The sequence below is a fragment of the Poecilia mexicana genome, unplaced genomic scaffold, assembly GCF_051168715.1.
Source record: "Poecilia mexicana isolate PSO_F unplaced genomic scaffold, ASM5116871v1 scaffold_16, whole genome shotgun sequence".
NCBI classification, from domain to species: Eukaryota; Metazoa; Chordata; class Actinopteri; order Cyprinodontiformes; family Poeciliidae; genus Poecilia; species Poecilia mexicana.
The window spans coordinates 13,886,934-13,959,022 of record NW_028263385.1 but is presented as its reverse complement, the minus strand read 5'-3'; the positions used below and the strand labels follow the sequence as shown (position 1 = coordinate 13,959,022).

Genomic DNA, 72,089 nt, shown 5'->3' with positions numbered 1-72,089 from the left:
TTTCTAAAGAAATACGACCTGGAAAAAGATCTGTCTAATTCAGCATTTCGAACAAAATAAAACTCGACCTACTGTAATTATGTGGTATGTTTCAGTATCTGGAATAGAGGTAAAAAAAAAACCTGGATATGAACTGTTCATCATCCCTATTTGGTGCACAGGCACTAGCTAAGATAATATAGTATTAATAAGATAATATAAAGAGTATTGCACAGCAAACCTACCAGATGAGTCAGCTACAGCGTTTTTCTGGCTCAAATGGAACATGGCTTTGAATCAAAATCGCAGCTCCCCTAGCACCAGCGCTGAACTTTGAATGAAACAGATGACTGAACTTGCCCCTTTTAATGCGCAAAGTCCCGTCACTACGCAGGTGTGTCTCCTGCAGAAACGCCACGTCCCCTCTCAGCCCCTGAATGTGAAACATTACGTTCTTTTTTTTAGCTGCTTCATTTGGCCCCTCGACGTTCCATGATGTGAAACGGATATTGTTCACTATGTTTTTACTTGCCATGCAAGTGATGGGTTATCTATGTATTATGCAAGATGAGAAAGGGTGATGTATGGTATGAATACGCATGGTATGTACGTTTGGAGGCTTATTGTAAAATAGCACAGAATCTGAGAATGAAAATTGAAAAAAAAGTAAGAACATAACTTCGCCCCTTCAAACATGCTTTTACCGATGGCAGCCGCCGTCTGCCCCCATTGTCTGTGCAGGGTAAAGCAGTGAGGGCTTGAGGTTGAGAATGTCGAGCCGATGCATTACTTCTTTGTACTCTGCATGCTGGTCCACCACAAAGGATTTGTGTTCAGAGCACCAGCATAGCTGGCAACAGACCTGCATGTTTCATCTTTACCCTCATTTACTCTGATTCTTCTACATAAAGACTGGTGCAGTCATCTGTCTTCAGAAGTCGCTAGTAAACACTATACATCTCTTTGCAGTTGTTTCGCTGTATAAATGATGCAACCTGCTGGGTTTCCTTAAATAGAAACTAATTTGAATAACTAATTGAGCATACTGTACTGTTTTGTAACTAGGACCAATAGGAATGTATGTATGATTGAACTGAAATTATTCTTTTGCAAAGTGCTTTCAGATGATATTAGTTGTGAATAAACTGAATTGAATTAGTGAACAAACAGCATCATGAAAACCAAATAACACAGCAAATAGGTTCGGGGAGACAGTTATGGAGAAATTTAAAGACTTAAAACAATCTTTCAAGCTTTTAACATCTTACTGAGCACTATTCAGTTTATCATCTGAAAGAGTTAGGCACAACTTGAAACCCCATCAAGACAAGGCTGTTTGTAAGCCAGGCAAGGAAACCATTAGGAAACAAAAGCAGCCAAAAGGTTTGAGGCGACTCTGGAAAAGCTGTAGAGAACCAAATCTCAGGTACGAGAGTCTGTTGACACGAATCTGACCTCTGTAGGAAAGTGACGTGACACAGCAAACATTATAGAGATTTAGACATGAATGCAAAATGCAAAATTAACACCCTTAACATACCAGATCTTCTCTGAAATGTGGTACTGGCAGCATCATGCTTTGGGGCTTCAGCAGGAACAAGGAACAGTAATTTCTAGTGCAAATATCTTGGCACACTTGAAATGAGACAAAACTAATTTACGAGAAACTTTTCAAGAAGATATAGGAGCTTGTTTAGAGTCACTAATTCCTTAATTTTGATGAAAAATGACTAGGTCCACTGGCAGACTATCTCATTTATAACATGGGAAAATAAATGTCTTAGGAGTTAAATATGTCAGTAGAGCTAGTACTTATAAAAATAAAGACAAGATAATATCTACTGAAAAGTTGTTAGTTTTGTCTTATTTCAAGAATACAAAGACATTTGCAATAGAAACTAGGCCAAAGGTACTTAGTAAGATTTTGTGTTTTTGCAGTGAAGTTGGTCAGAGTAGCTAAAATGATGAGTGGACCTAATAATTCAGGATATTCCTGCAAATGGTGTGGAAAAATAAGACACGTTATTGAATAGCTCTGCATTTATTTAACTTGGCACATCGGGCACGAACTAAATGAAGGACCACAGTACCTCATGCGTTCTGCAACTTCAACGTAATCATTCTTACTCTTCCTACAGTTTCTGTTTTATTAGTTGTCGGCGGCTCCACCTAGTGGCATGGAGTGATGTAACACTTTAATAACACAACAATAACTAAGCCTGCTGAGCTACTTAAGACTAGAGTGGAGAGTCACCAGAAGTAATGGTTTCTAAAGCTATAATTGCAGCAAAAGGCGCTTCTGCAAATTGTTGGCTAAAGGGCCTTAATGCAAATGAATACCTCACTTTTCAAAATTGTATTTTTAAATGCATTTTTTTCCTTCTACTTCTTAAGTATCACTCTTTGCGTTGACCAATCATCTAAAAATCTCACAACTACAAATATGTTTTTGGTTATAATTTGACAAAATTCACAGAGTATGAATATTTTTGTAAGGCACAGTTAAAGTCCCTTACGTTCTGTGTAGAATGACACCCTCTTAAAAATAATAGGAGAAGAAGAAGCTTTCTATTGCGCATCTTTAAAATTTGACTGTAAAAGTCTTTCAAAAAAAACGACACAAAAAGTAAGCAGCTGGTACAGATGCAAAACAGGTGCGTGAAACTTGCACAGGATGTTCTCTACAGTGTGAATGATTTTTTTTTTTTTTTGGGAAGGAGGGAGTGCTGCGGGGAGGGGCACAGAGATGAAAAACAGTCTGATGAAGATAGATGTTGCTGGGCTTGTTTGTTGTGCTTGACTCTTGTGTGTGAATCAGATGCTAAAAGTAGCTCTGTAATTACTGACAGCCTTTCTGACGCCGAACACCACAATAGGCTCCTGGTTGTGATTGAGTTGTTTAAGATTTTTTTATTTGAGCTACTTCTTTTTTCACACTGAGGCATTAATTGGTTACTTGAAATATTTGCATGAAAACTGTGTCATTACAGTTCATATTAATGTATCCAAATGAGCCAAGACATGATCCTGACCCTAATCTGGGGCTGATCACACTCATCAGGCTGATTGTTACGTAATCTAGTCAGAGTTAGCCGTCACATGGTTTTTGTTATATGAGTAAGCTCTTGGTACTCGCTTTGGGAAACAGAAACACTCATTCACATATTTTGCGCCGAGCAGTGATGGGAAATAACACGGAAAACAGTTGCTGGCACAGAATGTCCCGTCTCATCTTCATCCAAATATTAAATCAGCTGTTTACAGCTCTGCCAGCGTACAGTGCTTCACAAAAGTATTCACACCGCTCCATTATTTATTTTTTTTCTTCCATTTTGGCACATGACGATCATAAACGTCGGTGTATTTCATTGAGGTTTTATAGCACATCACAAAATAATATAACGTAGCATAATTGTGAACTGAAAGAAAAGGAGCATATTTTTCACCCTGAACATTTTGCCCAGTTTTTGATTGTGAAACCGATCAAGCTCATTTATACAAATACATAGTTTCTGTGAACATTAATTTCCCCCCATTGCCATATTGGCTTTACAACTAGACTTTGACTGGGCCATTCTAACATATGAATATGCTTTGATTTAAACCATTCATCGTACTTCTGGTTGTAAGTTTAGGCTTACTGTCCAGTTATCTTGGTGAACTAACCAGAGCATCTTCCTTCACTTAGTAGTATCTTAAATATACTCTTTATAAAATCCCATCTACCGCTTTATTCAGTCCTATGCTATGTTATTGTGTGTCTGTTCCTATCAAATAAACTTAATAAATAAATGTTTTCTTTGTTCCCTATAATGCTTATGAGTTGGGTCGTTGAATGACCTTCTTGGTCCTTACCCAGCCTGTCAGTTTTTCTAGATGGACATGTCTTGATGTTTTTGTTGTTGTTGTTGTTGTTGTGCCAGACTCCCTCAACTTCCAGATAATGAACTGAGCAGTGATGCTACATACTTTACACCACATTTGTGGTGTTAACGTGACAACAGTTGTAGATGTTCTGGGATTATAAATGCCTCTTCAAGAGATTTTTTTTCTTTTCTTTTCATCAGAGCATACTGCGTGTGAGCAATCACTTTTCATCCTCAAGTGTGATGTTGGCCTTTTGTTTAATTTCAGCAGCTTGATAATGTTGAGTCATCATTCATGTCTTAGTTAACTACTAATGCCGACCAGATGAATCACATTAGACCTGATCATTTATCATTTATTGATTTAGTAAACAGACAAATTAGACGCCGACAAACAGTGAAAGGTTTGCTTTTAATAACCTGAATGGCTTGTTTGTACGGGTTATTAATTTGATGTAACTGTCAGCAGCAGTGCTGCTATTTGTGCTGTTGTTTCCTCTAAAAAAGCGAAATCACAGCTGTCAAAAATATCTCGTATCTCCTGGCATGAGCCATTTCTTTCCCTGCTTTCCATGATTCAAGTTCTGCACGGTATCAGCGTAAAAAGTTGTGGCTGTCACTTGCTGCCCAGTGACTGTCTGATGAGATGCTGCATCTCAGTGTGTCAAGTTATAAAAAAAGTAAAGGAAGAAGTAAGCGGACATTTAATATTCATTGCTTTGAAAAAAAACCCCACATCTTAAGATTAATGAGCTAATTGATTTGGTGATGTGAGGATGATTCAGAGGGGAGCTGACATCCCTCCCTTCACCAACCCCTCACCATCTCATGTGCTTGACAATTATCTGGAAAAAATAAAAAAAATATCCTTCACTGGTCTGAGTCCTCAGCATCCTCTTCCTCCTGTTGGGATCCTGTCAGCTTGGAAGTACACTGTGCCAAAGTTATCTACCAGTGTTTATAGGACAGGCTGACAGAAGTGTCACTAACACCTTTGATGATGAGCGGGGGCCGGGCCAGATGTGCTGCGAATGCAGCTCAGAAACCCCACTCTATTGTTACAACTGAGCTTTTCTTCCTCTAAAACATGTCAATTAAAAAGCGAGTTAATTTTATCTGCGAAAATGAAGGTTTTTTTAAATTTATTATTTTTTTTTTACTCAGCCTCCTCTATACTTAAAATGCCAACTTGTTTGTGAGCGCACCTGGCTGCACAAAGACACAATAGTTATCAGCTGAGGTTTTCCACCAGTTTAATCTGTTTATCCTCAGAATAAGATTGCAAATCATTACTATGCAGAGCTCGCTGGGAGAGTCTTAAGCAGCTTCGTTTTGAGTTGTTACAGAATGTTTCACCTTATAGGTCCTGAAGGGCTGCACCGTCGGCTGCTTTTCATCTCACTCTTTTAATTAGTGACTGATTTAGATCTGGCTAGGTGATCCCAGTGTCTGGCCAATCAATGAGGGAATTAATGGAAGCTGTGATGCAAACAGAGCGCAGAAACAGCAGCAACTGTGCAGCTATGGGGCCAGCATAGCAAGGGGCTGAGTTTTTTTTTTTTTTCACTACTTTAATATGATTCCAATAAATTCTTATTACTTTGAGATGTACTTCCTCTGGCTCATCAGATCTGCTGAGACATTTTCATCTAATTTGTTTCTGTGTTCAATCTCGGAGCTTGTTAAATCAGCCAAGCATTTGATTCATGCCTGCGCTGTATGTTATGAGAATGGAAAGCGTGGCCCTTTCCTATATGACTATGCCTCATCGGTAGTGATTCGATACTGAGGCTGTTTCCCCTCATACCAAAATCCGTAAGAGTTTTTGGATGCCTGTAAAAAGGTTGAGCAGGAATTTATTCTGTCTAAAAAATAAACCTAATAACATAATCCCTCAGGCTGCGCATTGTGAGAAAATTTCAACAAAGCATTGCGAGGGGGGGAGGAAAATAAGATACATTGAGCAGATAATTTGGTGCAATTTTCCGTCGGCATATGAGGCGGCCTGGGAGGAGTGCTGCAGTCTCTACTGTACGCTATGTCAGGTGTCAAAGTGAGAAAATTAAATATTCTTGCTCCTTGGCTGGCTTCATAGCAGCATTTATTCTAGAATTGGCAGCGTGCACGAAAACTGTAAAGCCTCCTTACAAAGCTGTTTTCGTTCACTCACGTCAAATTAGTACAGGCCCGTTTGGCCGACTGAAATAAAACCATGTACTCTGTTGTATCAATCCCTGCTGCATGATTCCCAGACTGCGACCTTTCCACATGAAAGCTTGACCTTACTGATATTTATGTGAGAACATTCACGAAGGTAGTAAACCATTTGTAGTAGACGTCGAATGAATGGATGTGTTTGCGTCTGCGGGTGTGTGACGGGAAGGGAGAGTGAAGATAAAATAGAAGCAGCAGGGAAATATTCCCGTGCATCATTCATACACAAATTGATTTTATTCACGCGGTCCGTGTGTGCGCACGCCACCGATGTCCTGAGGATTAAATGAGTGGTAGAGGCTTGGAGGACAATGCACGCACACAGCTGTACGTGTAAAATAGTTCAAGAGGCCCGAGCTGCAGATCAAAGCAGACGGAAACAACTAGCCGGGTTTCGTTTTTAATGGGTAGTTTTTTCCAAACGCATCAGACGAGTTCATTCTTGAGCATTACTGCAATTACTGGACAGTGCAGCGTTGTAATGGTGCAAAATTAAACACTCTCATCTCCGCTTGGGTAATTATAGTCTGTGCTGGATGCCGAGAGTTAGAAAGATGAGTTATGGATAATGTCAAATATTTAAGTAATAATCATCAGTAAGAGGTAACTCAATGTTTTTATGTCTGGCATGCTAGAAAGACTCCCAGTGACACGGTGGTAAGTTTTTGAGAGAAAAAAATCCCCCAATAATATTCCAGTGTTTCGCTTCAATTAATTTCCATCAATCCAAAGAGAAGAGAGAGAAATGTGCGTAATCATCACTACATAAAGAAGTGAAGCCTAATTAATTGGCATTGTCTCTTATCAGAATACTGTAAACCAGAAAAAAAAAAAAGGAAAAATAGATACCCTGAACATGCAGAGTGGGAGGCATTTCATATGGCCACATGGAAGTAAAAGGGCTTCAAATACCGGAATAAAATACTGGCTTGCTGTGAAGATGCACCAAAGTGAGATGTCACAGTGACTGTTTCATTTTGCTCAAGGTTTGCAAAACATAAAAAAAAAAAGGACAACTGGAGACTACGTCTTAGAAACAGCTTTGTGCTTTTGACTTTTTTTTTTTTTCCAGGAACAATGCAAATACAAACAATAACGCCAAGTGTGTCTTCCAAGCTTGTAAGGAAAGCGCTCGTACAACAATGTTGCTTTGGATTTAATAAAAAAGACACAAGATTAAGTGTTTTTCCGAGTGAGAGTCCTGATTCAGTGAACAAAATTTTTTTTACCGACTCTAGAATAGAACTCCCAATCTTAGACCGCTGGAAACACAAATAAATTAAACGGATGTTGAATAAGGTGGAATTATGTAGTGAATTAACTTTCTGTTGTTGAAGCAACTTTGAGCATCACAGGTTACATGTTAAGACTTTTAAACAGATGGAATACAGAACAACCTTACAATAAATGAAGAAGGTAAAAAAGAGAGGGGTGGACGGGAATATTAAAGGATTTAGAGAGGAATAAGAAGAAAGAGAGAGAAGATGAGGGAGGGTTGTCAAAAATTAGGAGTATAAGTTGGATAAAAGAGGTCAAAAGAGGGATAAGAGGGAAGAGTGGGATAAAAACGGGTTACAAAGACAGATGAGCAGGTTGAGTGGGATGATGGTCATTTCTATGTTAGAGAAGGCATCAGAAGAAATAAAGGTGTGATGAGAGGTCATAAAGAGCCATAAAGGACATAGGTGGGATAAAAAGACATCATGAAGAGGGATGAGATAAAGGAGAGGAATGAAGAGGGTCAGCAAAAAGATCAGGGAAAAGAGTTGGATAAAAATGGATGATGGGCAAGAGAGGGATGAAGAGGGGGATGAAAATTGGTCAGGATGAAGCATAAGACGAAAGAATGGGTCCCAGAGCGGTTGTACCAACAGAGAATATGAATGGGACGATGGGAGGGAGCCATAAAAAGGATGAAAAAAACGAGGTGTGGGAGAGGAATATGGAGAAAGTATGAAACGAAAATAATGAGAAACATTTCCAATTAGTTAAGGTAAATGAGTTGGATAAAAGCAGTTGTTAAAAAATAGGAGGAAGAAATGTTGAGGTTGGTGTTAAGGCCACGAAGCAAAGCCTCTAGCATAAAAACGTTCATTGGTCATACACTGTACAGTACCTAAAAAAAAACCACATCTCTAAACCCTATCTGGTCATTCATACACATCCAATCAAACTACCACACACACACACACACACACACACGCACGCAAGTTTTCAAATATTAGGTCGACATTGTGAAACCAACGATATTGTGGGATGAAAATAATTGTGTGTGTGTGTGTGTGTGTGTGTGTGTGTGTGTGTGTGTGTGTGTGTGTGTGTGTGTGTGTGTGTGTGTGTGACACATTTCCTGTTCAGGTGTACTGTCAAGTGTCATCACTACTACAGCTGGCTGAAGTCCCGTTCTGTCTCAGCACAATTCAGTGCCATCCTTTTACTGCATATTTATGGCCAGAAATGATGTGTGTGTGTGTGTGTGTGTGTGTGTGCGTGTGTGTCTGTGTGTCATTAATGTGAAAAAATGTAATCTCTGATTTCTTCTTTTTTCTTTTTTTTAAATGTATTTATAAAATGAAGTACTCTTAAATTTGAGAGCCACAGTTTGTCTTCCACATACTCAATATATATGATCTAGAGATAAAAGTTTCCCCAGCAAAACCATCAGGCTCTAATCTGATTTTTAGCCTGTGCCATGTGTAATTTGAAAATATTGTGCATTTCCTTTCCCCGCTTGGTTTGATTGCCACTTGCTTTGATAGATGGCTCCATCGTTTGTCATTTAAATGGCTTATGATGGCCGCGGCCATCAAGTCCGGGGGAAGCGGTGCTGGCTGCGGCGGCAAGCTTTACTACTGGTATTTACAGCCATGCAGCAGAAGCACACAGAGCCCCAAACTGCCTGCTGCACGCTGTGCCGCTTGCCGATCACTTTGCACACTATGCACAATGGGAACAAGAGCCGCTCGCCTGCCTGGTGGCTCTTCTACTCAACAGGGATCAAAGAGGGAGAAGGAGCACGATAGGGAGGGAGAAATGAAAGAGGGGAAGCAAGTTGGGGAGGGAAGCAGGGATGGGAGGAAGTCGGGAGTGAAAGAGGCACAGGACTAAGACTTGTGTGGAAGAAGTGAATGAAGAGCAAGGAGGAAAACACGGGAAGGAGGTGTGAGGCTGAGATGCTGCAGAGCGAAGTGATGCAGTGTCTGTATGAATGAATGAATGAATGGATGAACGATGGGGGAAAATGCACAAATCGAACTTAGACGGGTGAGAGAGTGTGCCCGCATGCGCGCACGTGTGTGTGTGTGTGTGTGTGTGTATGCAGGAAAAGTGGATGAACAAGTGTAGCATGACAGAGAGGGAGAAAGATTGGGAAAAGGAGAAAGAGGATCTGTTCCGTCAGAGAGGACACACTCCAGTGGCTGTGATTGAAGTATGGGCCAATTAACACGAGGAGCATTGAGCTCCAGCTGCACTCTTCTATTCGTTCCTCACTCCCATACACTGTCGTCTTACTCCCCATGTCACACACTCGCAGCCATTCACTCGTCTGTGTGTGTCGAGGACCACACTGTGTTGGCACTTCATCTTACCTTTTAGTGTAGTCACACACACACACGCACACACACACACAAAAATTGTATTGTCAAGCCTGCTGTAGTCATAAACATGGGCAAATAAAAAGAGAGAAGTTCAGTGTATGATGTTAGAGGTGCTTTGGCATGGTGCTGTAATTCCTTCTAATGGTTTTAGTGGACTATACATTAAAATGCATCATTTTTCAGCGGTTTTGTGTTGTTGTGTAAAGCTGCCCCGGCTGATTCAGTGCTGCTCGTGCCACAGGCAGCAGGGAACAGGTCCATTACTCTGCATGACAGCATGGAATGAACCAGCAGAGCTCGGACAGAGGCTAAACACAACGCTGAACACTGCACCTCTGCAACTGCACACACTCCAAACCACACAAGCCCCTCTCCCCGTACGCGTTTCCTCAGCAGAGACGATGCAGCGCAAAAAAAAAACAACTGCCTGTCGCTCTGCCTCCACTGGAGCTCGGTGTAAAGGGGACGCAGACAACCGTGGATGCCAGCAACTGATTTCGACCCGTTTTATACATTTATTTATTTATTTATTTTATCCTTTTGGGATTTGCTCCTTCTCAGTCACCTCGTGTCCTCGTTTATGCTCAAGCATGTACAGCAAAGCAGGTAGTGGTGATCTGATTGTGTTTCCTAACATCACACTGCCAGCAAGAATCAATTTCATTTTGTCCTTAGTGGCTGTACCTGCAGGTTTTGGGTCTCTTTGGTGGTTCTTGTAATAACATTGGCTTTAGTGTTTCAGAGCTCGAAGCGAGGACAGTTTATTTTATCCAAGTGCTGGAAGAAAGGAGAGGAAGAACATTCGCATTAACCAACCGAACAACAAAAACAGAGCTTGTTTATTTACGTGTCACTTGCATGACTTATTCCTGACGATGCCTGAACATAATTGGATGTCTGCAAACAAAGCGCAATTGAAAGGCAGAGACGTAGGTTTTTGTTTGAATATCCGAATGACACATTAAGCGTGGGACTGCAGCTCCTCCCCAAACAAACTTGAAATGCCAAACGTTTCCTTCACAGCCATCAGACGGGAAGCTGAATTTGCTTCCCGTCTGATGCAAATTCAGCTTCCACGCGGTTTCACGTGGGAAAAAAAAGTCAACTTTCCGGATGAAAGAGTGTTTGAATATTTCTATTTTCGTGTAGATTTATGTTAAAAAGTATTGCCCCTTTCATATTTGATGTGTTTGTGCTGAAATATTTCAGCTCATAAAAGAAATTCTGCTATCGGACAAAGACAACCTGATTAAATACAGAGAGTTTTTCAAACTGTGATTCTGTTTGCTGTGGCGAGAAAGCTTTCGGAGGTATGTGTAGTTCTAACGCCCTCAGTGAAAAGGCTCTCTTTATAGCACTACTTAACGTGAAGATTGCAGATTGTTTGTTGCTCGTTGAGATCCTTGTCGCAGCAGGCAGAGTAGAACCAGGACAGAGCGCATATGCAATGTCTGCAAAAGCCTCACAATAAATTAGTTAAAGCACTGGCAGCGGCGTGTGGATGTGATGAGGTTGTAGCCTTGGCACGAGGCCAGTTCTGCTTCAAATTGTCTGATGAACAATACATGACGATGTGCGCAGGCCGCATATCATGGGTGAGCTGCCACCGCTGCCACCACAATAATAACCCAACACAGTGTGTCCAAGGAAATGTGTTGCTTGTTCAAAACAGTGGTGGAGCTTTCACACGGTTTGGAGGGTGTGCTGGGTTCCCCCCAAAGACCCCGCAGAGACCATCTACATTCAGGTTTTTAACATTGTAACTCTTATAAGCTTTCCCCATTGTGAGAGGGGCCTAATTAAAACAAGTGATCTGGGAAACATCAGCATGTTGGACAGCATTTCTCACTGAGAAGAAAAACTAACTTGTGGGAGGAGACACTAGATAGTAATTATTTTTCCCCAATACCACAAACAAAACAGATCTGCAGATAGTTTTGCATATGCCAGCAAAGCTGACAAATATTGTATGAGAGTAATCTTTTCCCTAAGCATTGCCTAAGAAAATAAGAGACGTTCTGCAGCTCTTGGAACAAGAAGAGTTTGACACAACATGTTATGGCTCCACTACTGCCAAGCTGTGTAGCAAACAAGATCCTCTTTTGAAAATGTATGGCCAAACATTAATTCCTCTGGTTCTTTCATGACACAGTGTTAAATAAAAAGTGGACTTAGAAAAATAATGTAATGCAAATCAAACAACTTCGGCTTCTTCATCAGGAGCAACTCAGCCTTTTAATAAACGTTTTCACGAGACAGAAAAGTCTGCATCACAGCGCTGTGTTTGTGTGTTCAGGACTGCAAATATCAATCGTAGAAAAAGAATTTGTTGAATAACAAGATATGAAAGAAACCGATAAGCCATAAAACACAAGAACGTTAAACTGACGATTGCTAATCCTCCTTTTAGTCAAGAAAAACGCATAAATATATTAGCCATCAATTGTAAATCTGTTTATTTTAAGCCAAAACAGTTTTATGTGATTTAACTTGCTTAGCATTGCTTAGATAAATACGCCAGTTTGTACCAGTGAGTCAGGCAGGTACAATATTGGCGTTTATATCAGCTTCCAATTACTGTGGAATATTAAGAGTTTTCTGTCATCGATTTAAACAATGAAATTCCTGTGAGAGTACCATGTTTGTTTTATTTCTCAACGCCAGTCTCATGGCTGGTGTTGCTGTAAATGCATTTCTATTGTACCTAAATACATAATCTTACTAACAAGACAGTAAATAGTTTGCATTTAGTATTACTTGATGGATGGAATAAGCAGGATTTAAATGCAGCAAATAAAGTCAATTAGATAATTTTATGGAATGATTATATGGGGATTATATTTAAAGGGGCAGTGCTATTTATTTTCCAGGCAGATAGTGCCATTTTGCAGCACAATTAAATAACTATGTTACCTTATGTTGTTATAAAATTGCTGCATATGTCAATTTTTTTTAACAAATTAATACCTTGAAATTGTGCCTTTGTCTCTTAAAGAAGCTCTGGCTCTTTCCAAAACTGCACCTTCATCACGTGACCGGAACAGTTTTTCTTCATTAAGGCTTTAACATTGTTCTTAGGAGTAATTACACTGATAAGTAGTTTATATGACAAGCTCACCAGATGCACAGTTCCACCTGGTATTTGCTGAGTGCTGCAGCTGCTAGTCTGGAGGAGCGGCATGGGGGTGGGGAGCTCGGCTGGAGACTGCAGCTCCAAAACGGAGCTTTGTGGAAATAGGCGACGCATTGCAGGAGCAGGCACTAAGGCACATCTGAGTGGCTGCCACAGGAGATTCAAACACCCTCAAACATGCATGAAAGAATCACAGCAACACTCTGGGTATGGTTTTGATGAGGAAATAGCATTATTACATAATATAAAGCTCAAAAATGTTTATTTTGCATGATAGCCCCTCTTTAACAAACACAGCAGGTCAGTATAAAATGTGAAGACTTTAACCTACTTCTACAAATGCACCATAGATAATTATGCATTAGCATTCAGTTAAACTGATGTATGTTTTGCTGTTCTTTTAAACAAGAACTAGAAAAGTCTTTATAACTCTGCCTCCCTCTGTCAGACTGCCCCGGGGCAGATAGGGCTACTATCCAGTATCTTGCCATCGTCAGCATGGGAATGTGTGTGTGTGAATGACTGAATGTAATACGAAGCAGGCCATTTACAGTTTATGAAAATCATAACAAAATCGAGCTATATGATTTATGCTCCAAGTTATATGTTAAGAGAAAAATTCGGCAGCATAGCTCCCTGTTACTGGTACCTACACGCAGTTTTAGCTCTGAACAATTAACAATGGTGGCTCTGGTTCTACACTGGGACCCCTGAACACAAATCTGTGGTTCCAACTGGAAGCTTGCATTTTGCATATTTGTATTTGGAAACACATTTGCTCGTTGAAAGCTGAAAATAATGGAAATGAAACTAATCCTATATTAGAGAATCACTAGAAGCATAGAATTGGGAAATAACAATGAAACTATAAATATTAAAGACAAAGAGCAGTTTCTCCCAGAAATCCATCTCTATGACATGATGGACATTATACATTTAAAAAAAAAATACAAGTTCTCAGTACTTGCTTTGGAAGGAGACCATTGTACATTCAACACAACACTGAAAAATTTGCTATGACATTTGTGAATCTAGTGCCTTTCTCGCCGTTAGTTTAACACAAAACAGGTCTTTAAAACCTCCAATTAATCTGATGGAGATATTGGTTGGATTGTTGGAGAAGACTGAACAGCTTAGCGTAAATATAACCTGTATGAGGAGAACACAGCTGATGAGGCTTCCTGTCCATATCAAGCTCTGCGTACAGTCTCTAAATAAAATATTTTCTGTGTAATAACTGTTGTGTATTCATTGTCAGGCCGTACGTCTAAACATGCCATTATTTGGAGACATATTCTGATCAGTCAGAGTTTAGAAATCGACCCACTGCCACTCGGAGCTTCCTTATTTTATGCTTTTTAACCAAAGGGTCTCCAAGTTTTTACTTTTTCTTTTTCCTTTTTTTTTAAATCAGAGGGAGCAAAGCAGCTGATTTAAAACCCGGGATTGTTCTCTCAACACATATCAGAGCCAATGGTGCAGAGCTTGTGGATATTGGTTGATGAAGCTCTGCAAGTCCTCCATTGTGTTCCACACAGACTCTTGTTTAACATGTTGACAAGTGACTTGTTTACATGAGTAAAACGTCATTACCTTCTCTCAGACTAGTATTGGGGTGATTACTGCAGGAACACTGTGTTATGGTCAATAACCTGTAATTTATGTGGTCAATCAATCCTCATTTCAGAAAGAACATGGTCAACCTGCTGATGCCGGCTCTAATAATGATTCTTACAGCATTACACAAGACTATTAATAACTTGCACTTTTTTCCACAAACTTGAATATATTCAAACTTCCATTTGCTCTTATACCCTTACATAAAATCTAGTGCAACCAATTGCCTTCCAGTGTCACCTGATAAGAAAACGGTGTTCACAAGTGTGTAACGCAATGCGACTGTAAATGGAGCTTCTTTTGTGGAGGCCTCAGACGGCATCACAAAGACCAAGAAAAACGCATTCCAAGAAAAAAACCTCTGGAAACGTTTAACGTACCAGTTGGATGTGGCAGCATCATGCTGTGGGAATTCTGCTCTTCAGCGAAGACGGAGAAGCTGGTCAGATTTGATTGGTAAATTGAAAAATACCTCCAAACAATTTGCAGCTGTAATTGCAGGGAATTTTGATTATTTTGACTCAGATAGAAACAAATTTGTCCTGTTTTATCTGTAAAAAGATGAGAAACTGATTTTTTTTTGTTTTCAAATTTAGAATACGTGACTCTGTGTTGGTCTGTCCAATAAACTCTCAATTTCTGGTATTTGAGGATTTTATATAACAAAATGTAAAGAAATGTGTATGAATACTTAATACTTTAAAATACTGCAAGATTAACATTTTATTGCAGTAGCCTTAATCTATTGTGCTATGAAAGAAGAGATACAAATAAAAAGCACATCTAAATGCTACTCTAACAGCTAATATTAAATTTGCATTGTTATATTTTTCTGCTGTTTTATTTTCCGCAAAAAAGTTAATCAGTCCTGCTGAGCAAGACCTTTAAGATTTACATGAAATTTTCTCATTTCTAGTATCTGCAGAACTGCCTCTTTGACATTTAACTCCTAAAACCAAATCTCTATTTTTATTTTACATAATTAGACATTTATCGCGTGGAACACAACCCTTTGAGCGTTAAATTGGCCTAGATGTAACTTCAATTGTGTTCAGTGTTCCTGAACTGTAATCTTGCATGGCTCAGTCTCTTTATCCTCTCATTCCCACCTGCTGCTCAGGAAGTTGCACAGCTTTTGTTCATGCAACAGGCAGGAATTATAGCAGGGAGAAAAAAAGCCTTTTTTTGTTTCATTTTCTTCAGCAGAAAGGAAAAATGCTTAGCTATATAGTTTGTGGATGAAAAAAAACAAACTCTGCCACGCAGATCTGACAGATTCAAGCTGCTTGGAGCCGGAGAAACTTCTTTTTGGAAAGATTTTGTCTGCTGTTATATGATGAGCTACCACAATCATTATCTACAATAACAATCCTTGCTGTGCTTCATTATGCTTTCTGCTTTGTGGTTGTCTTCTCCCCAAGTACATGGAGATGCACATAAGGAAAATACACCTTTGTCCAGAAGCGCTAAATGAGGCTCAATTCACAGCAAAAATGGGATGCGGAGGTAATGTGGACCAGAACTGAGAAACTTGACACAGATGAAAAGAGAATCAGTTCAGAAGAGAAGCAACTGTAGAGCTTTTTCTGGTGAACTGAAAAATAAAAAGCTGAGACATGTAAATATTCTTGAAAAAAAAAAAAGCACTTGTAGCTAACAGGCAGCTAAGTACACATACTACCATTGGAAGATGTTTAATCCGAAACACAAACCCCAACAGGTTAGAGCTACCTTGCAAGTTGACAGGATTGATTTTTGAGGCCCAGTTAGTTTTGATGCGGGTCTTTGACTGTGTAATTAGTGCACACAAGTACAACCCTGGACTCTCTTAGAGTTAAATCTAGCTGTTTATTCCGTCATCTTGCCTAGTCATGTGGTACTTTTAAAGTGCATTTCACACCTAATTTCCCTTCTGTTTCTAACACTGCTGTCACACCGATTCTGATCTTGATACTCGCGTGTCGGTGTATTTAGAAATGATTTTTTTTTTTTACGTGGATCCAAACACGAAGCAATGATGAAAACTTCAAGTCCGATCATGTCTGTGTGTTTGTCATTTATTAAGGTTTATATAAGCACGTGCATTAGGATGAAATGTAAAGTTTTCATTGTGACAGCAGAACATATTAACGTACTCTTTGCAATGTCGTTGCCATTTTGTTTTTCGATACCTAATAAACATCTGACCCTCTGAGGCTGAAAGCTTACTTCTCTATATAAATGTAAAAGAAAATTAATTTATCTGAAAGTATGTGACACTTGAGGGAGGGAATTTTCATCAGCGCAGACAGAGTGTTTGCATAGCACTACAGTTTAGGTAAAACCTCAAGTCATTACTATGTCTTTTGTGAAACATGTACATTTTATAGCACTGGCACCTTTGGTGGTGACTGTATCATGTCTCTAATTTACAGTCTAGCCCCAAAATCCTGGAGCCTGGTTTAGCTGGAGCTCAAGCTGCTGATGTTACTGTATCAGAAGAAAAGAAAGATGCTAAATTGTCATTTGTATCAGACACACAAACGATGTTGCTGTAAGAGTAAGCATCATCTTCATTTGATACAAGCCCAGACTTTGACTAGGTCACATCAAACCTTTTTTTTAACCGTTCACAGATGACATGTGAGTGTTGGACTGCTACATAACCCAAACTTGCTTAACCTTCAGAGTTTGACTTCTCCTCAACAATTACACTATGTTACCCAGTTCCCAAAGCACCAAAGACTCTTGTTTGGTAGGAAAGTTTCTCAACCTCACAGCAGAGGTAACAGAATGTACACATTCCCACAAGTTTCATTGTTGTCATATTTTCCAAGATGTCTTGGGGGAAAATCGATATGTTTCCCTGCAAATGTAAGACAGGCCTTTGTGTTATTTTTGGCCAACACTGATTTTTGCCCTAGTCCTCTCCCATAGATGCCATTTTTGCTCGTCTGTTTCCTGTACTGGAATAATGAACACTGACTTTATTCCCTAATCTGTTTTTGAAGGACTTTAAATCAGGGGACGATATGTTGATTTTTGTATTATCAGACAGATTCTGTTTCTTTAACTTTGTAGGTCTGGCAGTAGCATGGCCTGGTTGTGGCTGGTGAAATTGACCTTGGCTTTGCAAAAAGTGAAGCTATGTTAACTTAAGCTTTTACAAGAGGGAAAATAACTTTTCTACACAGAGCCAGGTCTGTTATGAACTAATAAAGGCTGTGCAAGTATAACCAAATGCTTCAGGGTCAAGAGAGAGAAAAACACCAATGCATGCTCACTTTTTTTCTCTAATGTTGGCATAACAACTGGTAATGTATACGGGCGTACAGTGAACCATCTCGCTTGTTTTTTACAATTACCATAAATTATACCAAAGTGTGAATAGCAGTGGAAAGCTGACATTATAACAGATTTCTAAATTTGGCTTTGTGAGAGCGCTTTCACCTGATGAGACTTTTCTTTGCCTCTGTATTTACAGCAGCTTTCTAATCTCTGCTCCATCTGTGTTTATTTCAGTTGTTGATCTGTGCTTGTGTGCTCACAGTAAGCATGCTTGCACAAAAAGATGTATCTTAAAATTTGATGACCTGCACCATATTATAGCACAGTTTTCCACAGCCTCAGTCCCCTTCTTGAATACTTATCAAAAATGACTGCAGTCTGTTGCAGCTTTTTTTTTTTTAGCTGCATGGTTACAAGTATGATTTGGACTGAGCTGCAGTGTAAACAATTGCAAAAATATGCAGATGTATGTTTTTATTTGCATGTAATTTCTTCTGCAGTAAATTTAAATGTTTCATTTCCGAACATCCCTCGATAATTGTTCCAGAGCAAAACCTTTTACTGCATTGCTTTAATCGATGTAATTATTTACATGCAGATGATTCCAGCTCATCTTCCCATCGCCAAAGCCGCTAAACTTGTTTTATCATTTCTCAGGCTGGTGGCAGAGCTTTTGAGTTAGCTGCACACACTCTGGTCATTACTTGCTATATGTAATCATTTGTAATCAAAGTGAGCACATTATGCGGAGTAAATCGGGAAGATGATAAGATGCATGGTGATTGTCAAGTGCTGGCTGGCAGCTAGGTCAGGGAATGAGGAGACTGCCTGTGTGGCTGTTTCTCTCTCATCCTCTTGATTAGTTTGTCTGTCCAAGACGAAGAATATTTCTGCTCTTAAGTTTTTAAGTAAATGTTGTTAAAGATAATTTTAGTCCTTATAACAGTCGCAAGCATGTTCTCTGGATTCGGAGGTGCTTTAAATGCTACTTGCCTCATTTAATAAAATTAAAACTAAAACAGGCACATTAAAAATAAAATGCAGATGGGCAAGATGCCTATTAAAATATTGGGCGATTTAAAAAGTCAACATATTTATTTAGACGCCTTCCAACTTTAAAGAAAAACATGAACGTAAACTATTGATTATCAGGTGATAAGATGTTCTCCAAGTGAGATTTAGTATTCATATGCTGTATGTGATAAAGGGAAAACAAATTGTTGACTAATTGTAAAGTAAAAGAGGAATTTTATTTTCCAAACAACAACAAAAATGAAAAGTACAACAGTGCAGTTGCCTTTGAAGTTGGAAACAGTAATCACTGTGCCACATAGTTGGTGGCAGCATCATGCTGGGGGATTATGTTTTTTTAACAGGGACCTGAAAAATGGTCAGAGTTGATGAGAAGATGGATGAGGCTAAATAATAGGACAATCCTGAAAACAGACCTGTTGGATCCAAAAGACGTGCGAATGAGACGGAGGCTCGTTTCCTGCAACACGATAACCATGGTTGGAGTTTGATACCGTCCAATTTGGAAAGAAAAGGAAAACTTCTTATCCTTTTCCTTCCCTTTAACAATTGGATATTACTTTCCGTAGTTCTATTAGATAAAACCCCAACATAATGTGGGGAAGCTTGTAGCTGTAAAGTGAAACGTAGAAAAGGTTGGGAGGTATGAATAATTTTCCAAATCGCCGATCCTCATGAAGCTCTGTCTTTTCTACACCAATACATTCTCTACCTCTATTGCTTTAATAGGGAAATCCATGCACCTTTTGATTAATGGATCTCAAGTAAGACTTCCCTTTAGCTTTTCCCAAGGCTGCCTTTCTCACAATATATTTTACAGCTCAGAAGAGGCTTTCTGCACTGGAGAGAATCATTTCTAGAGTCAGAGGGAGAGAAAAACACTAAAATGAGCACATTTGCATTTCAACAAAGAATTCATTTATGGTTGCAACTCAAATAAAACGTTATTCTCTTACCCCCGCCCTTCTTTTCCCCCTCTATGTGTAAGGGCTCCTATTCCGCGCTTCTTTTTTTTTTTTATTATTATTTGCTTTGCAGAACTTCACAGACGGCGAGCATTATAGCAGCACGTATTTCGATGAGCATTTAACTGTAATCTATTTGCACTTTGTTCAGTGAGATGTGACACAGTGAGAGCCCTCTGTGATAGCAGGTATGAGGCACACTGCGGGAGAAGTAGGTATAAAGTACTGCACTGCTGACACTTCCAGAAGGACTAACTTTTATAGAATAGCTCCCACTGGTTGAGGAGTGCAGTGTAAACATCTCATGAGAGAGAAGCACTGACAGGCCTAACAGCTAATGGCTCAGAGCTTGTTTCAGCAGAAAACATCTCCACCAAACGAGCCACATTTCTGCAGCTTTATCTCTGGCTCCCTTATTTATTTTTTTAACTGTCTTTTTTTTTTTTTTGATGCAACATCTTTCTTATGGTGGACGAAAAAAAGAGTGGAAAAAACACCAAAGCCTTTGTTGTTTTTCTTCTTTTGTTTATTATTTTATTCATTCTTTTCCAGTAAGAAGTCTTCACCTCCCAACCTTTCCACACGCCCCCATACGTTCTTCCTACTCGTATCTTTCCTCCGTCCCATATTCAGCCTTCTTTTTCTTCTTTCCCCTATTGTCACACACGCACGCACGCACACACACACACGCACACACAAACACACACTCCTCCTTGGTCCTGTCACTCAAAGCAGGCGGCTTGATACTTTATTTGTTTAGGCCAAACACGTATGCACATCCCACCAATCAATATTTTCTTTCCTCTTGCTCCCCGACCATATTTTATACCACCTACAGCTCCATTTTCCCTCTTCTTTTCCCTCTGCTCAATCAGTCCATCTTAACTCACACCGCCTGTATTTACAGTACTTTTCATTTCTATTCAGTCCACGACTCCCTCTTGTCCCCATCTTTCATTCCTCCAGTCAGTTTTTGTTCCAGCTTCACCCACCCCTTTGCCCTCTTGTTTCCGTTTTTTTTCCTGCCTTCTTTTCTGTCGAAAAGACTGATCAGGGTCAAAGAATCGGCAGAGTGTGACACAGCGAGAGACGAGTCGGATGAAGACGGAGCGGAAAACACAGGAAGGAGGAAGGAAAGGGAATATGCAGGAGAGTGACTTTGTAGGGAATGTTATGTCAGACAGCAGGCCTCTGTTAATCAATACAATTGTGTCTGGTACCTGAAGCCATGAAAATTGGGAGAAGAGATGGGGAATACGGGGAGCCAGAGGGAGCGGGGAGGAAAGTGAGAGAAAAATAGGAAAAGGGAGGGAGGCCTGTTGGCACAAGAAATAAATTGAAAATGATGTGCTGTGTTTTGTGTCTGTGTGTGTGTGTCTCACATATTAACCTTGCTATCTCTCAGGTAGTCATTATCTCTGTGTAGCTGTTACGGGGTGTTTGTGCATACTGCATTAACCCTCACATCCCTCTGTCGTTCAGCTTCTTTCATGGCATAGTGCTGCCCTGAACTTAACTTGCAAATGTTCATTCAAAGTCTTTAAATGGATATTTTAGGATGTTTGAAGGGAGGTTTTGTTAAAAGCTTGTGCTGCTCAGCAGCACCAGATAACTCCTGGATTCTTCATTTAGTGTCCTCCTTGCTAACACCGTCTAAAAACGTCTGATGCAAATCTGCTCCTATGCACTAATAAAGGCTGAATTATAGTCACGATTTAAGAGGTTTGTGTGGAAAGCACAACATCTGTGCAGGCAGTGTGGCTTTTATGTTTGACGCATACCTTTGTGCACTATTCTATACAGGCAGACCCGACCTGCAGAAATACCTTCCAAATAGTTCATTTTGATTGAAAGATGGCACGAAATCTGCTTTCAGTTGCACATATTCAGAGGTGCAGTGACCAGGGGGCAGGACAGGCTGGTCGGTGTCTTGTCAGTTCCTGAAACCTCAAAAAAGATGAACGAAAAATGAAAACATCGTAAAAGCGCGTGCTGAGTCAGTTCGACCCCTCAGAGACGGCGTCTGAAGGAGGAGGTTCACTCGGCCCCACCTGGGACTGTTGGAGGGATAAGGTTAATTGTATTTTGCTCAAAGGCAAAATTTCACCACTTTAGGAGAACAAATTTTGACACTTGTTAAACAATTAGTATAATGAATTCCTGTGGTCAAGTCAGGAAGGGGGATGATTTTAGCTGCTTACCATAGAAAACCAGAAGGATTTACATTAAAATGTACAATTGGGATAAATGAGATTTTTTTTATACTGTTGTCAGGATGCATGAGGATGCAGTGGTACAAGTCTGAGCCTCACCAATGAGAAGATGAGCTCTGTCCTTTGTGAGGTATTCGTACGTGCCGGGTGCTGTCTGGCTAAGAGAGGCTGCTGGGATCATTGCTGTAATTTAGGTTATTTTGTAAGATTTTGTTGGTGTTGTAGGTGACATTATGTTTTCAATTAACTTCATTCTAGTTTAAGTTGATCATTTACATTAGATCTAAAATCAATAAGTATATAAGTACAATTGAGTCACCTATGACAGACGAGGGCGTCACAACGATATAAATGTAAAAACAAGAATTTACTCCAAATACATAAAACTTAAAAGCCTGTCGGTGTAAAAATGTCTGTGGGGCAGAGAATGATATCTGTTCTTAGTCGTTTATTGGTTGACGAATAAGCCCGAACAAAACGACTGTAAACAAACTAGTGGATGACGCAACCATTACTCAGGCTCTGAACCGAGAACCGCTAAAAGAACTGCTTTCTCATGTTAATGTTGCTCTGGGTCACATCATCCTTTGTCCTCTCTAAATAATGTTCACCCGAAGATAAAAGCAGAGTGTTTGCATCTGCAAGTATTCTGGCAGCACATAAATCTGCATGACGTGGAATTGCGGCACACGCTGTGTCAAAACTGGAACTGGCACGGAAAGTGTAAGGTTGATGTTTTGGCATTATTAGCTGTGACAGATCCAGTTTGGTTCGCGCCGACTCACACCGTCCGTTAGTGTTCCTGCAAACCTGCTCAGACATAAAAACATAGCTTGGGTGGATGCTAATAAAAAATAAATAAATAATAATCATAATAACTCCTCCTCACACAGTATGCGCTTACAAAGTAGGTTCTTGCATTTTGGAACATAACTTTTCAAATATGATAAGGATTAGTGTTTTTATCAAAATGTGATGGAAAAAATGTTTTTTTGTTAGTTTTTTTTTTTTTTTACATCCGTCTTTGTTCAAACGCTTAATAAAGGAGAGGGGAGAAAATCTCGAGGGAGTTTGGGTGAAATGTGTCCTTCAAAGCAGAGGCAGAGCCCAGTTAGAGCCTTAATGCCACGCATCGTCAGTCATTGTCAGGACAAATACTGAAAGCTGGCCGCTCCTGTATTACAGAACCAGCGAGATCTTGCAGTTATGCAGCTGAAACAATACGAAGCTTCAAAAACTAATTTAATTTTAGTAATTCTGTGAGACTTTTAAATCTGCTGAGAGCACATTAATTGCTTGACGTTTTTTTTCTGTGCTAAGTTTAGAAACAGTCAAGGATGAAAAGATCTTGATGTCATGAAAAATTATACCTGATGTGCTCTCAGTAGTCCTTACGATAAGGCCCGTCACACCCGAAACACAACATGAGGTGAGGATTTACCCTCTGGGCTTTTCTGTTGGCAGTTAAGGAAGTGAGCACGCAAAGTTTTTGGTGGCTCCTCCAAATTAAGTTTCTTCTGTCACCATTTGCAGGAATCGTCCTGTTTTCTTGTGGGTTAAAATGAACATTTCAGGTATGTACCACTATATATAGATGCAGTGGTGAACAGAGCAAAAAAAAAAAGAAAAAAAAAAAGAAATGAAAAAAAAAAAGAAATTTTACAGACATGAATATGTCTGTAAAAGTGTGATTACAGAAAAAGACAAGAAATGAAGCACTCCATTAGCAATCAAAGTAAATCTTTATACTACAATTTCCTTAGTTTACTGACGGTTGTAGTATAAAGTTTTAAGTGTAGCCAAGTTCAAGCCACCAACAAAACTGGCAGGAATATAAAGGATAAATCTATTATAGTTGGTTTCATAGGCTGATACAAATGGCTAATCCTGAATAGCTGGTGAATCTTCAGGAAGTTGAGCTTGGAGGAGGTGTACCAACAATTATCTTCCTCCTGGAAACACATGCCATGAAGAAGTGATGAAGAAGTTTTGAACTGGAACACTTAGCTTTTGGCTCAGGTCCCTTAGAACAACTGACTTTTATGGTTCCAACTGGCTCTTTATTTTTATCACTTCTAGTTTAGTTTAATTCTATTATCTATAAATGGTTTGCGTGTGTAACTGTCTGTGCATCTAGAGGCTGTTTAACAAGAAAACATGTGTGAGAACAACTTCTCATTTACAAATGGGACATGGCTAGGACGCCCAAAGAGAGAGAGTCTAAAAACATAAAGGGCAGCTTGGATGCATGTAATTCACGAGGACAAATCAAGTGTCATTGACTTAGAGGACAAATTAACAGGAGAAAAAACAGCAAAAAAATGACACACCTTATACATAAATGTCTACTTGAAAGTCTGATGAGACATGATAATTAAGATCAGGGGTAAACTGCAGTGTTTTAGAAGTGACAACAGATGTCAAAAGTAAACATTTTAGGGTGGTTTGTAAAGTGTTTAAATCTTCAGCTGCTGCGAAGCAAAGTCACTTGCAGCCAAACATGATTGAGGTAGTGGGAACGAAAAAGGTTGACTCTTAATAATGCACTCAATTTGTCTTGAAGGTTGGGGCTCAGTGAACGACACGCGTTTAGAGTGTTTCTACTGTAAGTTGAGAAACAGAAAAGATGTGCAATTTATTTTATGTACACATTAGCAATAAGCAATATGTTTTGCTAGCTTTTACACATTCAAACACCAAAGGAAAATAATGAGTAGTTGTTCAGTTTTTTTTGGCAATTTGGATGTAACTGGTTTAACAACACATGAAACAACTGAAGTGCTGCGAATGTTTTTCCACTCTCAACTTTCATAACATTGTATTCGCTCAGCGGCAGCCATATTGAAAACACAACTCGGGATGTTTGACAAGCTCCAACTGACACAGACAGACTTCCGTGTTCGGGGCCATTGTTGTTGCTTTTCCGAGACAAAAGATCACTGCTCTGAAAAATATGAAGCATCTCCAGTCAACATAACTATTGGAAGTAGTAAAAAGCAACAATAACAGTGGTATAGGTGAACTCTATTGATTTTCACAATGCCCTACTTCTCTGTCAGATTGTTGCTGTGACTGGAAAAGTTTCACATTATCAGAATGGAAGATCATCATCAGCGGACCATATTTAACTTTGATTACATAATTGAACTATTAATAACTAATCTGCATTTGTATTAATGAGATTTTTTTTTTGTTTCTGGTTACACGTTACCTTGCAGAGCATTTTTAACACAACCTGATTTCAAAAAAATCCTGAACTGAGTTGGTAGAGTGGGTGCAGGGTGTACTGAGGCTGTCACTTCTCAGTGCACCTGTCCTGGGTAGACTCTCTCCCACCATTACCTGAATGTCTCCCCCCTCTCTCTCTAACCCTCTTTCCTGCCCAATAATTGGCAAATAAAGGCCACTAGTGCCACAAAATCTTTAAAATAAAATGCTAAACTTTCCCTGTGTGTGTGTGAATGCATGCGTCTGCGTGAGGATTTAGTGTGTTTAGTGATCTTAATTGTTATCATTTATGCAGCACAATAACTACTTCCGCCCCCATCTTTGTCTCTGTCTGCTATTAAATCCATCCCCCTCTTTTACTCTAACAGCCTGTTTCTATTTTTCCTCATATTGTTGCTTCTCAGCCTGCAGCCTAAATAGCACCCATTTCATCTTCTCCCTGACTTGCTTTCTTCCAGTCCCTCCATTGGCCCCTGCTCCCCTCCACACACACGCATGCACACACACACACTCACTCATCCTGCTTTCCCATATTCCTTGTCCCTTTTTTTTTCCTTTGGCCAAACCAATGCTAACCCTTCTTATCCCATGATTAGATTAAGTATTTCTTACACAGTTTGGCCTGCATGCTGTCTCTCATCAGTTTTTTCCTTCCAACTCTGAGAACACCTCTCTTTCTGTGTCGTTCTGCTTCCTTCTTCAGACATCTTTATTCTCTCTGATCTGATGTTCTCTGTATTGGGCATCGTATAAAAAGAAAGACTTTAATCTTTTCTCCTCTTGATTTTTTTCTCCTATGGTTTACCTCATTCCTCTTTTCTCCTTGCTGTTTCTCTGTTTTCAGGCACCCTCTCTAAGTGCGATATATATCTGCCTCCCCCCCTCGGCAGGTTGCCATGGTCGCCATACCTACTCTCTCTCTCCTATTGGTCCTGGCAGAGTGGGCAGGTCTGGTGGACGCATCCCCCCACCTCCTGCTCCGGCCGAGCCCGCGGGAGCGTGATGCAGGGGCCGTGATGAACTTCAACATTGCCGTGATCCACGCCGGTGCCACGGTGCAGGCAGAGGCAGCGGTGGCGGGGCCGGGGGGAAGGGTGCTCTACCCCGGCTTCGGACGGGTATACGGCTCCCTGGGGGAGAGCGTGGTCACCCAGTGGGGCTCTGCTAACGTCATCTGGCTTCAGGTTAGACACTGTGTCCTCTGCTCACTCAGCCTTACTTCAAGGTGGAGAATAACAATCCATTATTCATACTTATTGAGCTGAATGAGCAGCACATTCCTGTTGTATAAGGCCCGCTGAACGAGCAGGTGCCAGCCTCCACTCCCTGAGTATATCTCGTATTGTTAGTGAAACATGTCATACATGCTACAGACACCTTCAGTATAAATGGCACACTGTCAACACTCCCTGTCCTGGATGGCCAACTCAACTTGTCTCCTGTTTTCTCCCCTTTCTTCATCCCTCCCTTCATCTCTCAGGTGAATGACAGCAGCCCTAAGACGGTGCTGTCCCAGCTGTGTGAGCTGTTAGCGGCGAGGCCCCTGCAGGGTCTGGTTTACGAAGAGGAGAGGCCCCCTCGGACAGCTTGGGGTCCCTTGGCCCCCATGTTGGAGTTTGTCTCTGCACAAACAGGACTGCCTATAGTGGCTGTAGGCGGGGGAGCAGGGCTGGGGAGGATGCCACAGGTAGGAGAAGGGAGGCTGGGAAAGTCCAGAGGCAATTTGTGTTACTGAGACATGCAGAAAATTACAAAGGCGGTTGTTCCAAATGTTGTTTTTGTTTTTTTTTTCATCTAAGCCATTCAGTTAGTGAGATTAGATATATAAAGTGTTGGGAAACGGTGAGTCTAAGCCACAAAATCTGTTCTGCATCTGGTATTACATTGCCTTCCAAAAGTATTCACTGAACTTTCTCACATTTCGTGCCATTAGAGCCAAAAATCTAAATGTATTTTATGGGGATTTCATGAGATGCGTTAAAACAAAGTGGAGCATAATATTGAAATGGGAGAACAACTTACATTTTCTACGTTTTTTTTCTGAAGGGTACTAAATTCATCATAAACTTCCTTCAGAAATAATTCCTTTGCCCATTTGTATTTTCATTTCAGCTACTGGTGAAGTAAAAAATTATTACCCCCCATGTGAAATTTCAAGCTTTTTTCAAAAGGTTTCTCAAATGCTGGTAAACAAATCAATGATTTTTCAGTGCAGCTTTTCCAAGCATCCTATATTTTATTTTGGATTCTTACCTTGCACACAGTTTTTCACAAACCCCAAAAGCTACCCCGGTCAAAATTATTAATGGCATTTAGGGAATTTTCGAGAAAAACCTAAAATTTCATAATTTTGAGCTTAACAGCCGTCTAAAGTACTAATCAAGCAGCTGAGAGATCCATAGATTCTTTGGAGGAGATGCAGAGGTCCATGGCTCAGGACCCTGTAATCCTTTTTATTATTATCTGTGAAATAATTTTGTTGTTTTATCAAATACAACACAATGAAATTTGTGGCTGTAAAGCAAAAGAAAAACGAAGTAAAAGTTCAAGAGGTAGATGGTTTTCTACTCACCTTTTGTGCTTGCAAGCTGCTGCGTCTCAGCGTCTCTTTCACAAATCAAATGGCTCTAAAAAGCTGCTGCTTACATATGACAGTATTTTTTTTATATGTTTTTATATGCTCTTGCACTTAAATATGGTCAGGTTGCTTCAGAGCTTGCCGTTGCAATGGACTTAGAAAGTTTTTATGCGTTTGAAGTGGAGAAACAGGTTAATGGTGAATCAGGACCAATGTGTGCTACATACAAAATGAAACAAAGTTAAAGACAGAACTGCGCACGTTGTTACAACAGCTGACAAACTCATGAGATTTTGTACAACCTGTGTGAAGAATGAGTGCCAACAGGATGGAGGGACACGCTTAAGGTCAGTTTCACTGATCTGCAAAAACTCTCTGCTGTTTGATCTGTAAATGGCGCCAACTGGGGCTGTCACACCGCCTCTGATGTTGCTGGTAGGGAGGCAATGAGCGTGTATGAGAGGACAAGGACGCCGTGTGTGTTCTGTACATTCTTCTGGATTTATTTGTGTGCTTATCAGAGTAAACATGTGCTGTATCACATCACCAGATGTGAGGAAAAAGGGGAACAAAGAGCTTCGCATTTGTGATTTTTAGAATAGCCATTGACTCTTGAGGAATTAAGTTGTAGCACTTTGATAAACTTCCTTTGAAGATGTACCTCAATGCTCATTCTCATCCCCAGTCACCCCTGAGCTGACTTTTTAGAAACGCTCTCATCTGAACGTCAGAGGAAACTTTACTCTACAGCCTGGGCTTTTTCAGCCCTACGGCTCCACAAATGCTGCTGCAACAAAACTTAAAGCCTCGTGATGCTCATCATTAATTGTGCATAAGGACATAGAAGCTCAGCGCATTGTACTCTCTCGTAGTCACAGTGTTTTAATTTCTCAGTTGTGACACAGAGGATCAATTTTGCATCAACACGCTGAACCACATCTGCTGCTTTCCTCCCCAAATCAGGAAACAGGTTCCATCTTTCTCCAGTTCAGCTCCTCCACTGCGCTCCAGTTAGAGGTCATCTTCGAGGTGCTGGAGGAGTACGACTGGACCGCCTTTTCTGTGGTGTCCACGCGTCACCACGGCTACCAGGACTTCCTGTCCGTGGTGGAGGGACTGACGGACGGCTCGTTCATCGGATGGGAGAAGAAGAGTGTTGTTATCCTGAACGTGACCGACGACCCTGGGGGTGCACGCACGCGCAGGCTGCTGAAGGAGAACGAGGCGCAGGTGAGACAGGGGGGAGGGAGGAGGAATAGAGGGAGGAAACTGGAGGAAGTGCTGCGACAATCATTGGGGGGCCCCCTTTCGGACAGGTGGCTTCCCAGCTTTTTCCTTCCTTCTTCGTCTCTCCCTCTGCCTCTCCGTCTCTCTCTCTCCCCTCTCTCCTCTATCCCTCTGTTCTTCTCTTTTTATCTGCCATGGCACGAAGGGAACAACAGAACAACCAAAACCACAAGTCAGTCTGATTTTCCCCTGATTCCTCATTAAGGAAGCTTTAAAGCTGAAAAAAAAAACAAACAAAAAAAAAACACACATTTGGTGTATACCGGTATTTCACAAGCTGGTTCTCACTTGTCAGTTTTGATCTGCCAAAGATACAAATAAAGACAGATGAATGAACGTGGCTTAAATAAAACACATTAATTTGAGACATGACCTTCATCTCATAACCTCTGACCTGATATGATGTCACTCATTGGCTGTGTTAAGTCTGAGGAGACACTATGGTCTCACAGAAATGATTTAGAATTTCGAATTTTCCTAAAGATTGAAATAACTACAGAAAAAAGATTGGCTATGCTGTTTATTGTACTTTTTTGACTTTGAATTAAAGGTTCAGATGCACCTATCAGAGAACCTTGAGATCCATTTCTCATCTCAGGATTTTTTTTAACCCTCCCACATTCCTATGAAGGGTCAGTGGATGCCGTGTGAGTTTTTTTTACCCTGAACACGGTCCCAGTGGGGTCGCACTCACCCTTCATTCGCTTTTACGATGGTTTTTCCCCCATGTTTTTGTGAACTGACAGGCCGATGGGACACCTTATACCGCTTCCTCGTTGCACAACCATGAAATCTGCGGTGCGCTAAGACCGCGAGAGGGTTAAATGTTTGACCCGCTAATTCTGATTGTCCCTCAACAACTATAAGCGCTCAAAATATTTTTTTTCTGGCCTTCCTGATGTGCACATTTTTTGTGACATGCACATATTTAGCTCATGTGTTCAATTAATAAGATAAAAAAAAAAAAAAACACCTCCATGTTGAAATGACTAAACTGATACTTTGACATCCAAATGTCATTTTGTCTGATTTTGTTTTCTAAGTTCATGCGGTAAATGTAATCCAAACTGACCCATGCAAGTGAATGATTGATAAAATGTGATCAGAATGAATTGAGGTTTTGGTTTCACTCCTTTAAACTTTATGCTTGCTTGTTCTCTCCTCCCCTTCTCCTTTCACACTCGTATTGCTGTGCTCCCTTTTCACCCACAAACAACTTCTTTTCCCTTAAATTCCTTTATTTGTTATTGTTTTGACCAAAAACTGGCTTCCACTCTCACTCCCCTTGATCCCGCTGTTCAAATTTTCGGTTACATCGTGTGTTTTTGTGCTTTTCTTCTCAGAAACCCCCATCCCCCTCCTCCCCCCTCCTCCTCTCTCACCTTACCTCGCTGGCTCCCCCTCCTCCATTTCTTTGCCTAGAGACAAGCCTCAGTAACCTCAGCTGCTTTGCTTTGCACCTTTATCTCAGCATGGCCATCTTTCATTCCTCCAGTCCACTCCGTGCACGCTGCCACAGGCTCTGCTCTCTGTTGGCTCGGTTTAGTCTGGGTCTCAATGTCATCGCTAATGTCCCGGCATGGCCACTGCATCTCTGCTTGTCGTTGTGTTAGTAGGTGTGTGCACGTGTATTGGATTTCTTAGGCTCCGCGCTGCCAGATCGTTGTTTAAACGACATAATGCCTGCAGTGATTTGACCATACAAAGACCTAACTATGGAAACTACTTGCCTTTCACAGCCATCCTCCTCCTACTGGGCTTACGATGCTTTTGATGGAGTAGTGATGCTGCATATATTTGTTTCTCATGCTCCTGCTCTCTGTGCTGCGGTTTTTGTAATGTCTTCTACATTGTAGATGACCTGATGCAGGTCTGTGGCTCAGTTTCTTCTCAATTCCTCCACTACTTATGTTCCATTTTCTCTTCCAGTGTCTGCCTCGTTTGTATTTCTTCTGGTTTTTTTCCCTGTGTCCCCATCTTTCTCTGTTCCCCATCTTTCGGTAGTGCGTGTGTCTGTTTATAAGTCTGATTTCTCTCCTTCGTTCCTCCCTTCTGTCTCTTCTTTCTTCCTGTCTTTCACCCTCTTTCTCCTTCCTCTCTCCTCCCACTCTGTCACTCCCGGTTCATGCCTAATTCACTGGAGGTTTATTGGCACACAGGCAGAATTGTTTTGCCAAGCCATTACAGTTCAAAATTCAATGAAGGCACAATTCTCAGAAAGTGCTTTCCATCTGTATCCCTGACCGGCTTCCTTCCAGTGCTTGAAAAGAGCCGTCTTTCTCTTTTTGTCCTTCGGTCCTCCTTTGCTTTATTTTCTATCACTCCATATTTTTCATGAACTTCCTCCCTTCGTCCTTTTGGGTATTTCTCAGCATATATAGCAGAGATTATGACTCAAGTCTCAAGCTTAAGGGAAATGCACCTGGGAGGCATCAAATGTCTTATTTTAAAATGAAGGACCCACCGTGGTGGTGTGTGGTCACCAGTTGATGTTCCTTTTCAAACCTGTTTTCTTCAATGGTATTGATATTTTTCTGACAAAACCGTCTATGAATGAAGTACAGCAATCTCTGTTGTTGTTGTTTTTTTTCAAGCATTTCAGCAAGGTGCTTCTAAATTGTGTCAAACGCTTCAACTCATGCGTGTCAACGTGCGCTCCCGATGTGCGTTCCTCTTCAAGCTCAGATCGCGTCTAAGCTGCAAAAACAGACTTGAGATTTGACTTTACTAGCAGTACAAACATTTGAGACATGACTACAGCATGTGTGTGTTGACGCCTCACACAGCAGCTCTCACAGGTGAGACGTATATTTCAGCTGATTGCTATGTACAATGAATTGATAATCTGTTAGCTGTGGATTCACAAGAATAGCGACACGGATATTTTCCAAACTGATCGCAATAACAGCAATAAATTACTTTTGGTTGTTTAAAGACAAAATGAACCCAACTTAACATTGCTATGCTAATATCACTGCTAAGAAGACTTCCTGTTCTAAAACTCTTCATTCTCTCATTCGTGCACCACATCACGCTGCTCTTTATGTTGTAATTTAAAGTGTGATTTGTTGTGAAAATATTTACTGCTTACGTTCGTCAGCAGCAGTTGTAAATGCATATTTATATCAAGCAAATGCTCAGACTCGGATTGAGGAGGAGGAAAGCCTCTAAGCATGAGGATAATTTGAACACCCAAGTGTTGACTGTGACAACACAAAGACTCAACGGTTCTTCAAAGATAGTATTTCCAAGTATTAAAGCATTCGTCTCTACAAACATTAAAAAAAAAAAAACATTTTTAAACAGATGTGTTAAAATAGAATTGATAATGCACAGCGATGCAACATTATAGGCAGGCTGGATCTCATGCATTTGGCAAAATAATATTTATTTCACTTATTAGGGTCTTGAGTTTTGCCCTGGAGTCGGGGTGCAACATTTGAAGCGACTTGATTTGGACTTGCCCTCCAAAGACTTCACCGTTAAATGTGACTGAAAACCTAAGTTGAATTTGCCACAAAGCGTTTTGGGACTTGGAATTAAAATTGCCTCTGAAAGACATGAAATTTGACTCGGACCAGCATATTAAAGACTTGACTCAGACTTGGGAAAACATGACTTGTAAAAGGGTGTAGCGTTTAGTTTAGCTGTGGTTTTCCCATCTCTCTCCACAGCTCCATATTTCTCTGTGTTTCCGTCAACCCTCTGGATGCTGGATGATCTCTCTGCTTGAGAGATGAGAAGAGACAGACAGTGTAGTCTTTTTTATTGCCTCTTAATATTTTTTTTCTCTCTTTACCTCCAGACCTCAATCATTCCTCCCTTTTCTGTTACAAATATTTTCTATTTCTCCAGGCGCTGATTTCACAAAAATATGCATCCCTTTGCTTTTCTCCACTGCCCCATCTCCCCTTTCTGATCTCTAAGGAGTGGTATTCCCATCTCTGACTTCTTCCCCCGATCTGCTCATTTTGCTCCTTTTGCCTCTGTTGTCCACAGGTCTCTCCTCCAATGTGCTTTTAAAAACATATTTTACAGTTTAACCTCTCCTCCCTCCATCCTCCCCTCTCATGTGCTTAGTCTTTTCACCGTCTTTTCTTTCCCACTCGTATTTCTTTGCTCCTCCACTCGTTTCGTTTTCCCTTTCTTGTTTTGATCCTGTTTTTATTATTCATTACTGTAACTTGTTTCATCAGGTCTAAGCTCATTAGGCACTGACCTCTATTGCCTCTCATACCTCCAGGTTAGCAAACACAGCCACACAGTCAGACTTGCTTGTGTGCGCGCGCGCTTTTCATTTGAAGTCATACACTCGACTTCCATAAACCTTATCACATCGCCTTACCGCTATCTCTCCTTATACCTCCTGCAGCATTCTTCTTATTGGTTGATACGGCTTTTTCTTTCCATTTTCATCTTCCTCTCCGCTTCTTTATTTGTCTCCCTGCTTCTCCCTCCCTCTGTCTTACTCCACGTCTTCCCTTTCCCCTCCTTATCTCACTGGAGTGTATGTGTGTGTGTGTCTTCCCCCTTTCCCGCTCCCTCCCTGCCTCCCTTCTCTCCTCCAGGTGCGCCTGCTGTACTGCTCTCAGGAGGAGGCTGAGCTGGTCTTCCGTGCTGCCTGGGCTGCCGGTCAGGCCGGGGCCTCGCACATGTGGTTCGCAGTGGGCCCCGCTCTCTCGGGTCTGGGCATGGAGAGCTTGCCTCGGGCGTTATTCGCGGTTCGGCCCCAGGGCTGGAGGGACGAGCCTCGCCGAAGGATCGCTCGCGGTGTGTCTGTGCTCACTCACGGAGCGGTGGCGATGCGCAAGGAATATGGAAGCACGGGCGGGCCAAACTTTGTCACCACATGCATGACAGATGCCAATCAGACCCAGAGGCTGCGAAGCAGGATGAGGTAAAACAGGAAGTTTTCGATTAATGACTTAATATCAAGTGATTTATAAAGCTTTTCTGTCCCTTGAATCTTTACACATTGCATCACGTTACATCTGCAAACATCAAAGTATTTTATTGACTAGAGGTAACATTTTTTAGACGTATGTCTGTCTGACACACCTGAATTAAAAAAAATTGGTTTTTGTGGTAAATCTGCAGGAGTTGCTCGCATGCTGAGGGGCCAGTTTAACCATTTGTGGTAGATGTTTTGGACCTTTAACATATCTTAAAATTGGTCTCAAAGTTTTGTCAGAGAAGATCAGTGAAGAAAAAGCATCACAAAGACCAAGAAATACAGCAGACAGGAAATTGCAGTGATGCTTAAAGTAGGGACAAGAGTATAAAACAACATCCAGCGTTGAGTATTTCACACTTGGAAAAGAGTACTGCACATTTACAAACCAATCAAATCAGGTGGACCTAAACAGGCCAGACAAACGGAGCATTAATCAGTGAAGCACCCATCAGTCATCGACGACATCCCTCACCTTGAAGGTCCTGCAGAGACTCTGTAAGCATCAGGACTCCTTGCAGTTTGCTTCCCACCATGGAGTTGGAGTTGAAGACTCCATCATACACCTGCTTCAGCAAACCCACTGCCTTTTGGACAAAGTAGGCAGCATTGTGACGATTTACTCCTTTATTTCTCAAGTGCATTTATCACAATTCAACCTGATCTGCTTTGTCAGAAACTCAAAAAACCCAGATGAAGGACTTAACATGCCGAGGATGTAATTCAGCTGTTTGATTCAGGTTTGTAAAACCAGGGAAAACACCTAAAGGTTTCAGGACAGCAAATGCAATGGAAAGTATGAACTGACCTGTCTGCAGTATTGCTTGGACTTTTTGATGCTATTTGTTTATTAATCTTCTCCACCAACATCTGTTCCCTTCACAGAGCAGCTGCATATATGCTTAGATAAATGATGATCTATTTACTAATTAGTGACAGGTGACAATTATTTATACTGTATTTCATTTAAGGGTATCATATGGGCACACACCTCCCATTTCAGATATTCATTTGTAAAAAAAAGAAAAAAAGACATTAGGCATTTTCTGTCACTTTGCAAAAATGTGCCACGTTTTATGGCTCCTTCAAATCAAATCCCAGCAGAACATGTTGAACTTTGTGATAAAATGCAAAACAGTTTAAGGCGTCTGGACACTTTTGCAATTCACTGTAAAAGATAGCTTACAGGCGCCAGACTAAGTATGTTAAATAGGAGGAAACAAAAATAGAGGTGGCATAAGGTGAAATTTTTCAGAGAGGATATTTGGTTCATGGCCAGAATTAGCCGGGAGATATATGGGTGGAATTAGCAGATTCAGTGTCAGGGAGCAGGCACACAGGGGATATCTGAATTTGGGGCTGGCTATCATCCATGCAAAATAGATGATGTTGGTGCGTGTAGTTGTGAGTTGGCAAAATTACCGTAGCATCTGTAGCAAGCGGACCATGTCTCATGTATATTAATGAGGGGCTTTTAATATATTCCTTATAGGCTGTACAAACACATAGCAACAGACTCTAACAGGTTGCACTAGTGGCCCTCGTTATCATCCCGGATTATTTTTAGCATTGTTTAATCTTACAACAGGTATGCAATGCAAGTGCATCATACATGATATTAGGGAACCTGGTTGCTCAAATTGGCTCAAACGGGTAATTAATTTGTTTATTTGCAGTCATTTTTTGTAAATGAAGCAGAGCACCAACAGTGAGGCAATTATGTTGAAATGATTAATGGATTCCTCTGTGTTTGTTTATAAACTATGTCCAGGAACAAGAATAGAAAGCTGTTTTCATTTCCATCTTTTTGCACTGCTACCTACTGTTCACTGTCTGCAACTACAAGCTCAACTGAGAGAAAAAAAAAAAAGCTTTCAGCTTTCTTTTTTATTTATTCAGAAATAACATTTGAAGTTCTGTCCTGTGATTATCACTCACACTATAGAGGTTGAAGCCTATGCAGAGAGCAGCAATTGTTTGACTTCAAAGATCCTGACAGTTTAGTGTGTCTGATCATTTGTCTGTTGATTTGATTAACAGAAAATCCCAGACTGTCATCACAGAGCTTCTGTGGTTTAGCATCAGACAAGTAAAGAACGTGACAGACACTCTGTTGTAGAAGATACATTGAGAGTTTTGATTCTGCCCTTCACTTAAAAAAACAAACAAAAAAAAACAAAAAATGAAAAACAGTTGGTTTAACGTTGTGTGTTTTTGCAACTAATAATGAACAATGAGCCAAGAATTCCCGTCTGGTATTTTATAAAAATCTGCGTCAATGAATGAAAAATTTCAATTTCATCTGAGTAGAAAGATGAAATTGCTTCTCAGCAATTTCATCTTGATTACAGCAAATAATGCCTCATTCACAAGAATGAGACATCATTTGCTCTTGTTGTGATTCACATAAATATACATAACACTGGATGGGTTTCCCCCCTAAATGCTTGCAATATATGTCACTTTAAAGAGAAATACTTTTTGCTTTGTAAAGCTATTTTTGGAGAATGTTTCTGTTTCCTTCTAGTTTTGGAATTGGTAGCGTGTGTAAACTCAGGCTTAGCTAACAGTTAGCACCACCAGCTAACAGCTAATAACTGTGAATCAACCTCACAGTTTTGAAAGCCATGAAAGCAAAGCATGGTTGCACAGCTCACTGGGGGTGCAAATGCCAAAATCAGTACAGTACTACAGCACCAGGTATCAGGCACTTGAACTTAACACCTCTTGTGTATTGTAAAATATTTCTACTACCTCACTGTGTCTTCCACTTCTCTCTGAATAACATGCAGGTATTTCAGCAACATAACGCTTGGTGGTCGAGACTATTCCTTCAATAGCGACGGTTACCTGGCCAACCCTTTCTTGGACGTCATCTCTTGGACACCTGGAAGAGGTTGGGAAGATGTAAGGACATGAAATCAGTTCTTTATTTATAACCATGTGTTTGCAATGATCACCAACATATGAGGAAGGGGTTTGCACCACATAGTGTTTATGATTGGTATAGCAACAGTTTTCTGTGTGAATCTGTGAGCAAAATCACTCATTATTTTGATGATGTTCCCAACCACAACTTCGTCTCGGGTTTGGAAGTGGGAGAGTACAAATATATGTGGGTTTTTGCTGTTTTAAGCAACATCAGAGTCTTGATTGCTCTGTGTAAGCTTGAAGGAAAGAGCTGTTCTGCATTGGCATCTGAAAAAAGAGCTTGAGGCGAGCAGGGAGGACAGGCAGGTTGTAAGGTTTAATGTTCATGTAAAGTTCACTCAGGCTGTCAGGGCCCTAAGGCAGAAGGCAGAGGATTTCTGCTGACCGTTTAACTGTACCTGGTTCGACTTGATGCTCTTGTTATGCTGCTGCTGCTGCTGTTTTCCTGTTTTCTTTCTGAAACACTTTCACTTAAAATGCTATGATCAGGATTTTAGTGGCCAGTGCAGATTGCTGGTCAACTTCCTTACAATCTTTGGCAGAATCATACAAACAGGTTAAAGAAGAAAAGAAAAGAAAATGTGCTGCAGGATTTTTTAAATAAAGATAATTTGGAATCCAAGGAAAAAAAGGAAATAAAAAACGTTTTTCCCATCTATGTCTCCAACCCTAATCAAATTTGTGCTCATCTAAAAACTACTGGGAAACACAGTTTGAAAATGAACTAAAAATGTAACTCACTATGCAGAAGTTTCCCTGTTAATATTACAGGCTATTAAAATGATTAGATAAAACACAAAACACAATTTCTGTGGCACAGCCTTCAGACTGACATGATAGACAAGAAGAGTGTTAAAAGGTTGTGTTCTTTCTAAAAACAAAACAAACGAACAAAAGAAACAGTTGTTTTAAATGATTACAGACTATTTTAGGAAGAGAAGCCCATAAATCAAGTCAAAATCCTCATGTTTTAGAACCACCTACCTCTTGCAGAATGACTCTCATGTAAATCTCACTATGAAACATGCCCATGCTTCAAAATGTCAGTAAATATGTGGATGACATTGTTATTGTAGGGAGCCATGCTGGGTGAGACATCAGCTTTGTTCGGGTGACATTGTGCACAGAGGCTTTTTTCCCCCCCACATTGTACACACCTCTGTGATGCTGTGGAAGTAAACACTTCTCTACCACTGCTGCTTCTTTGTGAATGTTGTAGCAGGCACAGGAGAAGCACGGAAGACATGAGACAGGAAATGTAGCACGCATTTGACAGCAACAGGTGGTGCATACAGTGCTATAAAAAAAAAAAAAAGCATTTGTCATCCTAAAGATTTATTCTTCTTTTGCTTTTATGCCGTAGTTCAGCATTTCAGATCATGAAAGAAATTGTAATATACTGTCCCAACCATCTTGACCCTGCTTGAGAAAATGCAATCATCCCCCACTTGTTAAATTATATAATTTCAGCTCAGTTTTACCTGAGAATTTCAGAAGGCAGGGTAGATGTATACGGAAAAGAAACTGAAGCACTTTTTATACTGAAGGAAAGTAAAATGTTAATAACAGAAGGAGAGCGTTTAGTTGTTGGCAGCAGATGATGCCCCCCTCCAGGAAGGTATCAGTGCTAAGCAGAGCGACGAGCCAGAGGGAGCTTCTAAAAAAACTGAGAAAACATAAAGCTGAAAGTTTAAATAACAGCAAATAATGCAAACTGGAGAGAAGGAGGAGAATGTAGTGAGTGATCAGACAAGTGGTCAGTTTTTCCTCCAGCAGCTTGGATAGCTCAGAATAACCTTGGGACACTCTCAAATATATGCTGACCCATCTGGTGTGAAAATAAGATATTGGAAGTCAAACACAGCAGTGGTAGTGTGGTGGTCAGGAGCTGCTTTGGTGCTGCAATACTGAGGCAAGTGGCTGTTTGATGGACCCATAAACTCGACTCTCAGCCAGATAATCCTGAAGGAGAATGCCAGTTCATGACCTTAAACTCAAGCATACTTTAATTATGCTGCAGGACAATGATCTAAAGGACACCATTAAGTTCACTTCTGAATGGCTCAAAAAAACAAAAAAAAACTAAAATAAAGGCTATTGAAAGTTCAGACTTGAATCCAATTAAGATGCTGCAGACTAACCTTAAGTAGGCCATTCAAAAACTATCTAATGTGGTTTAATTAAATTCTAATTTTATAAGAAACGCACATTGCCAGTTACTGCAAATAGCTTGATGTTAGTTCAGGCCACCAAGAGTGGTACAACCAGTTGTTAGGTTTAGAGTTATGCTTCTGTTTTAATTTAAAATTATGCTGGTCTGGATATTTGTATCAGTATTTTAAAATAGGTTTTTGTATTTACTTGGGTCATACTGTCAAAAACCTTTTTTTTTTTTGCTGCCCTGCATAATGGCAAATCAGAGACATCGTTTCCAGAGGAACTCAGGAGCCATCCTGTACATTCCTGTTTGTGGAGGAAATTCTGTGTTTGGCTCATTCATAGGTTGTTTTATTAAGAGGTTCTGTAAATGATGTTGGTTGATGCTTTTATAGATCAGAAAAGGCGAGTGTTCTTAGTTTTGAGGCATGTGATAAATCAGGAACGAAAAAAAAAGAAACCTAAGCTCTCAGCTCTGACTGAGTTATTCCATCATGTTCGTTTCCCAGGGTACTTTGCAAACCTTCTCAACTGCAGTTTGTAGATTTTTAGTTTCAAGCTCTCATTTGCAATCTTCAGAAATGTTTTATTTATATATTTGTTTATGATTTGACAAATTACAAATGAGAAAAACTGCACGGCCACAGGAAAATGTAAAAGTTGGAATCCCCCTTCTGCTTTTGCAGGCTAAGAGGATTCAGAGAGGGACAGCAGCATAAGGAGGGCTTGAACAACAAATAATCACTTGAATTTAAACTCTCAGATTAAATGGTGTATTAGCAGTAGCTTAACTTTGGACTGCAGGGCTGCAGAAAACACACTTCCTGGATTTTGTCAGCTTTTACGTCGGTTGTGTACTAAAAAGTATTAATCTACTATCAAAATAATAATAATAATAATTCATGTACAAAAACAACTGAACATGCAGTTCTGACTAAAAACAAGGTCATACAATACACAAACATTATTTTAAAAAATATTAATAAAAAGTGGATGTCTACATATTTTAAAAAGCTACCCATAGGCTGAACAGGAAATAAAAAGTTGACAGATTTATTTGTTGGTCTGACAGAGTGTACTCATCTTTTTTCTAATTTAACAGCCTTCCTGTTGTCATATTTTTTTATTAGTCGTTAGACAGCAATAACCCTCTGTTATACTTGATCAGTCGTGGCTGATTATCCTGCATCCAGACTGCAGGAAGGAAAACACACGTGAAAGATGAAGAAGGTTAAGATTTCAGGATGTTAATACATTCTTTTTATAGACATACATGCAACACTTCATGCAGGCTTCTCAAGCATCACCAGCGTTAGTCTGTCATGCATATTCTGCAAAGCTGTTTTTCTTTCCTTAATGCCGGGAAGTCTTGTTACCTGCTGGAGATGGTTTCCCTTTTCACACAGAGGGATTTCACCCCCAGTCAGTGTCAGAGGCGTGTGAGCGCTGCTCATTTCTCAGCTCTACACCCGCTCCTTAACGCCACCCTGCACATGCACAAAACGCGCAGCCTACTCAGATCATACTCTCCCTGCAGTGGCACAAATAGGGACATGTGAGCACGCAAACACACATCGATGGTTCTCAGCTTCCTGCTGGTTTTAACAGCCCACCAGCGTCCAGTCTCAGCATGTCGTAACACGTCGACTTCTGCCATATCCCTCAAATCCCTTTCAATTAGAGACTCCTGCACTGGTCCTTCGTATCGGTGCAAACCCAGTGTGCAAAACCCACACACACACACACACACACACACACACACACACACACACACACACACACACACACACACACAGACCAACACACATATACTCAGATTGTCCACATAAACATCCACAAGTGTGCACATGAAGGAGAGAGCCTACTGTATGCTCACACCCCTTCTTGCATAAACCCAATGCCTCTATCTGCCTATTATGCACATCCATTCTGTTGAATATTTAATGTTCTTTTTACAATGACTGCACCATTACAAAGAGCCTGGGAGCCCCCAGCTTAGCTCTCCGAAACACTGCAGACGAGTGCTGAAGGTTGTCCAGCGCTAAACGGGGCGTCTTTCGGCTGTGGACGCAGCGCAGGCAGCGAGTGGTTTCGGGATATTAACAAAACTCAATAAACATTTGAGAAAGCTCCCCTCAGCTGCTGAGGAGTAAAACTTGAGTTTAAAGTGGCTCCCAGTCCTCAAACTTTTTGCTCCGAGGCAAAATACTTTCTCTGCCGCACCATATTCAAGTAGTTTTTAGACTTTTGCGGTGCCATTTTCTTCTTTTTCTCTTTGTGACATATGTGTCTGCTCCTTTCGGGGTATTTGTCTTATAGAGTGCAGCGTTCCCCTCAGTAAGCTTTGTCTGTTTCCTGTCTGTGTTCCCTCACAGTGTTTTGATTGAATGTCTGTTGCCGAGCTGCGGTCGAAGTGCAGTCGAGACACTGTCATTGTTGCCACCCCCTCCTCCTCTCTGCCAACGCTTACATTACACTGACAGGCAGACTGCACAAAAGCTGTCAAACTTTACTCTTCTGGCTTGCCTGAGCAATCACATTTTTATTTTTAGCTTTCTTTTAAATATATACAGTATAAATGTATAAATGTGTGTGCGTGTGTTTGTGCACCGTGGGGTTTATGCTTGTAAATACCTATCTAGCTTTTGTGAGCGCTTTTCATCATCTCTGGACTTTATTGTGACTCTGATCATTCAGGGAAGTGTAAAACCCGGATCTTTTGGGAAGTGCACCAAGCTTTCGAACGTTTACTATCCTGGAAATACAACGGATTCAAGCTGGATAATACCAGTGCGCACTGTTGATAAAATTAAACATTCTCATTTTCAGGTCAATAATTGAAAGAATAGAGACTTAGCATATATATTTTTTTATAATCATGTGGAAACAAAGGTTTACTTTTACTTTTGCAATGTCTGTTAGTACCTCTGTCCCTTTAAACTGGACCCTATTTAATTATTGAACCGGGTTAATTTCAATTAAAAGTAGGCTGCGGGCTGTTTGGTGATCTTTGAGGATAAAACACATGTGTATTTAAACCTTGCACAGCCACTTTAACTCTGTCTAAAGCAAAGTACTTCTGGAGCTGCTCTCCTTAATATCTAAATTCATGCAGTTATTGTGTTATTTGTCTGTTTACTGTTTCTTTCCAGCAAATATGTGTCTAATAATTACCTCCATCTAATATAGTTATTATTTACTTCCAAGTGTTTGGAAAAAGAAAAAACACGATAGACTCTCAATATGCTGAATAATACTTGAGCAGCGTAGTAAAATATAACTATATGCTCTGCATGATGTTCTGGCCTTATGAAGGCTGTGTTCTTTCAGCTTTATTGCTTCTAACAGAGATGTTTATTGTGCTTGTTAGTGTCTGTAGTTTATGGTGATGCTTGTCTTTCCGCTTTTCCTTGTTTATGTTTCTCTCTTTGCATACTAGAACGGTTGATAATATTATTCAATTTTATTCATGCGCAACAGAACAGGATAAATCGAATAAATATCTTGCCGACGTTCCCACAATGCAATGAAGTACAAGGCTCTCAATGGTTCTCTTTTTTTTCTTTTTTTAAGCCTTTTTCTCCTATTGAGAGGATAAACGACAGAATCTAGTTAAAATGTTAAAGTATGTCATGTTTTCTTGACATACACATGCACCGATGAGATTTTTGGTGATGTTATAAAGAGGCACAGGACTTTTATTATAACAAGATTTAGCAAGGTCTTAAAGATTTATGATCTCAAAACTGTTCAAATTTTCGGTCATATCTTGTCCAGATGGTTTAAAGGTGCAGCATAATGTGCCTTTTTTCAGCTTTACATTATGTTATAATGTTATTCTCTCATCAAAAACATACCTGTAGTGCTGCTTCAGTTATTTCATGCATGTTTGAGAGAACCCTTCCCCCACACAGCTGCTCTAAGCTCCTTCAGACTAGCCAGCAGTAATTAGCAAACACCTGATGAGCTGATTACTTAAGCTACTTCTGAGTGCAACGCTGGTAATAGTGTTGTTTTTATAACAGCTGAAGGTAAGATAGTTACTTTATTGTGCTGTAAAACATAGTTTTTATATGCCTGGGATGCACCTAATACTGCCTCTTTAAGAAGATGCTTCAGTAATGCAGACCTACCTCACTTGTTGCTGTGTACTGCTGATCAGATGGCGACAACATGGCTGCTACATGTCTCCCTTGCTTACAGGAAATGACAAATCTTTCCGTTTCTCCACTCACCCATTCATCCATTCATTCATTCATTCCACCCAGTCAGTCGGCCAGTAAAACCACAGTTGACAAACTACATATTGAATATCTATGAAACAGACTGCAGGGTAGTCTGCTGAATACCATTCTGAATATTTTTATTATTATTATTACAGAGCATATCAGGAAAAAAAAAAAAATATATATATATAAAGCTTCAGTCTGATTTCAATTTATTCAATGAAACATTCAAACAAACCAACATGTCAAATGTATCTGTTCTAAGTAATGAAGATTTCCATTACATTGCACATATAAAAACTCCCCTGAGCTTATTGTGCATATCCAAAACCAGGCAGGAAGTGGGCAGAATCATAGTGAAAGCTCATTTAGTGAATGTAATTCACAAAAACTTGCAAAGCTGAAGGAGTAAATGAACGGTGATGGAAAAGGGCATGCAGGAAACTAGACAAGCTAACATGAGACTGGATGACAGGCTGACAACAACAGAGGATCTGACAGAGGACCGACTGAACTGAGGAGAAGACGTACTGGGAAGGTTGTTACCGGCATGCCACACGGGAGAGGCAGTAACCAGCCGAGGCACTGCGGAAAAATACTGATAAAAACACTGTTCACAAAATGGTCACAATATGAGTAAATGCTAAACATTCAAAAATAATCAAATTCACTGAATTACTAAACACCATAAACAGAGACCAATGTGACTCAACCAAACTCAAAAATGCTGCAGATCATGACATCCTATTTAGTCACTCAATTAGGAGTGAAGCAGTAATATTCAGCACAGCCATCTAAACTACTGAAAATGAATAGCAAATTAGTAGCTTTTTAATTTCTGCTTTTGCCCAAGTCTATAATAATAAGATAATAATCATCTCATTTTATGGCAGCAGAAGAAGAATGGAGGCTTTTCTGTTTTAAATAAAATCAGTTATGTCTTCAGTTTAACTTTTTTTTTTTTTACAGTTAAACCATGGCATTTTGTACTTGTGTTTATCATACACTCATAATAATGGCTGATGTTTAGTTGTGTCGCATACTGTAATCAATAATGCTTGACACACACAAGTGTGCATTTAAAAAATGTTAGTGAGGAGCTGGTGTTAACTAATTATCCTCTTTGGACACAACTGTGTATGTGCCCAAACACTGAAAAATGTTAGTTTAAAAAGTAAAACTGCTCATCAAGGAAAGAAAACAAACTGTAGTCTGATGGTTTCAGCTCAAAACCCAAACGGGAGTGATACAAAGGAGTGCTCAGTACGTCGAAACAACAGAATAACAAACTAAATTAAAGCTCCGCGGAGCCTCAAGCGGCCCTCGCAGCCATCGCCGCTCGAGCCTATAGCCACCGAGTATGTTCCAGCACCGCCTCCCACCAGCCACCGCCGACGCTCGCGCGCCGTCCTCCACGCGATCCGCTTTGATGCCTTCGGCAGCGTTCCCTGGCGATGCACCCAAAATCTGGAGCAGATCGGGCCATGTGGCAAGGAGATACAGCTGTTTGATTAACCTAGGGGGCGCAGTGGAGTCAAATTGCAATTAAACTCTATTGGGCTCCTTAGAGGTTCACAAGTGTCACTCATAAAAAGTCTGGTGCAAATTGGATGATGCGTTTGTGAATAAGAGACGATCGTATGCATATGGCGAGGGACAGCCAGTTTTGCCACACCCACAAGGGTCAGATGCCATTGACAGAGTTCATCTTCATCTCATTTTATGTCAGTCTGCACAGGGTTGGAATCCATGACACACCAATATGTTTTAGAGTGTAAAAGTAAGACATACAGTAGAAAAAACAGGTGACTTCCTGTCGGAAGTGGGCGGGGCTAAGGTGATGTCATCAATCGACCACCTAACTGTGATGAGGTCTGGTCTATAATGAGACATAGAAAGTCTGTTGCAGCTGTGACCTCGTATGTCCCTGTTATCTCACTTTCATGATTTATGGCGAATACTCAAAGTTTGGGATGATCATATGCATATGGCGAGGGACAGGGGACAGCCATTTTGCCACGCCCCCACAGGTCAGTAGGCATTTACAGAGTTCATCATCATCTCATTTTATGTCAGTCTGCACAGGGTTGGAATCCATGACACACCAACATGTTTTAGAGTGTAAAAGTAAGACATACAGTAGAAAAAACAGGTGACTTCCTGTCGGAAGTGGGCGGGGCTAAGGTGATGTCATCAATCGACCACCTAACTTTGATGACGGCTGCTCTATAATGAGACATAGAAAGTCTGATGCAGCTGTGACCTGGCATTTGGAAGTTATTTCACATTCATGTTTCATGGTGAATAGTCAAAGTTTAGGACTTAGCCACGCCCACATGCTTTGCCACACAAAAATTCCTGTGATAACTTCTGACCTTTAATGTCTCAACTCTCTGCTGACTGAGTTTGAAGTCTGTATCTTGAAAGCTGTAGGAGGAGATAGATCAGATCCGACGTCTATGAAGAACAGTAAATGGCGGATTTTGATCCAAAATGGCCGACTTCCTGTTGGGTTTGCACCATGGCTCCAAGAGACTTTTTTGTAGGTCCTGACATTATACACATGTGTACCAAGTTTCATAATTCTAGGTTAAAGAATGGCTTGGGGCTGCTTATTTAAAAAATTCTAGGGGGCGCTGTAGAGAAATTAGGCCACGCCCATCAACGACTGTTATGGATTCATGTTCGGGGACGAATAAGGATGCATCCTAGTGAGTTTGGTGCAGCTGGGCTGAACGATGTGGATTCTAGAGCCAAACGTATGGCGGCGGCGTTCCCTCTGCTTCGCCGCGCTGCCACGGCCACGCCCTCTACTGAAAACTCTTGGCGCTTTAAAGCAAGTGAGAGCAACATGTCATATGTCATCCAACACAGAATCATCTTGATTAGGTTGAGAGAGGCATAGATGGAGCTTTACAAGTCACAAAAAGGCACTTCCTGTTCTGAGGGGGCGGGGCTTAGATGACGTCAGACTATGACGACATAGCATCGTCAGGCATCCCACCAGGATCACTCATGTCAAGTTTGGTGCAGCTGGCCTCAAAATTGTGGAATCTGCAGCCAAACGTATGGACACGGCGTTACAGGTCACTTCGCCATGCCGCCACGCCCACCTGCTCCATCAAATCCATACAGGGTTGGAATACATGACACACCAACATGTTTTCTGTCTGTGGACACTGTTTCATGTTGATGAGGTCAAAGGGGTCAGATAGCGACCGTTCACAGTAAAACATGACACTTCCTGGTCTCAGGGGGCGTGGCCTAAGTGATGTCATCATTTGACCATTGGGTATTGTAGGGGACCCGATGATGATCAATCACTGATAGTTTGGTGCCTCTGTGAGTTTTTTTGTAAAAGTTATAACTGTTTGGTGTTTCATGGCGACTAGGTGAACTTTGACCCCAGGTAACCCCCCTTCAGGAAGGTCGAAAACGCAAACCTTTGATAACTTTGGATCGGCCATGCCTTATGAACGATCTGACCGAGTTTGAAGCCGATCGATCGAAGTCCCTAGGACAAGTTAGAAAAAATGCGAACCCTGTAAACGGCCAAAATCGGGTCAAAATCGGAACTTCGATCCAAAATGGCTGACATTCTGTGATACTTGCACTATGACATTAATTGTAAATTCAGAGCGTCTTGGGGAGCTCTACAAGTGTGCCAAGTTTCAAGTCTCTACGATAAAGTAAGTGAATAGGAAAGGGTCTTTTGAAATTTGCTAGGTGGCGCCCTTGAGCCGTTTCTGTAGCGATTTTTCCGGGAACCTTAAAATACGTAAATTTTACACGGGCTCTATGCCCCCGCCAAGTTTGGTGAGTTTTTGAATATGATAAAGCCCCCAAAAAGCCAATTCATTTGGGAGAATAAAAAAAATAATAAACAGTACAGTTTCAATAGGCTCTCGCAGCGATAGCTGCTCGGGCCTAACTATACATTCAGAAATTCCCAATTCACCTCACAGCTCTGTAGCGTCCTAATTTACTCATTCAGGAACACAGTCACTAAATGATTCAAGTCAATTGATTCTTAACCCGCAGGAGATTTAAACCATCTGAACACAAGGGCCTCCACTCCAAAGGAACAGCTAATGTTACCAGGCGTAGGCGCAGAAGGATCGATGACCTTATTCTTCACATGGTTACACTTCCAAAGCCAGTTAATCACAATGTTCCCCTTTGTTTTACCACAACTCCCTAATAAAAAATAATAAGCTGCTGACACGAGCAAAAGGGCAGGTTCTTTCTGTGCTTCCGCAACTTAGACGGGAGGAAAATAGTCTGATTGTTTCATCTCACGACTGCTTTAATTATTAATCAATAAAATGATGCAGGTGGTTTAAATTCAACCAAAGAAGTTCAAAAACAGAACAGAAGATATTCAAAGAATGCTACTGATGATCAACCCAGGTGTTATCGATCACTCAAACAGTGTGAGGAGTTTGTGAAAAAGAAAAAGTGAGAATTGTCGTTTGCCGCGTCATGAAAAATATCCAAGAGCTGTTGTGTTGTTTACCCAGTCAGGGGGACAAAACCGCTGATCTTTACCAGCATTGAATGATTTGGTGAATGATTCATTTCAACAGATTTTTTTTTTTTACATTAATAAACATAATTTGTTCTGAAGAAAAAAAAATATAAATATCAATACCTGGTATCTCCGAGATGCAGTAAAACAGAACTTTCTGCTGAATTTTAGTGAAGTAAACGGTGAATGTGTTTGAGATGGGTGATTTGGCTCATGCCTTGCTTGGCCTTCATCATTGTGTCAATGGGTGGCACTTGAACTTGCACAGTTTTTCATTGCTTATTTCTATCCTGAGTTGAGTAGGGGAGCGCACTTACCTTCTGCTGAGCATAGTGTAAGCTCAGGGAGAAAATATGTGAAATATGTAATGCACACAAGAAGAGCTGACAAAAAAATTAGAGACATAACCACAGGAAGTGAGCATGCTCTTAAAATATCAATTTATGCCCTCAATAAATGCCTGAAGCCAAACATTTGTTTGTTTGTACAAGACATATATTTTAGGAAGACACGTTTATGATTTACATGACAAATAAGGAGAGAAATATTTAGAATTATCTAAAAATATCTGGTATGAAAATGTTGCAATTATTTTAAAGTGATCAATTTACTAGTTTAAATGTGAAGTGTGATTACGGTAAGACATTTATCACGCAAATAATCTTGATGAGGAAAGCAATCTTAGACAAAACATTTCTAAATCTGGAAAGCATGTGGATCCAAAAATTGTAGCATGAACTAATTCTGTCAATCTTTCTCCAATCAAAAGTCCTTTTGTTTTAATGACCTCCGCTCAAGTGAGAAACGCTCAACACCTTCTCCTTTGTCAGTACCTGCCTTCAATATGCAGACAGAAAGTCAACAGAGTCAGCGCAGTTTGATTGTTTTTGATGCTTTCTGTTTATCACTGTTTTAAAAAAAAAAAGGGATGTGTTGATTTATCGCTATTAACAAAGGAAGCACAGAGTGCAGCCTCCTCTGATGTTTCTCTCTTCTGTTCCCCTAGGTAGGCTGGTGGGAGAACGGCGTGCTGAGACTTCGGTACCCAGCCTGGTCCCGCTACGGGCCCTTCCTGAAGCCGCCCGACGACGCCCAGCACCTGCGGGTTGTAACTCTGGAGGAAAGGCCATTTGTCATTGTAGAGCTTGCAGACCCTGCTTCAGGAACCTGCATCCGGGACTCTGTTCCCTGCAGACGTCCTCTCAATGCCAGGTTCGAATTAAGTCGCCCTTTTTCCGTTCTGAAGCCCTGCAATTTATATTCACATATAAAACCCTGCTAAATTTAAAATGCAACCGAACGAGGAAAGCTATGAATGGACTCGGCATAATCCAGTGTTGCTGTTGAACTGAGGTTACTTTTATCAAAGCTGCAGTCTTTTCACTCCCTAACCATAATCAATAAGAGACTGCTCATGAGAGGATCAGCAGAATGACTCAGAATGTGGAATCAGATATGACCACAGAGGAGCTTTATGGTTCATCAGCATCAGGTGGAACTGCAGCCCCCATGCTACACTAAGCCATCAAACCTGTCACAGAGGTCCTTACCACAACATCCATTTTCTCTAACCCATTTCTTTTTAGTTATATTTTCTGTTTCTGTCTCTCTGCCTTTGCTTTCCCAGTGCGATCCATGAGGGTGTGGCTCCTCTGAAGCAGTGCTGCAAGGGTTTCTGCATTGACATCCTCAAGCGACTCGCAAAGATTGTCGGCTTCACCTACGACCTCTACTTGGTGACCAACGGGAAGCATGGGAAGAAAATTGATGGCGTTTGGAACGGCATGATTGGAGAGGCAGGTCTTTGGCTGTGTGCGCGTGGGGACGCCTGCTCTTCTGTCTGCCTTTTCTACAGGGGTGGAAATTAGACGGACACTTCACAAGACACACTTCCAACGTTATCCTAGCTATCAATTTTATTTTTATGTTTTTTTTGGTAATTCTCAGAAGTTGCTGGTCGATTGGTGTTTTTTTTGCTGCCATATAAAATCAAGACAGAACTCAGATGATAAGAATTACTTCAGCCTTGGAGGGATTTATTTGGAAACACAGTTTCACAATCAAACAGCAGATTAAGAGCAGACAGAAAAATATCTGCTGGATCAGTTTGCTTATAAGATACTCAACCAATTCCTTGTCCGGTATGTTGATAGCAGGCAGGCGCAGTCACTGCTGAGTTGTGTGGAAAACAAGGACAGAATTTGGACTTGGACGAATTTAATCGAATGCTCTGTAAAACATGGAATATTTTAGAATTTGGTAATTTGTGGATTTGTTCCAGAAAATCTGACTCTTTCTGAACAATCTAGGTCAATCAAGGTGTAAATATCAGATAAATGTTTATATTTGATGGCTGATTTACTAAGGGGAAAACAGCTAACTTAAACCAAGCTGCCCAATGTGAATAAATAGTTGTCTTTTTTGCACAGAGTCATTATTCTCTCGTAAGCCCGCAGAATATTTGCCAAAAATGTTGAGGATCATTGAGTTCTTCTTTCAGTAAAAGTAAAATGAGCCTTCATGCTCTTTGTAGTTAACAGTTGGTTTGGCCTTGGAACTCCTTCATTAATGCTCTTTCAAAGTCTTTTTCTTATTGTCCGATCAGGAACTCTACCCCATTAATAAATCCTTAACCAACCAAGATACCAGTGAATTTATTTCTTATCTGTTCTTGAATTTCTTAAAATTGAGGCATAATGTGTTATATTTTGGGGATCCTTCGCCTGCACCATGTTGTCAGACACGTTCTGCTCAAGTGTTTCTTTAAAAGCCCCAACATACTTTATCTGAAGTGCTGAAATCGACTAGCATTCATGATATCGCGTGACAAAAATTGCGTAATTTTGTTCGCTGAGAGGCATCTGGTGTCATATTCTGAAAAACACGACAGCAGACCCGGGTCGAATTATTTCGACAGAACTCTGTGGGAAGAGTTGTGTGATTGGTCAGATTGTTGCTGTGATATAAATGCGTACAGAAAGTCGTTTGGACAGCAATTTTTATATTTTTCTTCAACTAGTCCGCTTTCACTATCTGGTTTTTGCATCTGCAGAAGGAGACATGAATACTTTTTCAGGAAAATTGTGTCACATTGTGAGAAAATGTGCACATTTGTACAATTTGTCACTAAAAACTACAAAGATTGTCAAATGGCATAAAGTTCCTGGATGGATCCTTAATTCTCCAGGTTGGACAGTAACCAGGCTCAGGTGTGGCTAATTAAGTTGAATTAAACGTTACAATAAACGTGGTCAATCACAAGTAATTCCTAGCTTAACGGAAGAGATTATTACTTTTTTACACTGGATGGCATTTTTCCTTTTAGTCGAAAATTATAATTTAAAAACTACTTTTTATATTATTATTATTTTTGTTACTTTTGTTGCGTTAACTTGGTTAGACAGACAAATCTGCCGGCGGTTAAGTAGGTTTTCACTTCGCTGTTTGAACAGCATGTGTGTCTCCAGGGAGAAATTCTGCATATTTTAGCACACAAATACAATATGACATATGCCCCCAGCTGTTTGTGGTTGGTCAATGATATTTTCTTGGTCATATAGGTCATGAACTGCCAACAAAACAAGACACAGACATGCTGGTGGAGAAATGGAGGGAAGAGTCGCAGTGAAACAGGCATGCACACATATAGTACTGGCTCATCCACTGAAATCAATACAGCGGCTGTGACTTCATTGAAGCTTCCTGCTGTTTCCGTCTCCCAGAAGGAACTTGCCATACGCCATTAGTCATGCGTTTCTAAAACAGTTCCACAGTGCTTTCCCCCCATCTTTTCGTTTATAACTTGACCACGGGTCAGAGCTGGCAGTCAGATCTATTTTTGCGAGTAAAAAAAAGAAGAAGAAGAAGAAGAAGAAGAAAAGCCACACGTACTTTGTTTTCTCAAGCTAATTTTTTGTCATTTTGATCAGCTGCTCCAAAGCCTGCCATTCTTTGATCAGGTAATCCGGAGACTTGCCAAAGTTGAGCGGAGGGGGCTTTGCGTTCCGCTTCGGCTCGGTTTTCTGCTGATTTGCTCTGAAGAGTGGATGTGCCATGTCTAATGTAGATTAACATTTCGCTTGTACAAATCGGCAGACGCAGCGGTTTTCAGGTTTTCCTTGATGGTGGCAGAGAGGAGATGGGCCCCCCGCTCATTCTGTATGCTAAAGAGATGCACAGGAAACGCGTGTTCAATAATTGTACTGCGCTGAAACACTCACTCCCCTCCCATGCTTGGCTGTACAAAGGGTCAAGGTGCAGAAACGTCGAGTTCTGACTTGGGGAAACAAAAAAAGGTGGTGGACTGTAAAAGATTGGCTTTGTCTGCTGGGAGCAGTTACACGAGTTTACCATAATTAGATTTCTTTCTCATCGCTGCTGTCGTCCCTTTCAGGTGGTGTACAAGCGGGCGGACATGGCCATCGGCTCGCTGACTATCAATGAGGAGAGGTCCGAGGTCGTGGATTTTTCTGTGCCGTTCGTGGAGACGGGGATCAGTGTCATGGTCTCCCGTAGCAATGGCACCGTATCACCATCAGCTTTTTTAGGTGAGAGCTTTAGCTTACGGCATTAGCTGATGAGTAGAATCTAATCTAATTGTAAAGTGTTGAGTTTGCATGAAGTGCCTTGATCTTTGGCTGCTGGCCTCCACATCTAGATTATTTTCTTTTTTTTTTTAGCTCCTCATGTCTTCTTAATGTCTTCTTTCACTCTGTCAGCACACTCGAGGCCCCAGTGGGAGATCAGTGTTTCTGTCTTATTGAGTGTTACTGACTTACTGACTGAATTGAGCAGATCTTAAAAAAACAGGAAACAGTGTTTATCTACTGAGTGCCGTGTTTGCTCCAGTGCTTTTGTTCAGGGAGATTGCTGTATGTCCAGGTTCTATTACACCTCCATACGTCCTCTATTGAATGAAAGAACTTGTTTCTTTTTTTGTTTCTCCTCACAGAGCCTTATAGTCCAGCGGTGTGGGTGATGATGTTCGTCATGTGCCTCACTGTTGTGGCTGTGACCGTCTTTATTTTTGAATTCTTCAGCCCTGTGGGCTACAACCGCAGTCTGCAAACAGGAAAGAGTGAGTGATGAGTCTTACCTGTCCGTAGATCTCTGTTTGATGAATGGATTCAACAAAATGCATGACGATAGATAGATGGATAGACAGACAGACAGACAGACAGACAGACAGACAGACAGACAGACAGACAGACTTTAGATAGATTACTTTCATGGAAAAGTGTTTTTTTCCTCAAGTCCAAAAGTCACTTTCATAATTTATTGATAGTCATATCGAGTGCATTGCCCCAATCCTTCATGTTGAGTTTTGCACATTATACATACAGTATATTGAACTGCATCCAAGCATTCTCAATATTAAAGCAGCCATTTATAATTCAGCAGTGTAGTTTGCATCCTGTGATAGTCGGTGTGCCTGATGCCTTGGTTCAATACCCCCCAAGATTTGCCTCCTTTACTCCATGATTGCAGTGCTCTGCATAATTTTACCTCTCTGTCATCCTCCACCGTATTTCCCCCCCACCAGCTTCCCTTGTCCTTTTTTTCCACAGTAACTTAAGTTAGAGCTGGGTATTTCGTTTAATAAATCTTTTCAAATATTTGGTGCAACAATTTATCTTTCCTGAGAAATTGTTGCACCAGAAGGAAAAGCAACTACTACTAATAATGTGCAGTTAATGCGGTGTGGGCTGTGGTTAAGAAACAGTTTTGTTTGTGTTTGTTTGCATTTATATTGTCTTTCGCTGATTTACAGAATTGTCATTAAAATGGTTCCTACACAATAATGAAAAAAGTCTGGAAAATGAATAAGCATTAGTCTATTCCTAGTTGTCTAAAAGGTTTTTTTAGCATTGGATGAAGTTATTGGAATAAAATACAAATTTACTTGACCTTTTTCTTTCATTTTTTTTTTACATCTTTTCCAGCAGTCAGTAAATGTGGAGGGCTGTGCATGTACTAGTAAAAATATTACATCTTGTATTTAAAGTTGCTCTGCGCTTCTCAAGCATTCCTACTCCTGATCTTTCTAATCATATTTTTTCTCCATTCCCGTTCTGATCAGAGGCAGGAGGCTCCACATTCACCATCGGAAAATCTGTCTGGCTTTTATGGGCCATTGTCTTCAACAACTCTGTGCCGGTGGAGAACCCGAGAGGAACCACGAGCAAGATCATGGTGCTGATCTGGGCCTTCTTTGCCGTCATCTTTCTGGCCTCTTACACTGCTAACCTGGCTGCCTTCATGATCCAGGAAGAGTACATTGACACAGTTTCAGGTCTCTCGGACAAGAAGGTACCTCACCACTCGAATACTGATTAGGTTTAAAGAAGCAGAAGGAGAATTAATGTCCTCAAGTGAGCCAAATCCTATGCATTTGAATGTTAAATTGATTAAAGCATGGGAATTAAGGAATGAATAGAACCTCCTGTAACATAACTCAATTACCACTTTTCCTGGCCACACAAAAGACGGTCTTAAATGTTACTGTAAGTCCACAGACTTCTCTCTTTTCATTTTAAGAGGGTAAGTAGTGTTGTAAGTAAGTCTGGAGAGTGGACAGAAATAGGTCAGACAGATTGGTGCACAGCCTGGTGTGTCTCATGCCCCTTCTTTTTCCTCCCTCACCCTCTTTCCCTCTCATAGTTTCAGCATCCAGAGGAGCAGTACCCACCTCTCAAGTTTGGCACGGTGCCCAATGGGAGCACAGAAAAAAACATTCGCTCCAACTATCCAGACATGCATCAGTACATGGGCAAATACAACCAGAGAGGAGTGGAGGACGCCATCCTGAACCTAAAGACTGGGTCTGTTTGCCACCGCCAAGCCAATTTTCACACCACATGCTCGCCTTTAATTTTCCAACCATTGAATTTCAAATCACGCCGTGCTGTGCAACTTGTTGTTTGTCAGTTTATGGTCTCTATGAACTGATATGCACTTTAGACATAGAAATCAGAAATGTCAGCAGCAGGAAAGATGGTGGAGATCAGAGCCAAAGACTGCATCTGCAATGTGCATCAGGACATTTTCAGACAGAAACATATTTTCATTAATTTATTTACTATTTCCATCCCAGCTAAGTTATCTGATCCACTATTATTTCCTCTTTTTTATTGTTTCTTTATTTGGAAAAATACACAAAACAAAGAAAAACACATGTCTTTGTTACATTGTTAGTTTTCCCATTTTTTAAATAAGAACATCTAATGGTGAGTGAGGAGGGGACCAATGAGTGGTTCTGTGAAATCTACATTCCAGGGTGTCGAGAAAAAATGGGCCAACATAAACCAATGACTAAAAACAAAGACGATCAGTCCTCATCACAGATGCAATTATATGAACTCGGATGTGACAGGTTTTACATATTCAGTCCATTTACTCCAAATTGAATAAAATGTATCTATTTGCACCTTGAGTGAATAGGACAGTTTTTCCATTATGAATATATCATGTACTGAGTCAATAAATCATGTGCTGCGCCAATCCAGCCATCACTGCTCAGATTTTAACCAATATTTCCCTTCTTTTTTCTTTTTTTTTATCTGGAAGACCCCCTTGCTTTTTCTTGAAATCAAGTCAAGGTTATTTGTAGAGCTCATTTTAGCAACAGATCAGTTCACTGCACTTTACATGATAAATGCATAACACAGGCAGCAATTATCAGACAAGCAATAGAAATTACATTTTGTAAAATGCTATTATCAAAATGATCAAGAATAACAATCACCAAATACATCAATGTTCCAGTTATTATTAATTAAAGACAACTTTTGACAAGTGGGATTTTAAACAAACTTGGTATTTCAGCATTTTTGCGGTTTTCTGGAAGTTTGTTCCAGATTAGTGGAGCATAAAACTAAATGCTGCTTCTCCGTGTCTGGGCATGTTCTGGGGATGCATAGTAGAGTTGAACCAAGTAGGCGTGAGTGGTCTGGAAGTGTTGATACAATGACAAAAGATCTATTTTGATTTTGATCAGATGATGCACTGCATTTTTCTAGTGTTAGTGAGATGTGAGCAGCAGCGTTCTGGATAAGATGCAGCTTCCCAATTTACTTTTTAGGCAGACCTGTGAAGACACTGTCGCAGTAATCAATTGTACTGAAGATAAATGCATGAGGGACTTTTTCAAGATCTTGTTGGAACATTATTTCTAAAATACTGAAAATGTTCTTCAGATGATAAAAGACCGACTTTGTAATTGTCTCTATGTGTCTCTGAATGTCCAAGTGAAGGACCCAGATTTTGGGCCTGATCAGTAAAAGCTAAAGTTGTGTGCTGACTGACTGTTGATTTTTTTCCTCTGTTGGTCCAAAAATTATGACTTCAGTTTTGTTTCTATTCATCTGAAGAAACTTATGGCACATCCATTCACTGATTTGTTTGCTTGGCACTTCAGTGGCTTCATAGTCACTTTGTGTAGTTGTACTGTGTATCCTCTGCATAGCTATGGTAACTAATCATATTTCTTGTCAGAAATGGAAAACTATATCAATTACTTAATAATTAATTTATCAAATAATATTTAACCTCAGTGCATATGAATGGAAAATGGAACTACACATAAATATGCAGTTGGCATACAGGCTATAAGAAAATTGTCTTGTCACTCAGGAAGACTAGTGGACAGAGGCTGTGGATTACATTATAATTTACTGCAGCCTCAGCTAAGCATCTAGGCTAACACCTATGTCACACTACTGCAATTAGCCTTTTGTTTCAATGTCCTCCTTCAACATGATGCCATTGGAAATAAAGGACGGTGCACAACAACGGCATCAAACATTGTGACAGAAAAGATTATGGCACAGGCTACATAAAGTCAATGGGCAATGCTCTTGGATGATCATTTCTGTGATCCTTTTTGAACAGATTCTGTTCAAACACTTTTGATACAACTATCCAAAGATGGAGTCCAGTCATCTGTGCTGTCTCGGCGCATTTTAGCTAATGTGTGTTAAATGTGCTATTTGAAGCATGTTAATTGATTAGATGTACCATGGTGCTCGCAGTATGCATTCCTCTTTACACTCCCATATTGCCTATCCATGCAATTAACACTGTAGAATATTCAATTAGATTACCAGATAAACCAGCCACCCACTGATTATTTGGACGTGTTGAAAACTGGTGTCACACGAACGCTGCAGCCTACATATCATGTATATTAGACATGCCCCACGACCGCACAAGCAACAACTCAGATGCAACTTAGATGACACAGCAACAACCCAATAAAAACTTATAGATACTTCACTCTACTGCAGAATGTTTATAATACAGCACAGTGGGAATTACGCAACATTGATCTGCAGTAATTCCCCAATGAGTGCATCAAAAGCCTTACACAAACCAACATCACAGGTGTTAATGTCCCACTAAATCCCATTTGTTTCCTCATTTTGTAGAAGCACATAAGAATTTTTTTTAAATTAAAAATCTTTGAAACACATCATGGCAAGACAGGAAATGTTTTTACATGGATAAAAAATCTGTCATAAGACGGCTACTCACTCTGGTTGTAGTTGGTAAAGCTATTTTTACTTGGCTTGACAGCCACTTTCAAAACTCAGAAGTACAACAACACTATCTCAAACCATTAACATATAACATTGTTCATAATGTTGTTTCTGTGAAGAAATATGTGTGAACAGTTTGCATTCGTTTAGCTAAAGCCATAACATCACAGCTAAATGTTATATCTAAACAACACTTTTTCCGACACTTCAGAAAGCTGTTCTGAAGAATACAGCTTATTCAAACCCTGACATTAAACTAGTACAGCTGCACTTTTAGACATTGAGCATTTATATAACAGAGATTTTAACTCATTTTTTTTATTTCTACATTAAGGAATCTGTACAAGTGAGGATAGAAAATGTAAATTTACCCCAAAGTAATACTAAGTAACAAATCTATTATTTGTGCTACAATCAATAATTTAAAGTTTTTTGTAGCTGGTATTTTTTGGTTAATCTTTCTTTGATTTATGGTGCAGGTTGTGGTGATCACAGCAACCAGATGGTGCAGATATAGCCTGCTTTTATTTCTTGCTTTTTTTTTTTCCTTTTCCATTTTTTATGTTCTCCCATTCACACGAACAGACCATCATCTAGAAAGGCATTCTTTTCAACTCCAACTAACATTTCACATCTTTTGTCACACATCATGCTTTGCTGCACAAATTCTCCCACCTTTGTTCTATCCCTCTCCACCTTCACCGCTATCTCTCCACACATACAGTGTGAGCAGCGTTTCCCTTCTTCAGTTTTCCCGCAGATTTTCCATCACTCCTCATGTGTTGGTTAATCCCAATTTACTTGATCCTAAGCCTCTGTCGTGATCCACACTGCTTTGACACCGCAATTATAACTCAGCGCTAACATGTACTGAATGTATGAAACTCAAGCTTTCTCTTGGAGGATTTTTTTTCCCCCTGCTGCCTAATGCTTACATTTTCTCTTTTTTTTCTTGCTCTTTAGCTGCCCTTTTTGTGCTATAGTTCGTTTCTCCATCTCTTATTTTGATCCTTTCTTTCCCCTCCTTGTGCGCTTTCTCTGTGTGTCTGTATTTAAACTTTATAATCCTCATCACTCTCTGCCTCTATCCCGTGTCTTTTCCACCCTGAAGTGTGTAAATCTGTCCCCCCTTTCTCTGTCGCTCCCTGTCACTGCACCCTTCATTTCGTAAATCTCCTCAGCCCCCTCTGCCGTCTTCCTCTTACTCACAGATCCTCACCTGATTTCTCCCTTATTTTATTCTCCTTGTGTTTTCACTCTTGCTGCCAAACCTGCTTTACCATTCCACCCTTTCTGCCTCTCCTTGTCGTTATTTAACGTTTTATGCCCCCTCTATCATTCCTCTTTCCTTGTCTGCTATATATTTTTGCACCCCAGCTGTCTTCCAAAGCACATTGCAGAGATATACCTCCAATCAGTCTCTCCATCCAAGTTCCACCTCTCTTACATTAAATAATGAATGAATTTTGCCTTTTCTCTTCCACAGGAAGCTGGATGCTTTTATTTATGATGCTGCAGTGTTAAACTATATGGCCAGGAAGGACGAAGGCTGTAAGGTAATGACTGAGGCACAGATACACATGCTTTTGTTTTTTGTTTTTTTCCTTGGCATTATGTGTCTTTCAGTATCTGCATGTTGTCCTTTCTCCAAGGTGATGACCATAGGCTCGGGGAAGGTTTTTGCCACCACAGGCTACGGTATCGCCCTGCACAAAAACTCACGTTGGAAACGTCCTCTTGACCTGGCCCTGCTGCAGCTAGTGGGAGATGGTAAGACCTATGGAGAAAGGGGAAGGTTTTAATGAAAATAATGAGCACCATGACCAGCTTATAGGGAAGGTTATGCCTAAGACAATAAGGTTGGGAAAAGAGTGACAGCCTCGCATGAGGGTAGGGGGTGAATAGAGGACACAGGGGGTAGATGAATGAGAAGATGTCGAGGGGAAAATATGGGGCATGTGACAGCGGAAAGGTGTTTTGATTGTGACAGAGGGCATAATGATGTGTAGGGAAGGGCTGATGAGACTTTTAAAAAGGTTTGTGAGCCTCTTTATTGGGTTGAAGACAGGATGATAAATAAAAGGGGGAGAGGAATATCATTTGCTTGGTGGTAAATGTTCTCGTCGTCTATCCATTCCTCCTGTGTAGTTACCTCGCTCTTTTGTGCTTTCCCTTTTCCTCTTCTTGCTATTGCAAAAGAAAAAGAAGGGATTTAACTTGAGTGAGTCACAGTTGTAAAAAGTCGCTTCTTGTTTGTTGACAGATTTTCAGAAATACAGATTATTTCAGACTGACAGAAAGGCTGAGAGGAAAAAAAAAGAAACACCTGAAAATACCCTGATTTGATGGAGCAGCAAACCGAGGAAGCATATATACAAAACACTGGATTAATAGTTTATTGATAGCAGCAGTACCTTGCAAAAGTTTTCATACCCCTTGAGTATATTTGGGTTTTATGCCATATACCAACACCAAGCAGCTTTTCACACCAACAAATTCATTATTCCTCATTCCCTTTTACACAATGGTTTAGTCTGTCAAATTGAATAGAGAGCATCGGCGAACATCAATTTTTGAGTCTGTTTGATTCAGGTCACCCCGTTGGATCAATATACATTGATTTAAAGCACTTCATTGCAGCCATGCTTGTATGTTTAAGATAATGTTCCTGTTAGAAGGTGGACCTCCATACGTCGTCCTATCAATTCTGGAAAATTTCTCTCTTCCTCCTGATGAAGCAAACCTGCAGCATGACTTAGCCACCACTGCGACTAACCATGAGGATGGTGTGTTCATGAGGATGTGCAGTCTCATCTCCTCTGGTTTTATAGCTTTGAAGTTGTTTTATTCGGATAATGAATTGGTTTATAACCTAACCCTCCTTAAATCTTCTCCAAAGTTTCTTCCCTCGCCAATCTGTTGTGTCCTTTGGTCTCAGTCAAGCTGTTGGTTCACTAATGTTCACAGCCTAGTAGGAATTATACTGACACACTTCTTTGTATGGTCTAAAACATATAACATCTACAGATGTTTGAAGCTACAAGGTGAAAAAAAGTGACAAAGTTCAAGGCATGTGGATTCTTATGCAAGGCCGTGCATGAGACTATCACAGTATGCTGTTTAATTGTATCTACAAGTGGGACACTCATGTTTGACAGAGGGAATCTGTTTTTAGCAACGGTTGTCAGTACACTAATGCTTGATTATCATATAACACAGTCTGCCACACACATTTATTGTCTCCATTGGATGGGGCTTGTTTGGCTTCTCCTCATGCTTTAAATCAGCTTTGCTTATGGCATGGCGGACAAAGCCCTTTAGCTGTTTCTGGCATGCCGATGCTTGAGCTGCTTACCCTCTGATAATGCCAATTTGGTGCCAAGATCTATTAAAATAAGACTGGCATCTGGAGCTGAATTGCTCGACCTGTAAATGCGTGCCTGTGTGTGTGTGTGTGTGTGTGTGTGTGTGTGCGTGCGTGCGTGCGTGCGTGCGTGCGTGCGTGTGCGAGGCAAGGAAAAACGGAGAGCCCACTAGCCCTGACACATGCTGCTTCTTCTTATTCCTTTGGTTTTGTGTTGTAAAAGTCCTGAACAACATCAGATTAGAAGAGTATTAGTTTCTTTGGATGTGGAAAGATTGGAGGGAGGGGCTCACATTCATCATGCCCTCGAAGGCTGCATCTTTTTAACGACATCTGAAGATCTCAGAAGTTGCACCTTTCACCAGACCGAGTTGTGTCACGGAGTTGCATCATTATAGCTCCATGCCTTGTGGAGCTGTATCATTTTACCAGTGAATTAAAGGATGTATGAAGACTTTTAATCCCTATATTGTTCCTCTTGTTGCTGTCTCTGGTGATTTACATCACAGCTTTAAGAGATGGCGCACTGATCTTACTACATTTTTGCTTTTTTTTTCCTACTTTAAAAAGAAAAATAGCTGAGTAGTAAGAATTATTCCCCCCTACATTTTATCAGATCCACTCTTTTTTTTTTTTTGCATCCTATCATGACTTTGACTCCTTGAATATATTACTCAGTGAGTAGATATTAAAATGCGAGAAGATGATGTTTCAGCTCTTGGCCAGCAGGACTTTTTTTTTTTTTTTTTTTTCAGAAATCTTGTGATGAATGCAGAGAGGTTTGTCATGGTGAGATAAAAGCGCAGCATTGTACAGGTCATGGTTTACTGCTCAGCAACTGCGAGGCTCGGTGTCTCTTGGATGTGTGTGGCATCCAGCCACATCTGGCATACCGCAAAATGCAAACATGCTCGCTGGTGCTTGCACATTTACATATGCAAGCGTGCCACACACACGCACACACACACACACACACACAGCCGCTGATACAGTGTCCTTTGTTGAACATCTTTGTGGTAAACGGCAGGCTTTGCATTTCCAACGTTGCCAGCCCTACCTGAGCTTGTCTGCCAGAAACAACATAGGTGGAGAAGAGGATGTGATACACCTGCCAGATTTGGCAAGCTTAAGTTGGCTGTGACTGAGAGGTAGGAACGACTGCCATCTCAAAGGTTAAGGTGAGGGTGGTAGGGGTTGGAGGTGAGACCGTAAGAAGCAGTGGGCAGCTCTTGCATGAAAAAGGACAGGGTATAATGCTCATCATGCTCACATGGGAACATAACTCATCAATCGACAGCAAATAGGATGTTCATATATGCTCTTTTTCATACTGCCCTGGGCAACTGCCCACATGGCCCATACAAAAAAAAAAATGCTCCTGGTGAGGAGAGTCTCGGATTTAAAAGATGAGCAACCCGGAATAAACAACAGCTGATGCAAGAAAGGAAACATGTGGCTCAAGAAAATCACTCAGATTTTCTCAGTTGAGGACAGAAATATGACTTAATCTGCACCCTTCAGTCAGACCCCTGTTGTTTTCACATTAGTGCGCAGAGCCACTTCTGGGGGCCTGCTGCAAATTCACGGTTTATTGCAGTTGTAAAATCTTACACTTTAAATGTTTTAAAAATGTGTTTTATGTGAGGAAAAAGTAAGCCTTAAGAAGAACTGACAAGGGAGGTAAAACATTTTTTTCCAAATCTCAGTGAACTGCAGTAAAAGCAAATGTAACGAAGGATGATGAGGAACTGGGTGCTTTGACTATGTTATACAGTTTTTTAGCTTTGTACTATCCAGGAATATTTAGTATAAAACAATGGATAAACATCTGAGAACGCACCCCATGCCTACTGTTAGAGCCAAGGAAGATTTGAGATGCCTCCCCGAGCCTGTTTGTCTTTGGATCGAATCAGAAAAACTTTGAAATACCAGATATTCAAAAATAAAATAGGTGCTCTGGCAGAAAACCTAAACCTGTCTTTCAAAATAACATTAACCCAAAACATGCGGTAAAATCAATACATAAATGATTTACCAGATACAAAATCAATATTCTTCCTCGACTGTTTCAGTCCAGAGACCTGAATCCTATAGGAAACTAAGGCGGGTCCAACTACAGTGAAGACAGTGTGGAAATGAATAGAAAATGTCAACAATCCTTTTCTCTTTAACCTTGAGCAGTGATATAGGATAAAGATTATGAAGCCACTCATAGTGGCTTCATAATCCACTATTTTCTATACAAAAAGTACAGAAAAAAAAAAATCAAACATTGGTGTCCATCTCCACTGCATGTGTTTTGTGAATATTTCTAAAGTCCTTGCTATTAGCATTACAAAAAACCACATGCATGCCCCCCTGAAGTTAGAACACCGAGAAGAGAACCCCAATTTGAAATTCTGATATGGCTTGAGTGCATTCAAAGCTCAGTAAAACTGGATTAATAATAATTCAAAAGTGCAAACAGTTTACTTGCACTTTTTGTTCATTTGTGAATCATTAAATATCCTCAAACTCTCACTTAAGGCCAAAATTCTGCATACGTGTGACAGATTTAGATTTAAAACTAGTTTTATTTTCCAAAAATTTGTTTCTGATTGAAAATGAGACGGGCATCTCTGAAAACATAAAGTGATGTAAAAGGAATATATATTTCAAAGGAAGACAATATGTTTTTGTTTTTTTTGCGTTTTATTTTTATTAATATTTTGACCCTTTTCAATAATCAGTGAAAGAAATCTTGATTTTCATTACGTCTTCCAGGTCTCTCTTATGAAGCTGACCAGTTATTTGTGTATTTCTGGTAATTTAATGCTTTAACTTTGGTGATGAGCTCTACAGCGTTAAGATTTTAAGGACTTCTTGGAATAATCCAAATCTTTAGCTCCCTGGATTATGCATCAGATTTAAGTTGCTGCAAATCATTGATAATAATACACAAAGACGAAAAAATGTTGGTAAATTTAGAAGATTCTTTTAAACCTAAATCGTGAATAGCTTTAAACTTGTGTTGCTGTCAGCAACTGCAAGAGTCTACAAAACTTATTGTTTTCCTATTGGTTTAAGATGAGTTTCATGCTAGTCCCAGTTTTAATTTCAACTTCTGATCACAGCCTGAGTAGCAATAGCAGTAGTAGTTCACTATCCTCTGCTTCCACTTCTCCTGAGAGGTTTCCAAAATATTCTGTACTGCACCTCCCTTTTAAGTAGTGTCATGAAGGAAAGATTGATGTGCTAATCTTACTTACTGTTTTCACTGCTTCGGCCTGTTAGTTGATATCCCCCTGATAGCAACCCTGGTACCACCAGTGGGCCTTGTACCACAGATTGAAAACCACTGAATACTATCTTAATTTTATTTTTTTTAATTTTTTTTTTAGAAAAAGGGGTTGTATAAAGATATAACAGCAGGGTTATCGATATTTGAATTAACGTTAATTTTGTTAAAACAAACTAAAGGAATTCTTTAAGTCAAGATTAATTTTCAGCAATAAGAAATTAATTTATCTTAAGGTTTTTCCAAACATCCTTACCAAGGTGCTAATAAACATGGCTGGCAGTGAGTTTGTGTTTGTTTGCTTGTGCCAGAGACATGAAGCTGTTACCTGCGCCTGCCAGTGGGCTGCAGCAGCACTATATCCATCTGTTGCTGTAGCTGGAGGCCACGGCTGATTGGCTAATGATGTTCAACAGAAGACATATTAGCCAGATCACACAGATGACTGAATCGGCTTCAACTAAGCCTCGCGAGCAGAGCTAATGATGGCTCTGCTCGCGAGCGCACTACAGTGCGCCTTTTTTTACGGCGCACTGTAGTGCTGCGAGTAAATCCATGACCTGCCAGCTTTTAATGCCTACTATAGCCAGTAAAACGTAATATATTTCAGAAAAAGCAACATGCAGTAAAAGCAACCTTCAGACCTTATGCTTGCAGTGCAGCTCATGCTAGCATAGGTAATATTGTACCATAAAGCTCCCATTACCAGTTCTGTGCCTCTTTGATTCAAATGTGAATCATATGCAGCATCCTATGGCTGTCTGTCACTATGGTTACACCAGCAACCTGTGCAGCCAATCACAGTACTTAGGGAAACACAGGTTTGTTTTGCCAGTTAGATCAAAAATGAACAAAAAAAAAAGAAACCAGAGTTGTGGTTAAAGATGCTGTGCTTTGTTCCTTGTAGCGCAAAAGATGGGAATCTTGATTCCTCTCATAAGCCACCACCTGGATGGTGGCTCTGACCACCCTTCCAGGACAAATGTTTGCTTCTTCGTCTGTTTTTCTTTCCTTCCTCAGCCAATTTTCTCTCTAATTCCCTTTTTTTTCCCTTTCCTTTTCTCTCCACTCATACTTTCCAAGCTGAGGAGTGCTCCACTGTCATCTTTGTCACGATGACACAAATTCAGCCTCTGATCCTCCATCTATGTTCCGCTTCTTTCAGCAACGTCTAACTCTCTCTGTCTGTCTCATTTCCCCTGACGCCTCCGTGGACGGAGAAAGAATGCCGCTCGCTCTCCGTCTTTACGGGGCATTCTTCCCAACTCTCTCATTACCCCTCACCATCTTGTCCACGCTTGTTTCGCCTATCCAAGCATCACTGTGGCTCCTGGTCTTTCTTTCTGCTCCTCTTCTCATTTACTCTCTGTTACAATGTTGAGATTAGGTTGTCGATGCCATTTTAGTTCTTGGTCCTACTTCATTGTTTTAGACTCTCCATCCCTCTTTTTCTAAGACATCGTTGTCTTTGTTATACCAAACACACTGCCTTATTTTACTGACCTATGACCATGAGCAGTCACCTTGAATAAACAACACGCAACAAGCAAGGCCCCATTTTGCATTGCTTTTTGTTTTTCTTTAAATTCTGTTTATATTCTTCTTTCGGCACCTTTTTTCATTTTATAGAACTCAGCATCTTAGAACCTAGACAAATTTCTTCACCCAAAGGTTGTCCAATGATAAGTGTAGAAAAATAAGAGAACTTTCACCCATTCATCTGTAGTCTAGACCCACTTATTCATGCAGCATTTCTACCAACTGCATTGCTGTGTAGCCCCTAAGGAGACAAGGCAGTTTCAGAAAATGATCATATCGATTATACCATTGCTTAGAATCAGTTTTATTCTCTCTGCTTGCATTTGCTCAGACACTGTATTTGCCAACTACCTGACATAGCAACTCTCAATCCAAATATCAAGGCTTTGATCTTAAGCAAACAAATGTGTGAACTAAACTAGGTCTGTAATTGCAGTCTTTGTTGACCCCCTTAGTACCATCATGTCAGTGCCGTCATGATTTGCCATTAGTCTGTTTTTTTGCCCTTTAAACCTAATTATTGCACACACAGTAATACTGAATAACCTGAAAGATGAAGCTAAATTGAACAAAGAGGCAGAAGGACTCACTATAAGCACTTTCTTTGGTAATGCTAAAATCCAGTCAGCCTCTTTGCAATTTTGGTCATAAGAGGGTGAAAGCACCACAATGTTCTGATGTAAAAATGATCTTAATTCTGTTTAATTTGTTAGCCAATGAAATAGTCAATTAAAACATTTGTGCTGTTCTTTTGGTCACTTACCAGCTGAGAGAATTGTTAGAAGCTGCAACATTGGAACAGCGGAAGATTGCTCATGTTATAAAACTCAAAAATGTATTTAAGAAGCCAAATACGCAAAAGAAAGTTCAAATTGAGTTAGTTCAAATAGTTATTTGACCACCAACTTTGGATTAGCTTACCTTGGTAAATTGAGGGAGATGTGTGTTTTTGATTGACACCAACAAAATTTAATTGAATTAGGAAAATCTTTCTGTACACTACAAATGACTGCTGACATCCAGTCAACCATCATTGCTTCATACAAAACTCCCAGAAAACATTCTTCAGCAGAATCCTAAGGATAACTTCATGCTTTAACAAACATTGCAGTGTCATTTTCAGTTTTGACCATAATTGTGAAGAGCTTGATTGGAATCAATACTTTGTAGAACATAATTTCCGACATTGAACATTAGCTCGGCATAACTAATTTTGGACTCGAAGATCAACCTCGATTGTTCTTTGAGCTCAAACGGACAGACCACAGATCTTAGTACAATACAGACAAATATCTGGATTGTCTTGTTCATTGCAAATATCTGTTCAAACAGGTGACTTTTTAGCTTTTTTCCAACTAATTGTGCACGTCAAACCTATCAAAACAACCTTTTTCTCCTAACATGATAATTTTCCTCTTCTTTCTCTTGTCTGTTATGCTTTTATTCTTTTATGCTTCTCTGAATTTTCCTTCTTCATCTCGTTCTCCTCCATCATTCTAACCGTTTGTCCTTTATCCATTTTCCTCCCCAGATGAGATTGAAATGCTGGAGCGCCTCTGGCTGTCAGGTATCTGCCATAATGACAAAATTGAGGTGATGAGCAGTAAACTGGACATTGACAACATGGCTGGGGTCTTCTACATGCTTCTGGTGGCTATGGGCCTCAGTCTGCTGGTGTTTGCATGGGAACATTTAGTCTACTGGAAACTGCGCCACTGTATGGCCACTAGTTCTGGGAAGTTGGACTTTCTCTTGGCAATTAGCAGAGTAAGTATTTTTCTGCTGCTGATATTTTTTTTTACTTTCACCATTTTTGCATGTCACACTCACTACCATTTCACCATTTTGATGTGAAGGCATAGTTATGTCTAATGATTTTCAAATTTCATATATTTTTGCTGTTTTGACACTGAAAATGTCTCTGATTTGTTGCCACATCAAATATATTTAGATGCAGTTGATCAGAGTATAATACAAAAAACGTGCACTAAATGAGGATTTTATTTCTAAGGAAAAAGTTATAGAAACCAACCTGGACCTAGTTTATTTGAACAGATGTGGAGAAAGATATGCAGTTTTCTACAGATTTTGTAAATACAACCCAATGGGTTTGCATTTTTATTTGCTCCCCTTGTTAACTTTTAATAGAACCAGTTTTTGCTGTAATGTATTGTATCTATCATATTTGCAGGTGTAAACAAATAATTATTTTTCCCAGAAAGGCTAAAGCTTGGGCAGGTTGGACATGCAGCACCTGTAAACACAAATTCTCAAATCTTGATGCAGTTTATAAAAAAAATTAATGTTTGTCTCACTGGATTTGGTTCAGTGAATTTTCTCCTACATATTCGGGTGACTTTTGCCAAAATGGAAACAGAATGTTGCTTGACTTTCTTTTAACAGTGGCTTTACTTCTTGCAAATTATCCATTAAGGACAGATTTGCAGAGTGCACACCTTATAGTTGTTTCATAAAATCTCCTGCAGAGTCTCCTGCCTGAGCGGAGGATCTCTAGATGGATCTGCAGCTCTTCCAGAATTACCATGTGTCTCTTGGCCGCTTACTAAATTAATTCTTTTCTTGCCCAGTTCATGTGTTGAAAGGCTTGCAGTTGTGCCATATTCTCTCTATTTTCAGATAATGAATTGAACAGGGCTCTGTTAGATGTTCAAAGCTTTGGACATTGTTTTAAATTGCTTTAATTTCTCCCCAAGTTTGTCTCTGATCTGTACCTTGTTTTATTTAAGGATCAGAGTAAAGGGGGGTTTTCTGATTCTTATTGCAGGACGTTTTGAAAATGATGTTTCTCTCTTTGCACCGGACAGTTATAGAATAATTTGTGTTTTTATAAATTAAAATCAACAAATGCATAATGTTGGTTGACTCATGGCAACATGTGGAAAAGTTCAGGGGAATCATGTAACCCCATAGAAAGCACCGTAAATTAAAAAAAAACTATTATATACCTGTTAAAAAATTTTTAGAAAAATGTGAAGAACAGACTTTAGTTCAAACTAGAAGATGTATTGGAAACAGTATTTTATTTCCATTTTTACCAGTTCAACTCCTATTGATCCATCACTAAAGCTCTGTATAAACACTGCAGCTATGTGTCTTATTTTAGGCAACAGTTTGTGGATCTGTGTCGTCTTAGAAGTAAATCCGTCATTGTTTCTCTGTCTCTTAGGGCATGTACAGCTGCTGCAGTTTTGAGGATGAAACGGCACCAGGTGGATCTAAATCTTTGCCTTCACACCACCACACCGCAATGGTGACTGTTCCATCACAGCCACATGTCGTTTCAACAACTGTGACCAACCCAGCAATTGCAATGGCGCAACAGCAGCAACAACCACAACAGCAGCAACCACCGCCTGTCTACAAAACACCTCTACCAGGCTCTCCTCCCACTGTGGTACATTCTGGGTCAGCTCTGGGTTCTTCTAACCCCCCCATTGCTGGTGCCCCCCTCCCTTGCTCCACTTTCCTGCCTCGACCAGATCGAAGGTTGGCAGTAGTGGATCGCTGGAGGTTGCCTAAAACTGCTACAGCCACCAACCCCTTGGCTGTAAGAGGGGGCATCACTGACATGGGGCCGTTTGCTCAGAAAGTTCCACAAAACTGGGCTACAGCTGCTGGAGGGGGTGGGGGACTCGATGGCTATAAGAGATATTATGGTCCCATTGACCCTGAGGGACTGGGATCCTGCATGGATCAGCAAGCAGGGTCCCAGACCCCCAAGACTATGCCAAGGGGCCACCCCCAACCCCCTCCAGCGAGTGTGGCCTTCTATTCAGAGAAGAGCATGGACCATGGGGTGGGGAAGAAGGTGGTGGGAGGTGGCGGTGGAGGTCAGGGGAAAGGGCCTGTTAAACCTCTGGGCACCCCCAGGCTGCCTCCAAAGAGTCAGGCCCCTCTACCTCCTACACCTCCACTGCCACATCCCTCTCCCCCTCTCCCTTCATCCTTCTGGAGAAAGCGGAGGCCCAAGAAGCCCAAAGAGCCTGGGGGGCCACTTTATGAGAACATTCTGCCTCTGGGGCGAAGGGGAGGAGCAAGAGATGGAATGAGGGAAGGAGGAGGAAGGAGGACCCGCCCGCTTTCTCCTCCACTTTCACTTCCTATACCAGTTCCACTGAGCCCCTCCTATACTCCTCCGTCTCCTTCTGCATCTTTGCACTATACGTCCTCATCCTCCACGTCAACCACCTCATCAACGTCAACGTCTTCATCTGCCTCATCTTCCCGCTCCACCTCGCCCACCTACTCTTACAGCTCCTCCAGGAGCACACGAGACAGGACTGGAGGAATTGATGGAGAGGACGACGACGACGATGAAGATCTGACAGAAGAGTCAAGTCTTCTCCTTGGGAGGGGAAGAGAGAGGGAGCGCTCTATCATTCGACCACGTTCCCTTAGCCACGGGCGCTTGCCACCACCAATTCCTCCCAGGAAACCACGCACATCTTGGGGTGACAGAGAAAGGGAACGAGAAAGGGAAAGAGGCGGGAGTCAACTGTCTCAGCTTCAAGAGTGGTGGGCAAGCTGGAGTGAAAGGGAGAGGAGAGGAACAGGTGGAGAAGCTGAAAGGCTGAAAAGGGAAAAGAAGAGGAGGAAAGAAAAGGAGAAAGAAAAGAAGAAAAAGAAAAAGAACAAAAAGAGAAAAAAGAGAGAGGAGAGAGAAAGAGAGCGGGAGAGGGAAAGAAAGCGAAGGAAGGTGAAAAAGAAGAAGAAGAAGGCATTAAAAACAAAGAAAAGGAAAAAGTCTACTGGGGGAAAACGATCTGAGCCGGAAGAAGGCGATGTAGAACAAGAGAGGGAAGGGGAAGCTGAGAGAGAAAGAGATGAAGGGATACAAGACTACTCTTCTTTTTCTGCCCAGTATGGGAGCACATTTGGAGAGAAGGGGAGAGATTCTTGGGAAGGAGACAGAGAAAGAGGTAGGGGGGAGGATGGCAATGACAGGGACGAGGAGGACAGTGGGAGAAGCAGGGAAAGGCGTCCCAAATCCTCACACTCTCATAGACGTCGAATCCCCAATAAGCGCTACTCCAACTCTAATAAGTTTCCTGCTTCTGTTAAATTTTGGATGAATGGAAGAGGAGATAACTCCAATACCACCCCAGTGTCCCTCCACCCACTTCTTCCATCATCCAAGCGGCGAAAAAGCGGCGGGATTGACAGAGAAGATAGTGGTAGAGTCGGTGAAAGGCGTCCTTTGTTGATGCATTATGAAAAAGAGAAAGCACAGACAAGAGAAGGGCTGTCTTTCCATGAATGGGACTCTGATGATGATGACGACGATGATGATGACGACGATGATGATGAGGAAGAGAGAGACAGAGTGAGGGAGCGGGGAGAGGACAGGGGAAGGAGGGTAGGGAGAGGGGCTGTCTCTGAATCTGAACGGGACAGAGGAAGGGTGGAGGACAGCTACTCGGATGAGGGTTCTTCAGGAGAATTTGGTCGTTTTGAAAGATACTGGGAAGAAAGTGCAGGAGGCACTGGCACTGGGATTGGAGGCATAGGTGGAGGAGGCTGGTTCTTTGGTACCTATCCCTCCAGAGAGAAAGGGGGAAGCATCAATAGTCGAGATGATTCGTTACTGGGAACTCGGGCAGAGGGATGGATTGGTGCTGATTTCTGGGGATCTGGGCCAGGAATAGGTTGGGCATCTGGTGGAGGGAGTGGAGGGCTGGGCTCACAGTGGCCACCACCCCCAACAGCCTTCCCTCCACCTAGACGATACTGGTCCATGGACAAAATTCCTGTGAAGGGAGAAAAAAAGTGGAAGAGTGGTGGCGGAAAGAGAAAAGGACGAAGCAGGGAAAGACTGGATGAGGGAGGACGGTCAACTCTGTGTTCCTGCAGCCTTTACCCACAGCCCCATCCTTATCCACATCCTCATGGCCGTTCACAAACTTCTAACTCCAAGAGAAGAGCATCAGGACTTTCCCATAGCCAAGAAGAGCTTCTTCCCCACTGCCACAGCTTCAGCGGGGGTTCTCGTCCCAAACCTTTGCCTCCCAAACCAGATTCCAGTCAAGCCAAATCAGGCAGCCAATCTAACCTCAGCCTCAACACACAGCCGACAGACCATCAGCCACAGCCCTCACCATCACCACCGCAGCAGCCATCCTTGTCACCCACCTCGCTCCCCATGCCCATCGTACCTCCACCCTCCTCAGCCTCTGTCTCGCCACCAGCAGGGGTAGGGATGGCAGGTCCGGCTCAGGCTTCAGCCAGTGCCAAACTCCAATATCAGAGACTGCGCTCTGTGCCTCAGCCACGGAGGTTCTACTCTCCCCACCTACCACTCAAAGCCAAGAGCCTGTGCTCACGTCGAGGGTCAGCCCACTTTTCCAGCCTGGAGAGTGAGGTATGACAGGGGGAGACGAGAGAGGGAGACGTGGGAGCAAGCACCAGTGCTGCTGAAAACCTCGGCGCCATGGCAGCTGGAGACAGGGACGACACCAGAGAAATGGCTGCCTTGGTGACCTTAGGTAATCGGTTAGCAAGCATCACTACAGGAACAAACATGGACAGAGACTCTGTTGCTAACAATACTCTCGGTGAGAGCGACACTACTGCCACCCGCTCCA

General features: G+C 40.9%; 1 protein-coding gene across 1 annotated transcript; it reads left to right on the top strand.

Annotated features, from left to right (window-relative positions):
• Positions 1–25,869: 25,869 nt before the first annotated feature.
• On the top strand, positions 25,870–71,872 carry grin2db (glutamate receptor, ionotropic, N-methyl D-aspartate 2D, b). Its single transcript, XM_015008967.2, has 15 exons — positions 25,870–26,297; positions 26,594–26,800; positions 28,655–28,921; positions 33,547–33,875; positions 36,722–36,836; positions 48,778–48,983; positions 49,399–49,567; positions 52,165–52,318; positions 52,723–52,848; positions 53,851–54,080; positions 54,432–54,592; positions 58,794–58,863; positions 58,960–59,077; positions 67,019–67,254; positions 68,675–71,872. The coding sequence occupies exons 1-15, from the start codon at positions 26,010–26,012 to the stop codon at positions 71,870–71,872; spliced, it is 5,874 nt and encodes a 1,957-aa protein (XP_014864453.1). The 5' UTR covers positions 25,870–26,009.
• The last annotated feature ends 217 nt before the right edge of the window (positions 71,873–72,089 follow it).

Coding starts and splice junctions, on each gene's coding strand:
- grin2db (XM_015008967.2), top strand. CDS start 26,010: ATGGTCGCCATACCTACTCTCTCTCTCCTATTGGTCCTGGCAGAGTGG. Junction 28,922..33,546: donor TGAAGGAGAACGAGGCGCAG/GTGAGACAGGGG, acceptor TCTCTCCTCCAG/GTGCGCCTGCTGTACTGCTC. Junction 52,319..52,722: donor ATCACCATCAGCTTTTTTAG/GTGAGAGCTTTA, acceptor TTCTCCTCACAG/AGCCTTATAGTCCAGCGGTG.